At 42.7% G+C, this 72,089-nt stretch overlaps 1 pseudogene; it reads left to right on the top strand.

The window, feature by feature from the left end:
- The first annotated feature begins 20,793 nt into the window (after positions 1–20,793).
- Positions 20,794–70,391, top strand: LOC102925964 (bifunctional purine biosynthesis protein ATIC pseudogene; annotated as a pseudogene).
- Positions 70,392–72,089: the final 1,698 nt, after the last annotated feature.

The raw sequence follows: 72,089 nt of genomic DNA, 5'->3' as shown, positions 1-72,089 counted from the left end.
CCATTATCAGCACACAGCTTCTGTTTTGTCATCCAGTATGGCTACCATAACACCTCCCATTATACCAACATTCTGGCCCCAAAGGCATAGTCCAGAAATTGTACATTTCACATCACACAGTTTAGTCTCACAACCCCCATAGGCATGATAGAACTTGTCGTGTGCCCAGCTGAAAACAGTGACTCTGTCTAAAGAGAGGAAGTTGTTACAAGCAGACAGTCTGCCACACTCATCCCTAGGGAAATCCAAAGTTAGTCGGGCTCCCCTGGTGCAGGTTCGGGCTGTGCTTTGTCACTGACAAGGAACGCAGGTATCAGAAATGCAGTCTAATGAGTGACTCTACAGAGGGCTGGAGTTTTACATGAGAGGAAATAGGTTATTCCATTCATAAACTGTTTGCTCTATGTATAATATCAATCATGAGGAACAAAGCTTAGGGATTAGGAAATGTTGTAACCTGTACATAAGTCAAAGGCAGCTCTGCCTACAAGGGCACCAAGAAACAGCATTTAACATTCAGGACTGTGTCCTTTTCACTTTTTAATCCCAGCAACAAGCACAGCCCAGGGCATAGAACAAAACGTTGCTCAGCACTTTGCATGGCCACTGTGTTTCCAGACATGGGGTCCAACCTTCACTAAAACCTGATGAAATAGTTGTCACTGTCAGCAAGGCTTTATAGATGATGAAACTACAGGTAGCGATGGAGCAAGGCTGATGTTTGGTCTTCTTCGATGACTCTCCACTTTACTGAGACAGGGTCTCTCAGTGAATCCAGAGATTGCCAATTCTGACTCGTTTACCCAGTCTGCTTGCCTCAGGGACTCCGGGTGCCCACGTGCCTGCTGGCATTTGTGGGCAGACTGCAAACCCGAGCTCATACTTGCACAGCAAACACGTTATCCCCTGAGCATCTTCCTACCCCAATCGTGTGTTTCTTCGTGGGAATTCCTTAAGTTCATATTATTGTCCTTTGTCCATTTTCCTTTCAATCTGTCATCCCTCCACCCACTGCTGTCCCTGACCTTTCTGCAAACACACCCTGCTTCCATGTTCTGTATTTTTATATATGTATTATTGTGGTGGTATTGTGTTCCCCAAAATATTGTGTACCCTAATAAATTTATCTGGGGTCAGAGAACAGACAGCCACTAGATACAAAGGCTAGAAAATGGTGGCACTCACACCTTTAATCCTAGCATTCCAGAGATAGAAATCCCTCTGGATCTCTGTGAGTTCAAGGCCACATTGGAAATAGCCAAGCATGGTGACACACGCCTTTAATCCCAGAAAGCCAGCCTTTAATCCCAGGGAGTGGTGGTAGAAAGCAGAAAGATATATAAGGCGTGAGGACCAGAAACTAGAAGATTTGGCTGGTTAAGCATTTGTCCTGGTTAAGCTTCAGGCTTTTGAGCAGCAGTTCAGCTGAGAGCCATTGGGATGAGGACACAGAAGCTTCCAGTCTGAGGAAACAAGACCAGCTGAGAAGTTGACCAGGTGAGGTTAGCTGTGGCTTGTTCTGTCTCTCTGATCTACCAGCATTGACCCCAATAACTGGCCTCAGGTTTGATTTTTTTTTTTAAAGATTTATTTATTTATTATGTATACAGATACAGAAGAGGGCACCAGATCTCATTACAGATGGCTGTGAGCCACCATGTGGGTACTGGGAATTGAACTCAGGACCTCTGGAAGAGCAGTTGGTACTCTTAACCTCTGAGCCATCTCTCCAGCCCTCAGGTTTGATTTTAATAATAAGAACTTTTAAGAATCCTGCTACATATTATACTAACATTTAAACCCAGGTTCTCATGTGGGAGACAGCTATAGTATTTGTCTTTTTCTCCCCTATCATCTTTCCTTCCTCCCCTTCACCTCCATTTAGACTTCTTCTCTTCCCCCATGTAGTCCCCGTGTGCAGACATAGTTTTAATCTAGATACTACCCAAAAGAAAGCGCATGAATGAGATGGTTGTTTGAAACCTGGAGCTTATGCAGGGACACTTGGCTCAGTCTGGGAGGAAGGGACTGGACCTCCCTGGACTGAGTCTACCAGGTTGATCGCAGTCCTGGGGGGGGGGGAGGACTTGTCCTGGAGGAGGTGGGAATGGAGGGTAGGCTGGGGGTAAGGGGAGGGGGTGGGAGGGGGGAGAATAGGGGAACCCATGGCTGATATGTAGAACTGAATGGTATTGTAAAATAAAATATATACAAAAAAAAAAAGAAGCAAACTCATCCAGGAGGAATAGACAGCAGGAAATAATCAAATTGAAGGCTGAAATCAATAAAAGAGAACAATTCAAAGAATCAATGAAAAAAAAAAGAAAGCGCATGATATTTGTCTGACCTTTGGTCATTGTTGTTTAATATGGTCTACAGTTCTTGCATATAGCATAGTTTTACTTTTCCGTCATGGCTGTACATCCCTATATGTGCCACATTGTATCCCCATCTGCTGCTGGGCATCTTGACTAGTCCAGATCGTGGCTATTGTGACTATGCAAGTGTCTCTGTGATGTGCTGGCTTAGATCCCTGCAGGCATGGGTAGGAGTAGTACAGCTGGCTCACACGGCTTTCCTATTTCCATAATGGTTTTGCTAATTAATATTGCCATCAGAAACATAGAGTCAAAAGTTGCCTTCACCACCACACTCCCAGAGCCCTGCCAGCATTCTCTGACTCTTGTATTCTTGATGTTAGTCATTCTCACTCGCAAACTAGCTTTGATTTTCATTCACTGGTCTCTAAGAAAATTGAACTTTTTCATAGATTTACTGGTTATGTATAATAGTCTGTTCAATTCATTTATTGTTCAGATGATTTGCAGGTTTGGGAATGTTTTTAGATCTTTATGCACTCTGTATATTAACGCACTGTTAGATGCATAAGACCCACTTTCCTTCTGCACACTGCCTCTTCCCTCTGACGTTCTCTTACTCTGCAGAAGTTTGTTTCCAGTTTCATGCAATCCCACTTGTCAATTTTTCCCTGAGCTATCAGAGCCTTTTCAAAAAGCCCTTGACTATGCCTGTGTCTTAAAGCATTTCCCCCTTAGCAGTTTTAGTCTGAGGTCTTAAATTAAGGTCTTTGCTCTACTTTGAATTGATTTTTGTAGAGAGTAAGAGATACAGATCTAGTTTAATTCTTCTATGTGTGGATATCAAGTTTACCCAGGACCATTTGTTGAAGAGGCTATATTTCTGTTTTAAAATGTTTAGATGGTTTTATTGTATGAGTTTACTTCTGGGTCCATTCCATTGCTCTGTGTGTCTGTCTGTATGCCTGCGCCCCAGTGTTACTATGGCTTTGCTGCGTAATTTGTAATCGGTGTTCTATTCTGATCCTAATATCATTATTCTTTCAGATTTGGGTTGCTTTGGCTGCCTGGGATCTTTTGCACTCTTATAAACTATAAGATTGTTTTTCTAGTTCTGAGGATGTCGCTGGAATAGTGATGGAGACTGCTTTGAAAGTTAGATAACGTTCAGTCATCTATCCAGTTCACAACACTAATTCAGACAATCCATGAGCATGGGAAGGCCTCACACCTTCTCATGTCTTCTGCAATGTCTATTTTTCAGTGTCTTAAAGTAGTAGAAGTCCTTTACCTCCTGGATTAGGTTCATTCATGGGCATTTTTTGAAGCTACTATAAATAGAATGTTTTCCTAGTTTCTTTATCACCAAGTGTTAGAGGTATCTTAAGCAGTTATTAATTTTTATGTTTATTGTGTATTCTACTGCTTTGCTTGAAATTTATCAGATCTATGAGTTCTCTGGTCAAATCTTTAGAATCTTTTAAGTAGAGAGTCAAATCATAGGCAAATGGGGATAATTATGCTTCTTCCTTTCCTATTTTTTCTCTTTTAGTTCTTCTTGCTTTATTGTTCCAGCTAAGATGCTAATCCACTATATTGAATAAAAATTAAGAGAGTGGACACCCTGATTTTTTACTGATGTCTCTCGATTTGCTATATATAGCTTTTATTGTGTTGAGGTATGGCCCTTTTATTCATAGTCTCTTCGGGACTTCATCATAGAGGGATGTTGAACCTTGTCAAAGGCCTTCCTGTACCCATTGAAATGACCATGTAATTTCTTTTCCTGGATCTATTTATGTGCTATATGACATATATTGATTTGTGTCTGTTGAACCATCCTTGTACTCCCGGGATGAAAATGATCATTCTGTGTGATATTTTCTTAAATTACATTTACAAGTAATTTTTGCAACTATTAAAGGTGTGTCTTCACACCTCAAAGATCCAGATTAGATGTGGATCTTCCTAAATTTAAGCAAAATTCCCTCATGGGTGTGCCCTCCATTTTTGGATTTTAGTTAATTCCAGGTGTAGTCGAGTTGACTATCTCGACAAGAATAGCTGTCATAGTATTCTGAAACTATAGGCAAACCCCATCTAAATGCTTCCTATTATAATAGTTGCTGTGGTCATGGCACCTCTTCACAGCAAAAGGACACTGTCTGAGACAATGGTGTTCAGTTTCTGAAAGAAAGGCTGCATTTCCTGTGGTAGCAGAAAAGCCTGCCAATCTCCACAACTATAGGAAACCCTTTCTCAGTATTCATTTTTATGTTTCTATAAATTGACAGTGAACCTGACACACACCAGTAGTTCACTATGTCTTCTCACATAAACTCGTCAGGCTACAGACAGGCACGCCTGGCCCTGTTCTCTTGGCCACTTTCTTTCAGAGTCTTTGAGCAGGGCAGTTTCTGGGTCTCTGTGTTTGGAATATTCTTTTTTTTTTTTTTTTTTTTTTTTTTTTTGGTTTTTCGAGACAGGGTTTCTCTGTGTAGCTTTGCGCCTTTCCTGGAGCTCACTTGGTAGCCCAGGCTGGCCTCGAACTCACAGAGATCCGCCTGGCTCTGCTTCCCGAGTGCTGGGATTAAAGGCGTGCGCCACCACCGCCCGGCTGGAATATTCTTTAGGGGATTCCTGGAGTTCTAAGTCCCGGCAGTGCAGCGTCATCCGTGACTGTCAGTGGTCTCAGAAGAGGACATCAGCAGGCAGAGCTCCAGGGCATTGCAAACTCATCCAGCACAAACTCACAGATCCAACCAGGCAGGTGCTCTCCTGCTCTTCACAACTTCCTCCACAGGATGGAGGGCACCAAGAAAACAAGGCCTTCTCTAGATGCAGCAGCAGGACTCCCAGAGACTGTGGCAGTGTGCATGGGGCCTGCCCATGTCTAAGCCAGATGGGGTCCCAGTGCTGAGAATGGAAATGGACACAAGCCCCCATCCCCAACCCAGAAACTGTCTCCACTCGATAACTGCCGATAAAGGAAAAATTAATTTTCTCCAATCGAGTTTCACTGGGTACATAAACCACACTTAAGGGGAGGCCTCATGACGAGAAGCAGATAGCCAACACAAAAGAAACTCTTATTTCTGGAGATTTGGGGGTGGTTTGTTTGTTTGTTTTAGTTTTTTTCCTTTATGGGTTTTTGCTTATATATTAAGATTTCTAATTTTATGTTTTTACGGACTTCCTGTATATGTGAATGTGTGTGTCTACATCTGTGTTTCACGTGCTTTTTTTTTTTTCCTTGTTCGTTTCTTTGTTTTGTCTTATTCGGTTTTTTTTTGTTTTTATTGTATCTATTTCATTTTATTCTTTATCTTTCCATTTTAGATGTCTTGATTTTCTAACAAGAGAGAGCAAGAAAGGATGTGGATTTGGGTAGATGGGGAGGTGGAGAGAATCTGGGAGTACTTGGGAGAGGGAAATCAGAATCAGAATATATTGTATGAAAAAAAATCTATTTTAAATTTTTTTAAAAAGATGATATGAGATGTAGAGGTGTGTGCTGTAACACCCCAAAGATACTGCTTTGTGTCTATTGCTTTCATGTGCTTCTAATCATCCAAGAATATTTAGAAGAATGTTTCCTCCATTTTACAAAAACAAAAACTAAAGATTAAAGAGGCTAAGTGACTTGTTCAAGAAGCCAAGGCTGCCCAATGGCAGGGCTGTGAGCTGCTTCTAAAAAGAAACGACAGTGACAAACAAAAGAATGAAGTTACATCAAGGCTCCAACCAACTCACCAGAAATATGTAATGGAAGGTGCAGTCTCAGAGAGAAACTTTTCAACATCTTCCATGCTTTCAAAGATGAGTTAGGCCACTGCCGATGTTCTCTTCTTAAACAAACACTAATCCTGCTATTCACTCTGCCAACTGCTATTCACTGAGGGCCAGGTGACACAAAATCCTAGGGACCACAGGTGAAAGCATCTGTGACTTGCCAGCCCGTGGGACTGCACAAGACACAGGAAACTGAGTCCTTTACCGCAGTGTGTGGTGAGTCTGAATAGGAGAGGGCATTAGTGAGTCAGGAAACTCCCAGGGAAGGTGCTGGCCCCAGCTTGAAAAGGTCAACAGAGCTTCAAAGGGAAGGTGATATTGAAGCTGAGTGCTTCAAGGCTTATGTGGAGATTGCCAAGCAGATGAGATGGAGAAAGAAGAGATCCCAGCACTGGGAACAGCTTGGTCAAAGGCAGGGGGCTTGTAATTGCACAACGTAACAGGGGACTTCATTTGTAGCTGGGAAGGGAACCAATTCACAGAAAGTCATGCCTGTCATGAATAAGAGTTTGAATCTGATCCTGAAGATGACAGGTAATTATTAAGTAATTTTATTTTTAAATGGGAGTGATGAGGTCATATTTCCATGTTAGAAAGTTCACTCCAGAAGATTATTTAGAAGAATGAGAATAGTTTAAAGGAATGGTAGTCAAGTGAGTGAGAAAGAATTATAGACTGAATTAATGGAATTGAGTGAAATGTTTGAAGTATCTTCAGAAACTGGCAATTTTTAGACTGAATTATGTGGGATATAAGAGAGAAAACAATAAAAACTTACAGATTTCATGTGAAGAGGAAGAATCTCAATGAGATAGGGATTGCATAGGACGTATTGAGCTGAGTCGGGACACAGTTGGACAGTCGACGGGACATGAGCATGGAGATGCCAGTAGGTGGTGGGGAGTGAGTTGGGGTCCGAGGAGAAAGAGCTGGTATGAGCCTGGACTGTCAGATGGTTGGAAGTTGGTAGCTTTCACCAAGTCTGAACGAGTTAACCCAGGAAGCACACACAAACAGAAAACCAGAGCAAAAGCTGGGGACAGACGGAACAAATAACGACAGGGCAAGGGCTTGGCAGGGCAGATATAAAGGGAATGGCTGCAAGGTGGTTCCGTGTGGAAAACACTTGCCTCGGGGTCAAGAAAACCAAAGTTAGGATCCCCAGAACCTGTGTAGAGCCAGAAGCAATAGCACAAGTCCGTAATCTCAGCATTCCTGTGGCAACGTGGGGGGAAGAGATAGGAGAATCTGGAAGCTCTCAGGCCAGCTAGCCTGGTGTATACAGAAGCAAACAAGAGAGTCTGTCTCAAAACAATGTAAAAGGTGATGACTGACACCTAAGGTAGTCCTTTGATCTCCGTAAGCATGCAAGCATGTGCATACATACATATATACATATCATGTGCATGCACAAATACATATATACACATACATACACAAAGATTAAACAAGAAGTGACTAGATATAGGAAAAGTGAAGAAAATAGAAGAGGAAGGAGGAGGAAGAAGAGGAGGAGGAGGGGAGAAAGAGAAGAGGAGGAGGAGGAGGAGGAGGAGGAGGAGGAGGAGGAGGAGGAGGAGAAGAAGAAGAAGAAGAAGAAGAAGAAGAAGAAGAAGAAGAAGAAGAAGAAGAAGAAGAAGAAGAAGAAGAAGAAGAAGAAGAAGAAGAAGAAGAAGAAGGGAGAATACAGAAAGAAAAAGTAGAACAGAGTGGACATTTGTTGAATTTTGATGCTATCCTCATTTCAGCCCTATAGTGAGAATTTTAAATGTCTCCTCAGTGAATACTCCTGGAGAATTCCCATGAGTGAAGTAGTAGATTTCAGACTTAACCGTGGCCAGTAAAGGTGAAATAGCTTATGCAGGATCACAAGGCTTCTAAGTGGTGAAATAGGATTCAAAGGCAGACCTCTCAGGCTCCATGAACCATAATACCTTCCCATACATAAACTACATTAGAAGCGTCAAGTCAAAATAGAAACTGAAAAGAACTAAATAAGCTTAAGAAGCCATAGCCCAGCCAAAAGCAGTCACAAAATGAATATCAGGTGAGCAAGCAGAGTGAAAATAGGGTGCTTTATTTTTTGAGAAAATTACCTTTACCATCAACAAACATCTCTTGGTGCTTGAGGCCATATCCATGAGGTACAACATACTGCTTAAAATATCAAGTTGCTGCTCATAGAAGATCAACTAAGGATGATGAGAGACACACAGTGTATTGTCAGTTCATAGGAAATGCTGAGGAAAGAAAATGTACCCTGTGGGTAAAGTACCTACCTAGCGTACAGGGCGCACTGAGCAAAGACGGTGGCAGACATCTGAAATCCCAGCTCTCTCGGGGTGCAGGAGGGGGAGAATCAGGAGTTCAAGGTCATCTTCCTGCTGCACAGCCAGTCAGGTTTCCATTGTTATCTGTCAGAGCCCCTGAAAAACTCAATTTAAAAGAAGGAAATATTCATGCTCATGGTCCCAGGGGGTCCACGTGTACTGGGACTCATTTGGGGCTTTGGCAAAACAGAGCATCATAGTGAGAAGCAGAGGGAGGAACAAAGCTTCTCACCTTATGGTACATGGGAGGAAATGGCCAGGACCTGCACATAACAAGTAAGCGCATACCTCAGTGAGAAAAAAAAAAAATTCAAGACAGGGTTTCTCTGTGTAGTTTTGGTCCCTGTCCTGGATCTCACTCTGTAGAACAGGCTGGCCTTGAACTCACAGACATCCAGAGCTGTGCAGCAGCTCTGTCTCCTGAGTGCTGGGATTAAAGGCGTGCGCCACCACTACCTGGCAAGGCTCACCTCTTAAAGGCTCCATTTTCCTACACACTGGTAAGTGTGGAGAGCAAGCCGTCAACACAGGGATTTGGGAAGCACTTACTATTTAAACCATAACAGCCAGATGAGGGCAGAGAGGGAGGTATGGAGAGGACGGAATTTAGGTAGAGTGCTCTCTGAGAAGACAACATTTGAGGAGACACTTGAAGCCCTTGAGTGGGAAAGATGTGAACACAGCCCCAGACAGAGGGAATGACAAGCCCCAAATGCAGGGTTCCATTAGCACACTCAAGGACAGTTACGAGGCCAGCATGACAGGAGAAGAGTCAGAGACCATAGCAATCAGGACCGTGGCAAGAAATCTGGTTTTCATTCAAAGTGATGGGAACCCTTGAGAGGCAAAAACTGCTCTCCTTCAGTCATCTCAAACAGTGAGGTGACTAGGTTTAGTCCCCAGAAAATAGTGCCCCTTCATAGCCTGGAGAGAGCCTAGCAAGGTAGCAGAACAGATTAGCCAAACAGTGGTGGGCCAGGTCAAACACATAGAGGATTCTTGGTGGCCTCACCTGCCACTGTTTCAGTCATCACATCCCTAGCCTTGGGAGGGTTTGGCATTCATAAGAACCACCACGTGTAGAATAACCCTTAGCATTCCTGCTTGGAAGTCTGAATCTTGGCCCAACCTTCCTATCCAGACAGATGGAGTTAGACAACAGGAACCAAAAAAGGAATGGAACTCTGCAGTACCCACAACCTTGAATAGCCTCAGAGGCGAGCTATGTCCCAATGTGGCCTCAGAGACTTAAAGGCTGAGCCTGTGGTCAGAGGCAAAGGTTCAGTGGGTGTGAGCACCAACCCTGCCCATCCTGAGGCCCTTCTAATGTAGGTAGTTAATAATAGACACTGACTCCACCATAAAGGGATTCCCAAGGGCATTCTGCATGGAGCTCTGCAGCTGACCACAACTATCCTCCTCCTCATCCCAGGAAGATTCCAGGTGATGGAAACAGCAGGCTACAAGGTAGCCTCGGCCAAGCGGATATGTAAGATCTCCAAAAAGTTGGGAAGCCAATCCTCCAACAAAGGGTCATTTATCATGATTTTGCTGTCACCCTCAATCATCTTTCTTCTGACTATTGGCAGTATGGAAATGTCAACTGGGGTCATCAGTAGCTTCTATGGCTTCCCTTCCATGGCTTCAGGGATAAGGAAAATTCAGTTGGAAAGGAAGATTCTCCCTGGAGATGTTCACAGTGACTATCTTTGTACACACTAAGAAGATTGGGAACCTTAGGACTAATGTGATGTGGTCAGCCAACAGCTTTGGAATATTTTTGCTCCTTGAATTATGTCTTAGATTGGGTTTCTGATTTTATTTCCTACTCAAATCCAAGGGCTTCATTCAAGTCAAAAGTAACCATTTCACTTTAATTCTTTGCAAAATATTCTACAGCTTTCTACTTTTGTCTTATCCAGCATGAAATTCTAAAGACTATCCTCAAAGTATGGGTCCATATAGACAACAGAATCTGTGACCCAGCAAATTAGAAAATGACTTCAATTTTAAATAGAAATTTCAAATTTTAACCTACTATATATGATCAATATTTTTAAATTCCATTATCTCTATTTTGTTAGGTTTGAATGGCTTCCATTTAGACAATCCTTTGTAGAGCATGCTCCCATGGCACTCTATATTTCTCTAGCCTAGCACTGATGACCTGGTCTTGCATTGGCTTGATCTTATCTCTGTTTAGACACCATAAAGCAGACAGCACAGGTCAGTGAGTGAATGGATGGATAGAAGATGGAGGGACAAATTAGCACTTACATTGAAGAAGTCATGACATGAGTAAGCATGGTTTAACCCATCCTCTTAACTAGAAAGGTCCTGTGTGGAGAAAGACGTTTTTCAATAGGATATAGGTAGTTCAGTTGTGTCTACTAACTATTCTAAGAACAAATCAAAGGAAAAGAAAGTCCCAAGACATTCTGTGCTTTAAAACTATTTGGGAAAGGATTTTGACCCAAACATCAGAAGTCAGTGAACAGATGAAAAACTCACACTTCCCCAGAAAACATAAGTGATACTTTCTATCTTTGCAGAAATCATTGTGATATCATTTGTTACACAAATTATGCATACTTATCCTTCATGCATTTATTTTTATAAATATAAAGGCAATAACATGTGCAAGGTTAAAGCATATAGAAATACATAAATTTAATATAAATGTCTCAAGGTTTCTAGAGAGAAACATGGTTATCTTTTAATTGTGTCCAATTTTTATTTGATGTACAACTTTAGTAAAACAGACTTAAGAAGAAATTAAACTCATTCTAGTGGCTCATTGTCCTTCATTCTCTAAACAAATGTCAGCTCCATGAGGACAAGATTCAGGCTTTGCCTCACTCGCGGTCATGACTTCAGCATCTTCACATAGCAGGTACTCTACAGCACATGCCTTGTGGATGCACGTGGACTAGCTGGACACCACACTGAATGACAGTATCCTCAGCAGCATCACTGATGGGAACTGGAGTAAAGACTGCTTTTTACAGAACTTAGAAGACAGGTGTCTGTGCAAAGCCACTCATCCGTGTTCGAGACTCAACCCCCCCCTCCCATCCTTACAGCTCAGATTTCCTGAGTCTACGCCAACCATACTCCTCCCTGGATTAGTCCCCATTCCTTGGACCCTTACACTTACAGGTAATTGCCTCCATCAGAGTTCCTACCACACTAAAAGTCTGTGCTTCTGTCCATTGATGGATGGTCAACTTGTTGAGACAGGGAATATCAAATTTTTACACGGTTACAGGCCAAGCTATAGGTCATCTCAATATTTAATCGATGAACAAATGGTAGACAAGTAGCCAGTCACACACTGAAATAGCATGGTGCAATGGAAGGAACCTAATTAAATGTGGCTCGTGGTGGGAATTTGAGGAATGGAGCAAATAAGGTTCTGTGGGCCCCTGTTATGTCCCTGGAAAGCAGCTGCTTCCTTGACTGTCTGGATGAGCCCAAAACCTGCTCCTTCTCCTTTCCAAGCCTCTCCCTGCTCCAATTAGACTTTAATTGGGTCATGCTTGACCCAAATCTTTGGGTTGAAGAAATTTTCTCCATGTAGAGATTCCCTTTCATTGTTTAATCCTCCCTGGGGGCTACTTCTTTACTTGATGATCAGTTTTTAACTGATATGTCATTATTTTGAACATTTATGCATTAGAATGTGATGTGTCTATACAGAGAGAGAGAGAGACAGACAGACAGACAGACAGACAGACAGACAGACAGACAGACATAATGTGCAGTGATCAAACCTGAGGAGTCAGCATATTGATGACCTCAACCATGCATAATTATTTTACCATAAATAAATATTCAAAATCCTGTCATCCCAGCTATTTATAAAAAAAAAAATTATTAACGAGTCATTCGGTTTTGCAGTCTTGAAGAAAGTTACTAAACTTGTAGACTTTGGAGGCGGAGATTACCCTTGTAGAATCACAAAAGCTTTCATTATCTCAATTCTTCAAATCATCTAAGCAGAAACTTTAAATTCCATCCTCCAGAAAACACAGTGTTCTCCGTTCACTTAAAACTTAAAGGAACCCCCACATCTCAGTCAGTTGCAAATTTTGTTTTCTTTTGCCCCCAAGAGAAAGGGTGCTTGAGTTTTTTCGAGAGGAGTCTTGCTGGAAACTGAGATGAATCATCAAGTTTCCGCAGCAGCAGCTACAGGGAAACCTGAGCCGGGCAGCTGAGGGCTTCTATGCAGAGGACATGTAACACCCATTTTACCCAGACAGCTCACTTATTTTCCATAGCATTTTAAAATTGAGCTTGGAACCACTATTTATAGTTTAATGTGTAACATAATATTTACTCCAGGCTCCAATTGGAATGTTTCTTATAAATGTCAGTGGATTATTTACTATGGTAAACTAATTAGTTACATAAATGCTTCCCTTTGCAGAGTGGATGGAGAGGAGACTGTTAATGCTTCCTGGATTAGCCTAGAGTTATTATCATTTGAAGTTCTTTTATATTTAAGATAGTTATCTCAAGACTGCAGAACTTTGCATAGACGGCCCATCTGTTACTTAAGTGATGTGAAGTGCTTCCATGTTAACTCACGTGGTAAAACTAAACAAAAGAATGTGAATGACATATTCCTGAGTTAAAAGAAAATCCCTGTCCTCCCAATTTGAACATGGAACAAAAATAGGCATTCCATTTTCTTGTTCTTGATTGATGATTTTAATGCATAATATATTTATGACACCTAAATCAAATATTCAAAAATGGCTGCAGATGAAAGAAACTTGGACAGGCAATGATTCTAAGGAAATTCTACAGTGATGGACTTCATGAACTGTCATTTGTGGACTTCTCTAAAGCTCAGATTGATGTGATAGTAAATAGCAAATGACATCTATGTTTAGAGAACTGTTGTCTCAGCGATTGGGGAATATGCTTTCCCCAGTTCTAAGCACAAAGAAATTGTTACTATGACATTTTCAACTGAGCTTACAATATAGTGAAAGAACTCTTATTCAAGAGAAAAGAACAGATGATATTTTTATTACTTCTTGCTACTGTCTTTCATTTTTCTGGATCCAGATTGAAAGTGGAAGATACATTCCTGAGCAGGGAAATGAAACCCCAAAATTTAAATAATGCATGAGTTACACTCCATCACAGGTAAGAAAAGGCTGTTAATTAACATTGGTGTTTATTTACAAATCACAGAAAAACCAGAGTTTTCTCTGTGCCAGGCTTGGCTCTTCAGGCTCCTGTGAGCAGAGATGGGACCTTCACAGCAACCCTAGGAAGGAAGTATTGTTCCTCTCCTTTTCAAGATGAAGGAATCCAGGTGCAGGACAAGAGCACTCTTCCATGATGATAAAGCTGGAATGTAAGAAGAGACATGTTCTCAATGTACTTCAGACCCTTGGGGATGCCTGGGATCCCTAAGGGAGCCTAGGAAGTCAAAAACTGTTTTTGTAATAATGCTGAACTGTTATTTGCCATTTCTACTCTTTTTATCATAATATGTGAGGTAGTTTTTTGTTTTCAGATGCTGCATGGCAGTGCAGCAGGTCAAATGAAGAGTCTCTTGCTGTCTATAAAATGAGCCCCACTGTGTTAACTACAACGGGAAGTGTGACTGCGGCAGCAAGACAAGCTCTATGTGTCGTCAAAACCCCAGGTGGAAAAAACATAGGATGCAAACATTTTCGATGCCTGAATATGACATTTGGCTTTGGAACTCAGATGGGAAACTTTTGATTTAAGTATGAAAGCACTTTGATGATTATATGCAAATCTGTGGTCTGTAAACAAACTGCTGTTCAGTTTGTAAGCCCCTCAAACTAGCACAAGATGCATTTGCTAACCTCACATTCCTACCTGGCAGATGTGTCCGTGGGATTTCCATCACTGTAACAAAACCTACAAGGTCATCACATGCATACATTGGTGCAAAATAAAGGGGGGGGAATTCATTTGGCCTTTGTGTTTCTTTTGAGGCTCAAGTCCTCAGTTTGTTTTCACCCCTCTTGCTTTGGGGAGACGGCATCTAAGAGGAGCAAGTAGTGGCACAAGTTGCCATTTTAGGGTCGCAAGGAGGCAAGAAGAGTAAGTGAGCAAGAGACCAGCATCCCACAATCCTTTGGGAAGGTCTATCCCCGGTGACCCGACCCCTCAAACAGGAGCACTCTGCACGGTCTCCACCCTCCTGATAGTGCAAAGGTGAGAAGCAAGCCTTTACAAGTAGGCCTGCGGGAGGCATTCCAGATCCAAACTCTAACACATCGTCTGATCAAAGGTGCCTTCCCTGGCATCCTACCTCAGTACCTCCCAGTCCCACCTGTGCCTAACTACCCTCTGCTTCCTTCTTTTCAATGATTACCACATTTGCTGTGGTTTGAATGTTTATCCTTCAGAATTCCATGTCACATGTACATGGCATTTGGAGATGAGGCCTTTACTAAGTGATTAATTGAGTCACAGGAGCTCTTCCCACATTGGTGGGGTAATCCATCCATGGATTAGCATCAGAAATTTTAAAAAGTGGTTTTAAAAACTGATCTGCAGTATCAGTTTGACTGTCTCTCACAAGCCACTCAGCATGGGAGGCTCTACACCACCTTGGGACTCTGTAGACTTCTGACCCATATAAAGGCCCTCCTCATCAGACCCTGCCTTATAACCACGAACTTCTCAGATTCAATAATTGTAAGAAATAAAATTCTTTCTTTGTAACCTCAGGTATTCAGTTATCACAAAAGAAAATGGACTAAGACAACATGGAACATGCTGTGCCCACTCCCCCATCCATGAATTGTGAGCTCTACGTGGGAATATTTATCTCTGTTCACCAGTGTATCCTTAGTACTCAGAATAGTCACAGAAACACAGAATTTACTTGATAAATAATCATTTGAACAAACAAATGTTTTAAGTAAAATACTATAATGGAAGAGCAAGAATAAAAGTAAAATAGGTACTATAAGCATAAATTATCCAGAAAAAAATAGCAACTCTGAGCAAATACATGGATCCATGGCTATGGCAAGAACAGTATACTCTACCCTTGTTATTTCTCCTGCATGAATGAGCACTGTGACCAGCTTCCCCTGCAGCTGAGGCTAAGGGACCAAGTTCCGGCCAATGTTTCCTAAACTTGAATACAATTAGCCTGGAAATCTTGCTAAAATATAGATCTAGATTCCACAAGTCTCAGAACAGTGAATACCTATTTCTAACCATTTGTCAAAGGACAGTACTTTTTTTTCTTTTCTTTTCTTTTTTCTTTATTAAGAAATTTTCTACTCACTCTACATTCCACCCACAGATCCCACCTCCTCCGTCCTCCCACCCTCCAGCCCTCCCTCCCAAGCCACCCCACATCCCCACATCCCCCAAATCAAGGTCTCCCATGGGGAGTCAGCAGAGTCTGGCACACTGAGCTTAGGCAGGTCCAAGCCCCTTCCCACTGCACCAAGGCTGCACAAGGTGTCACACCACAGGCACCGGGCTCCCAAAACCTGCCCATAGACCAGGGACGGATCCCGATCCTCCTGCCTGGGTGCCCCCCCAAACATTCCGAGCCAAACAACCATCTTCCGTATCCAGAGGGCCCAGTCCAGTCCCATGGGGGCTCCACGGCTAGTAGTCTACAGTTCATGGGCTTCCACTAGTGTGGCCAGTCATCTCTGCCTGTCCTCACATCGTGATCTCGATGTCCCCTACCTGTACAATCCCTCCTCTTCCTCGTCGATTGGATTCCCGGAGCTCAGCCTGGCACCTGGCCATGGATCTCTGTATCTGCCTCCATCAGTCACTGGACAAAGGTTCTATGATGACCAGAGTAAACCAGTCCAGGCACCCTCTAGACCATTGCCAGCACTTCAAGGTGGGGTCATCCTTATGGATTCCTGAGAGCCTCCCCAGCACCCTGCTTCTTCCTAGTCCCATGATGAAGGACAATACTTCGAATATGTGGACCACACTTTGAAGCTTACATGTAGCCCTTTAAAGATGCCCCATATAGAAACAATAATGTCCCAAGAACAATGAGAAAACTCAGGATGACACTGTCTAACACTATTCTCCAACAGAGGAGTCAGGACTTCTTAGAGAAATGTTTTATTCTAGTATTGGAACATAAAACGTGAGTCTGGAGAATCATATTGTACAAAAAGTCAAGAGGTGCTTACTTATGCCAAAGAAATACAGCAACCAACTGGAGGAATCCTGGTGACCAAATCTGAATACTTCAAGCCACAGAATAAAGAAGTACTGACCTAAAACTCCAAATATAAGATATCTAACCCCAAGCTAATATAATTAGACCAATAATTAGAAAAGATAAGCATGTCATTCAAAAAGAATGTCAAATATTTATGTATGGACCCTCCACAAAGGACAACCAAGCTGCATTTAGTGACTATTAGTCAGGGTTCCCCAGAGAAGCAGAACTAATTAGAGTGTAGAAGACAGATAAATCCAAAGATGATATATAAATATGACAGAGAGAGAGAGAGAGAGAGAGAGAGAGAGAGAGAGAGAGAGAGAGAGAGATATTAGTGTTTTTCTATATAGCCCTGGCTGTCCTGGATAGACAACTACTCACTCTATGGACCAGGCTGGCCTCAAACTCTCTCTCTCTCTCTCTCTCTCTCTCTCTCTCTCTCTCTCTCTCTCTCTCTCTCTCTCTCTCTCTGTCTCTGTCTCTCTCTCTCCCCAGAATCTCCTTACATAGCCCTGGCTATCCTGGAACTCACTCTGTAGACCAGCTACAGTTTGAAGCCTCAAACTCTTCCTGCCTCTGACTCCAGAGTGATGGGATTAAAGATGTATGTTACCATGACCTGCTGGAAGGGATTCTCGATATAAGATTGTTAAATTGTTTAGTTTGGTTGTGGGCATGTGGGGAGGGGGATTATCTTGATTACCTTAATTGACATCACCCACTGTGCAAGGCACCAATCCCTGGGTTATGTAAAAGTGGAGAAAAGAAACAGCACCAGTATGCGTGTATTGATTCATTGTTATCTGCTCTTGACTGGATATAATGTGATGAGCTGATGTAATTTCCTAGGACTTTGACTTCCCACAATAATGAACTGTAACCGAGAATTTGTAAGTCAAATAAATTTTTCTCTCTTAAATTGCCATTGTCAGAATGTTTTATCAGAGCAAAGGACATTTAGCTAAGACAGAAGTCCGTAACCAGGAGTAGGATCATTGCTGTGCAACATGTTGCTTTTAGACAGTTAGAAACTATTTTGTGGGAGAGTTTGGAACTTTGAGCTGGAAAAGCCTTTGAGCACTATGGATAGAACTTAATGGACCATTCTGCTGAGAACCTGGAAGAGAAGAATGCTAAGAGAAATATGAATAGTGGAGGCTCGGCTCACAAGGTTTCAGGTGAGAGAGAGCAGGGACTACCAGGAACCAGTTTAGGGATCATTTGTATGATGCTTTGCTAAGAATCTAGTTTCCTAAGAACCCGTGTATAGAATCTAAAGATAATGGATTGACTTTTTTGGCAGAGGAAATTCCAAGGCAGGAAAGTATTCGGGCTTGACTTAATAAAAAGCCACTAAAGCAGCAGCTTTATTTGATAAAAAGATCAGCACCATTGTAGAGAAACCTCCTGTTCATCACTGGGTCGATGGGAAAGTATCCTAGGGACAAAGTTTCACCCCTCAAAGAAGACTCCATCCTCTGAAGATTTAAATTCATTTAAAAGCAAATGATACAGCAGTATTACAAAAGAGTTGGACTACATCTTGAGCATCAACCATATGGTACTGGTTTTGAAGTCATAGAAGATGCAAAAATAAGAAGTCATGGAAAACAGCTACAGCCAGGCAATTTGTGACAAGATAAGAGTGCCTAAAGAGAGGACCTGAGAGGCCATTATGAGAAGTTAGGAAAATAAAGCCTCACTCGCAGTGCAGACCCCAAGATATTGGAGATGCTAGGAGCATGGGATAGCTGTCAATGAAAACCATAGATGTGGAGTGGATCCGGTCCAAGCCTAAGAGAGAAGCTATGTGGGGCAAGTGGCAAGGCTGGAGGAACAGGGATAACCTACCCTTTTGGAGCAAAGTGAGCCCTAGATAGGGTAGAATTTGGTGTTCACCCTTTTGGATTTTGTTTTTGCTTTAGTGTGATTGATTGCTTTACATCCTAATCTTGTCCTTTTGGAAGAAAAATGTAGTCCATGCTGTTGTATTTTGGAAGAATGTACTTTTTTATTTTATAGGTACTCACATTTTGAGATAAATATCAAATTTTGAAAACAATGAATAGAAGGTTATGGCTTAAAGTCATGTTTTGGGGTGTCAAGTTGACAGATAATAGAGTTGTAGTGGTTACTTTTAAGTGTCAATTTGATTTAGTCTTGAACCACTTGGAAAGGCATTCTCAGTGAAAGACTATCTATCTAGATTAGGTTGACCTGTGGATGTGTTTATGAAGGATTATCTTAATTATTGAAGTGGGAAGATCCAGCCACTGCAGGTAACATCATTCCCTGGGCAAGGTATCCTAGGTTAGATCAGACAGGCAAACAGGAGCTGGGCCCTAGCATGTATGCACTAATTCATTGCCCTTTGCTCTTGACTGTGGATGACATGTGACCAGCCACTTGATTTTCCTGCTGTCTTGACATCCTGACAATGATAGGCTGTAACCTGGGATGATGAGCCAAATAAAGCCGTCTCCTTTACATCTCTTTAGTCAGGGCATGTTACCACAGCAACCAGAAACTAAACAATGATACGAAGATAGATGAGAGATTTGTTAGGAGAATTGGCTCACATGATCACAACAGCCGAGAAGAGACTGTCTGCAAGCTTGGGTGCCTAGAATGGTGGTAGTGTGGCTCAGCCCAGAGAGGCCAGTGGTTTAACCCTCAGACCTAAGAACCCAGGTGACCAGTAGTGTAAGGTCTGAAGTTCAAAGTCTGGAGAGTATGGGGTTCTGATGTCCAAAGAGAGGAGAGGTGGGGGGACTTCATAATACAGAAATGGGGTCTTTCCTACTTCTGTTCTCTACAGGTCCTCGTCAATTAGATGATACCTGCATGCTGTGAAGAGGGCCCTTCCGCACCTGATCCGCTCAGACACACACTCTCACCAACACACCCCCAGACAATGCTTCATCGGGTTGCTAGATATTTCTTTTTTCAAGGGAACATTTAACATTAACTTTCACAGTGACTCTTTCCAAATAGCCTAGTATGGGGGAGGGTGTTTAACAAATGCTTTTTCAAGTGAATGGTCAAGCTCAGCATGACAAATAGTGTTCATAGAGCACAGACTTGATACACTGTGATAAAAATGGCACCTTGCCTCCATAGTCTTCATCTTCCCAAATATAAAAATAGTAACTAAGAAAAAAACACCAAATTCTAATGGAAGAACATTCTACAAACCACCTCATGAGACTTCTCTAAAGTATTCAGATCATTTTCTTTTTTAAAAAAATTACATAATTTTTTATTGATTCTTTGGGAATTTCACATCAAGCACCCCAATCCCGCCCATCTCCCATTCCCTCTGTATCTTCCCATCACCCTTGTAGCATCCCCCCGCCACAAGGAAAACTTAAAAAGAAATAATAAAAATAAAATAAAAATTTTAAAAATAAAAATACATATAAGAACACTAATTTAAAAAACAAAAGCAAAAACAAAACAAACAAATAAGAACAACAACAAAAAATAAACTTCAATCCTCCGTCTCTCCTACCTCTCCACTGACTCTTCATTCCCCTTAGTGGCATTGGGACCTGCGGTGTATCATGAAGCGTACATATGCTTTTGACCAAACAACTTAATTTGCAAATGTTTATTGTGTAGTATGTTGTCGGTCAGGTTTAAGACCTCTGGCTTCGGGTACACCCTCAATACTGGACCCTCACCAAATCTCTCGGGTGTCCTGCTGCTGCCTCGAGTCATGGAGATCCTGTGGCTATGGGTCTTCTGCAGGACCAGTCCCTTTGTGCACACCAGCAGGTCATAGATGGGGTAGATGATGGGGAGTGCTGACTCAGAGCCCTGGATGAGTGCCTGGGTGGTAGCTGGGTTGAATTTGGGCTGCTGGGACCATGCCCCTCAGGTGAGTGGCAGAGCCAGCTCTCCCACAGCTGTGGTGAGGGTGGAGCCAGCTTTCCCAAGTGGAGGGGGCAGCTCTCCTGTGTAGGATGAGTCCAACAGAGAGCAGGCTCAGCTTTCCAGTGAGGGTGGAGGAGCCAGCTTTCCCCTGGCCAGGGAGGGGTAGAGCCAGCTCAGCACAGCCCTGTACTTCACATGATTCACATTGGCCACTGTGGTGACACACACAATGAACATCAATACAGACCCCAGCTGCATCTGAACCATGAACCCAGACATGGCCATCAGCAGCATCTTGGGCCAGGTTATCACCATGGCCCTGGATGGCAGTGCAGGCCTCTCATATTGGGAGCCCAGCAGTAGCACGGTCTCAGACTCCAACATGACCCTTGGTGGTGGTGGCCCATGCACAGCCTTTGATGGTAACAGGAGCCATCGATATCAACTCTCATCCTGGCTGTGGTAGGGCCATGGACTGAGACATGGCCTTTGGCCATAACCTAGGCTCAGATGCTGTCCAGGTCATTTTCAACACAAGGAAACTCTGAGAAATTCTCATAGTCAAAGGAGCCAAGGAGACATGTTGGCTACATGAATATATATCCTGAAATCAAAAAAGGATGCTGAACTGGACATGGGAACACACACATCACACATAATCCCAGCCATCTTGAGGTAAGAGGGTCAGCCTGAACTACACAGTGAGTTCAAGAGTAGCCTGAGCTACACGAGACTCTGTCACAGAGAGCAGGATGGGGATGGGGATGTACATGAGGGTTCTGGCTTAAAACACCAAGAAAGTCTAAATATAGACTTCAGTAATGTATCAAACTGCTTGATTGATTGTAAAAAGCCAAGCATACTATTGTGATGGTTGGGCTAGACTGTCAGCTTGATAGGACTCAGGATCACCAGTGAATTTGTGTTTACAGACATTTCTAAAAACGTTCACCTGGGGAGGGAGACTCACACTGAGTGTGGGCAGCACCATCCCCTAGGCTAGCATTCTCCACTGCATAAAAAGGAGAGAGTGGCCTAAGGAACAGCGTTGGTCTCTCTCTGCTTCAAACCTGCAGATGCAATGTGATCAGTTCCCTCACTTCCCTGCCACCGTGCCAGCATCACGGTGAACTACCAAAACCTTCAAGTCTGGGAACCCTGGCTAGGAGTGGCAAGAGAATGAAGGAAGGGCAGAGCCACAGACACACAGACAGCAAAGTTTGGGTCAGTTGGGAGTTTGCTACGTCAGCGTGTTTATTAGGTACAGTGGAGCCAGGGTGTTGTTCTCTGGTCTCAGGAGGAGGTCTCTGAAGGCAGCAGTCTCAGGCTGTAAACATCTGGGAGGAGGAAGCTGTAGTTACTAGTCTTTGTACTGATCTGACTCTGAAAAGCTTGGCCATTTCCCTTGAACCTGGGCCATGTGGGTAATGGCTTTGCCATCAAAACACAAATTAACTAAGGACTTCACTCACGCAGAACTTCCTCTGCCTGCTACCTGGGAACACCCCCCACACTGAGAACCAAAACAAACCCTCCTCCCTGAAGGTGCTTCTTGTCCTGTATTTGGTCACAGCAGCAGGAAAAGTGTTCACTAATACAAGATGTAATAACGAAGGACACTGGGTGCAGGGTCTGTGGGAACTCTACACTCATCTCAGTTCTTCTGTAATTAAGATGGTTCTGAAAAGTAAAACCTTAAAAAAAAAAAGTCCACCTGACCCCACAGCTCTCCGCTTCACTGCAAAGACAGACTTGCAGGAACCTGACAGTGAGGGCCTGCCTTAGCACTGGGACTGCAACAGTGTTTTGACTTGACTGATGGGAACACCAAAGACAGCTCCCTTGAACCAAGAGCTTGAAACGGATGGGAGCCACCTGACCTGGCGAGAGTAAATTAAATAATCAGCGTGTGGGAGCAAGGTTATCTTCAAATAGCAGACTTGTAATTGCAGCACACACCACATTACCCTGACTGACAGACTCATCTGTACAAGAGGTTAGCAAATGACATCTCATAGATCAAATTCATCCTACAGACTTCTTTTGCATGAAAAATTGGTTTATACCCTTCAATGAAGAAGAGGAGGGAGGAGGTGAAGGGAGAAGTAAGAAGTGGAGGAGCAAGGAGGGAGAAGGGAAAGGGGGAGGATAGGGAAGAGGTTGGGAGGAGGAATTGGGAGTGAGGGGAGGAACACACCATAGGTGGGGAAAGAGGGAGGGGGGAGGAACACACCATAGGTGAGGAAGGAGTGAGGGGAGGAACACACCATAGGTGAGGAAGGAGGGAGGGAGGAACACACCATAGGTGGGGAAGGAGGGAGGGAGGAACACACCATAGGTGGGGAAGGAGGGAGGGAGGGAGGGAGGAACACACCATAGGTGGGGAAAGAAGGAGTGAGGGGAGGGACACACCATAGGTGGGGAAAGAAGGAGTGAGGGGAGGAACACACCATAGGTGGGGAAGGAGGGAGTGAGGAGAGGAACACACCATATGTGGGGAAGGAGTGAGGAGAGGAACACACCATAGGTGGGGAAAGAGGGAGGGGAGGAACACACCATAGGTGAGGAAGGAGGGAGGGGAGGAACACACCATAGGTGGGGAAGGAGGGAGGGGAGGAGGAACACACCATAGGTGGGGAAAGAAGGAGTGAGGGGAGGAACACACCATAGCTGGGGAAAGAGGAAGGGGAGGAACACACCATAGTTGGGGAAGGAGGGAGGGGAGGGAGGAACACACCATAGGTGGGGAAGGAGGGAGGGAGGGAGGAACACACCATAGGTGGGGAAGGAGGGAGGGAGGGAAGAACACACCAAAGGTGGGAAAGGAGGGAGGGAGGGAGGAACACACCAAAGGTGGGATAGGAGGGGAGGAACACACCATAGGTGGGGATGGAAGGAGGGAAGAACACACCATAGGTGAGGAAGGAGGGAGTGAGGGGAGGAACACACCATAGGTGGGGCAGGAGGGAGGGAGGAACACACCATAGGTGGGGAAGGAGGGAGTGAGGAGAGGAACACACCATAGGTGGGGAAGGAGTGAGGAGAGGAACACACCATAGGTGGGGAAGGAGGGAGGGGAGGAACACACCATAGGTGAGGAAGGAGGGAGGGGAGGAACACACCATAGGTGGGGAAAGAAGGAGTGAGGGGAGGAACACACCATAGGTGGGGAAGGAGGGAGGGGAGGAGGAACACACCATAGGTGGGGAAAGAATGAGTGAGTGGAGGAACACACCATAGCTGGGGAAAGAGGAAGGGGAGGAACACACCATAGGTGAGGAAGGAGGGAGGGGAGGAACACACCATAGGTGGGGAAGGAGGGAGGGAGGGAGGAACACACCATAGGTGGGGAAAGAAGGAGTGAGGGGAGGAACACACCATAGCTGGGGAAAGAGGAAGGGGAGGAACACACCATAGGTGGGGAAGGAGGGAGGGAGGGAGGGAGGGAGGGAGGAACATACCATAGGTGGGGAAGGAGGGAGGGAGAAACACACCATAGATGAGGACGGAGGGAGGGAGGGAGGAACACACCAAAGGTGGGGAAGGAGGGAGTGAGGGAGGAACACACCAAAGGTGGGAAAGGAGGGAGGGAGGGAGGAACACACCAAAGGTGGGATAGGAGGGGAGGAACACACCATAGGTGGCCAGCAAAGCCTAAAATATTAATCATCTGGCCTTTTATAGAAAAATCTTGCAACTCCTGATCTATCTAGTAAACTACCTAGTCAAACCAAGATTATGTCTACACAAATGATCTCTTAAAATGAGATTCTGGTATCACACTTTGGCGAAGAAATACACTAGTGACATGGCCCTTTTCATTTCTGAAAACTACTAAGAAAGAAATGTCTTCACAACTTGCCCACATCTATCAAAGATATGCTTTGAAAAGCCAAACACTGCTCCTTCAACATGTGTAATTATTAAGTCATGTATGTTTAATTCTATTTGCGTTCTAATTAAAAGATAGTTTGCTTCTTTAGAGCTGTAAAAATAAACCTCTAAAAATAATACACTAATTTCAAAAGATGATACTTCAACTTAAAGGCCAGGAGAGAAGCCATCTAATAGGAAAGCATGGTCAGCTTTTGCCCACATTTTGCAATATGTGTGTGTGTGTGTGTGTGTGTGTGTGTGTGTGTGTGTGTGTGTATCACTCAGAGCAATAGATTTTAAGAAAAACATAACAATTTGAACATGCTCTATTTTTTTCTCTGTGGGATAAATTTTTGCAAAGTAATCTCCAAACAAGCATAGAATTAAGTGAATCAAAGTAGAAATTCATAATCAATGACACAAATTAAAGAAGTTACATTATAAATGTTAGGTAACCGGAAAAAAAAAATATATATATATATATATATTTTGACCCATCAGGTTATCAAAGACAAAGTTACTTCCTAAGGGTCTATGATGTATCTTATACTAAGTAGAAATGTACATTCAAAGTAAAAAGCAAAGCCCAACAAGCTTACACATGGAAATATCTCTCTGTGTGTGTGTGTGTGTGTGTGTGTGTGTGTGTGTGTGTGTGTGTATGTGTGTGTGTGTGCGCGCATATGTGTGTGGTGGGGGTGTTCATGAACCTACACACAGTCCAAGACAAATAACCTGTGTTGCAAAGCTCTGTTTATGATTTGAGGAAAATTCAAAGTACATGTACTTGGGGAATGGAGGGGGAGGGGTGGGGAAGGTAACATTAAAATATTGGACAGATTTTCATCTGGTCTACCCAAAGTCAGCCTTTACTATGTTGGCAGAATCTCAGGTGCTGAGGCAAAAAAAAAAAAAAAAGAAAAGAAAAAGAAAAAAATTCAACTAATCAATAGTGTAATTTTCTCAGTGACACAGCCCTGGATATGCAGAGCCGTGAACACTGCTCACCAGTCCAGATTTTCACACCTCTGCTTCTATCAGCCAGACATCATCCTCTTGGCCAAAGTGTGCAGTAGGTCAGCCCTCCCAAAGGAGATACACGCAAGGACAGGCCTGAATTTTGTGGAGCCTGAGCTTAGAAAATTTGAAAAGAGAGGAGAATGAGGGGGAGGAGGAAGAAGAAGAGATCACACTAATTTAATAAGAATATTATAAAAGTTAAAACAAATTATAATTGCTTTTCAGAAAGTTGGTAATACTATAAACATCAGAAAAATCCAAACAATTATTTTAGTAATGCCTGACGCATCTCTATAATATTTTCACCATGCTTTGCTACATACCATCATTTGAAAATTATAATTAGTAATACATACTAATTATACAAGTTAATGGGATTCATCACAGGCTACACACTTGTCCATGACAGTTTTCCATACCAAAAATAGAAAGATACTTCTTTTTAAACATGGTTGGTCAAAGATCTTTGCAAATTACTGATAGTTGTTGTGATCTATTATGTATCTTGGATGTGGTTTCCATGTGTCCCTCAAAGGTTGGTGCAGGCTAAAGGATTGTTCCCTGTATGATGGAGGTGAGAGGCAATGTAGGGAGTACTGGAAGGTGACCCATCATTGGGAACACTATCCTCAGAAGGCATTGATGCAGTTCTTTCAGGACTCTGGTAGTTACTGTGAGAGCAGGTGGCTAAAACACTAACATAAACTTTGCATTTGAGGTTGAACTACCTCAACCATTCAGGTTCAGGAAATAAGAGGATTTGTTTGAGTTTGTGTGGTTTAGTAAGGCCATAGAAAGTCACCCTTGCCCCATCTTAGTTACTTTTCAATTGCTGTGACAATATACCATGACTAAGGCAATCAAAGAAGGCTAGAGTCCATGACCATCATGGGGGAAACATGGCAGCGGGCAGGTAGACATGGAGCTGGAGCAGGAGCTGAGAGCTTACATCTTGATCCGCAAGCAAGAAGCAAAGAGAGCTAACTGGATCCAGCATGGGCTTTTGAAACTTCAAATCCCACCCCAGTGTCACACCTCCTCCAACAAGGCCATACCTAATCCTTCCCAAACAGTTCCAGCAACTGGGGACCAAATATTCAAACATATGAGCCTATGGGGGTCGTTTTCATTCATACCACGACTCCACCAAATCCGTCTTGCAGACTCACCATTGGGTTACCATCTGCCACAAGGAATTTGCCAGATACTAAATAAAATTGTCTGTTCTTGAATACTCAGCCTCCAAATTTGTGAACTAAATAACCTTCTTTTCCCCCCATTAGTCCATCACAGGTATTTTATTATAGTAAACAATCAATATGAGCACTGAAACACAATTCAGAGGAGGGTTTTGTTCTGTTCGTTTGTTTGTTCGCTTGTTTGTTTGAGTTTATTATTGCAGAAACATTCAGTAAAACTTCCGTCAAATTTTACTTCCTCATAAGGAGTGGTTGGTGCATATATAAAATCCCTAAGTGAAAGCCCAACTGAACATAGTGTGAGAACTTGACTCAAAAGGTAAAAAATAACCTTTTTCTTTCCTGTTTGAACAATGAGATGTCAGAGTGTATGGAGGAGTAGAGACTAGTTCAGTGATCCCTAAATCAACGCCACTCGTTGACCATTGCTCAGGAATCTTCTCATACCTCACTATGCATCCTCTTGTCCTAACACTTGTTCTTTCTGCTCTTGCTTGGAGTACCCCAAGAGCACAGTCACTCGGTGTGGCTTGCTTTAGGCTCAGCTGGGTAGCTACTGAGAGAATTGGTTCAAGCATCTGCTTTATACTAAACTGTGGCAATAATAAAGTCACAGGCTAAATGTTCAATAAATCCTCTCCACTCATTCATCTCTGGGAGAAAATTCTGCTTGAGCATGGGTTTTATCATATATGATTACCTCAAATTGTGCCTTTGAAACATAGGGATTCTGGTAAACAATAGTTTGCTCTTCTCAAAAACATGCACTTGTAAACAAAACAAAAATCAACAGTAACTACATTGTTGTATTATTGAGAATGTTTTTGACAGAGAGAACTTTGATTTTTTACTATGTATCTATGAAAACAGAACCTTTTACATCTAATTACACACATCGGATGTGGGAAGATGTTTTCATAGAGGAGCTTTTGGCTCCACTTCAAACCTCATTTCCCTCCACAAACCATATGTTGCCTTTGTCAGGCATGACAGCAGTCCACGTGAGCAGAACCTGTGGCCTGATGTACAACCGTGATCTGACGTGAGTATTACAACACGGGTAAGGCAGCAGTCACTACGCACCCGCCGCAAAAGCTAAATGCATTCCCAACTTCTTCTCCACCTTGCCAGATACCCAGATGTCCACAGTTCTTTCCAAAGCAACGTGGAAAATTCTATCAGGAAATCAAAGTACACAGAGTTGCGGTTTAAATATCTTTTTATGAATTTTATGAAAATATATGACTGCATGAGAACAGGGCCTTGGGAAGGGACTTAAGCTTCACGGCAAATCCACTTCTAGACAGAGTTCACCCCTAACATCAAGCATTGTGCAGGAAAGCCTGGACCCAAGTGCCAACTGCCCAAGGTTAGACTCTTCAGCCTAGAACTTAATAACTTGGACAACTATTAAATATGAAATAAATTCTTGGGGAGAAGCATTGTTTTTTTTTATTCCTTGAGGCAAGGTCTTATGTAGCCCAGGCTAACCTCCAGCTTCCTATGAAGCCCAGGCTAGTCTTGAATTCCTGATCCTCCTCCTCCCACCTCCCTAGTGGTGGGATTACCCACAGACAAAACCATGTCCGAAGCAATAAACTGAATTCTGTAATGAAATGGGGGCTTCTTTACATTTATGTATTTATTATATTTAATTGGAACAGAATTTTATATATATATATATATTTATGAGATACAATATAATTCTACATGTACTTATGTGTATGGGTAGCAATCAAATGGGGATAATTAACACTTCTATATCCTGATATATTATTATTTATGTTTAAAGCCTTCAGATGACACTTCTGTTTTTTAAGTAAATAATAGACTGTTATAAACTACAGTTACCCTGTGATACTGCAGAATATAGAGGTTTGTTATTCTATTAGAGTGTATTTTGATACCTAGTATATAGCCTACCTCCATCCTTCCGCTCCATTTCCCACCCTCCAATTCTATTCTCTCTGCTTTGTGATCAACCTTTTTTCTCTTCTTTTTATTTTAATTTATATTAATTAATCAGTGAATTGTTTTTTCAGCCCAATCACAGTTCCACTCCCCCCTCCTTCCCTCCCAGTCCCTCTCCCCAGTTCCCCCCATTCCCCTATCCACTCCATCTGCCTTTCCTTCAGAAAAATGCAGGCCTTCCATATAAGTCATCCTTCTTTAGCATCCACATATGAGTGGATGTGGTTTTTTTACTTAACACACTGTCCTCGGGTTCTACACATTCGTCCACTTTGTTGGACAAATTTCTTAATCTCTCTAGCTTTATTTTGCTCATCCATAAAGTAAACCTCCTAAGAGCACCTGCTTAATAGACTGCTGGAGACACAGGCACACTAAAAAGATGTCAAATGTCAGCTGTGTTTCTTTTTCTCTGCAATCGGGCCACACAGGACAACAGCTGCCTTACAGTACGTGCTTAAGCATGTACACTTTGCTTGCAGGGCTTAAAGGTCTCTCTGGAGCCTCTTCAAACTCCTCATCTTGACCTGATATTGAAATCAAAGATGCAGTTTCACTGGCAGAATGTCCCTTAGCCCTCCTGGCTGTGAAAGCTTTTCAATGATCCCTTCCTCAATGTAGTTCTCAATGGGAGGGTCTTTTGTACCTTCCTGGAGCAGAGAAGAATACACAATTAGCTTTAAACATGATAAGCCTTCCTAGCTCTTTAAATTCTTCCTTTTTCAAAATATTTTAGCACATCAGTTTTACTTGATGCAAGCTACTGTTAAAGCCAGCTTTTTGTTTTTTTCCCTTAATCAAATCAAAAATTAGTCTGATTCTCAACTGCTGAAAGTAGACTGGTTCCAGGAGAGCTGTTAAGCCCATCTTTGTCAGCAAATTGTCTGAATAAAAATTAGATTCCTCACTCCTTGGTTATACCCTCATCTACTTTCCAGAATGCAATGGTCTAAGTGAACTGACGTCTACAATCCTTGGCCATGGCAGATTCTTCTTCCTGGCTCCACACTGGGCACAGGTTTCAAAACCAAAACAGGTGGCAATGAAGGACTTCATATGGCAGAACTGAGACCAAGAGAAGCTGGCTGCACACAGCAATAGGGCTGCACAGCCTTCAAACAAGAATAAGTTCATTCCCATATGTAGATGTAACCAACTCTCTTATTAAATAAGAAACACAGAACCAATGTAAAAGAGAAAGCCAAGAGGTCAGAGCTCAGAGCTAAAACCTTACCCTTGCTCCTGCGGTGGTCCTACCTCTCCAAAAGAGACCTACTTCCTATGTGTTTGTCTTTAATATAGTCTTTCTGTTCTGCCTTCTCATTGGTTGTAAACCCAAACACGTGACTGCCTCATCACTGCCTGTAAGAACAGCCCTCCAGGTCTTAAAGGTGTATGTCTCCAATGCTGGCTGTATCCCTGAACACACAGAGATCTACCTAGCTCTTCTACCAAGTGCTGGGATTAAAGGCGTGTGGCGCCACCACCGCCACGCTCTTGCTATGGCTCTATTAGCTCTGACCCCCGGGGCAACTTTATTTATTAACATACAATTAAAATCACATTTCAGTACAAATAGAATACCACCATACCCATAAGTAGGAAATGGGGCTGCCTTTCCCAGTCCACTGGTTCCTTCCTATATTTCATTTTAAATATTCTTGAAACCTGGGCTTTCCTGATGAATTCATTATGTGCAAGCAGAAGTTTTACATAACAGAGAATAAGGAGATAAAAAATGCTTTATAGTAAGGGCGAATGTTTTCCCATGACCCATGTTTCAGTTGCGTCAGGAGATGCACAGGCTGGACCAGGTTATAAAATGTTATTCTTGCATGGTCACAGACAAAAACACTTGAAAGCCATCTCAAAAGAGATGCTACAAAGCTTCCACTACTATTGTAATTCAGCAGCTGTCATAAACTTTGAATTTGGCTTGGGCTACCTCCATCATTCAGCATGTGATGGTGGTTGGTTGGTTTTAGTAAGGCCATTGAGTCAAGAGGCTATGATTGCTGCCTGAGCTGAGAATGTAGAAATTTGTTTCCATCATCTTCTCTTTTAGGTTTTCTGTTGTTGTTGTTGTTTTTAATCTCACCCACTAACCTTGAATTTCTTATGCTTTCACACTGCATTTCCTTTGAAGAAATGTGGGGAAACTCACCCCAAAATATGACATGCTGGTTTTCTGATTTTTTTTTAAAGATTCTTGTAGAGTGGCAGATAGGAGAAACAGCTTAGTCTAACTCTCCATGCTCTACCCACAGACCAGACCCTCCAAAGAACACTTCTCATTGGTCTTTTCTTTGACTTATGATCAACTGAGCAGGAAGGATGGTTAAAAATTTACCATACCTGGACAGATGGTAAATGATGATAAATCATAAATGATGGTCCATGTCCTTGGCCCTTATGCTTCCCAAAGAGAATCATATTAACTATTGTCTAAGCACTGGGTGCATTCATTCATCATAGTTAATTAGTGCTCCTAAATTGTTACATCCTCACCCCATGAAAAGGGTCTGTGTCCAGACTTCACTCATGCCATATGCAAGTGACCACACTTCTGAGTATGTATTTTCTCCTATTTAATCTGTTTACTGCCCATGCACTCCAGCAGAGGCTCAGACAGCAAAGGAAAGGTCTCTCTCCTCCTTATACTTCAGTGGGCACTTCTTAGGTGGCATGGGCAGTTCCCCACTTATGTCAAGGGTTGTCAGAATCCCACAGGAAATACTAACAGAACCTTCACTGCTCTACTCCCAGCTTTAGTTTTATCCATCTCCCTGGGGATCCATAGCTGGACTTTCCTTTTGAGCTGCCAGTTCCCAAATAACAACACAGAGACTTATTAATTATGAAAGCTCTGCCTTAGCTTAGGCTTGTTCACAACTAGCTCTTATAACTTAAAGAAACCCATTTCTATTGATCTACATTTTGCCACATGGCTTGTTACCTCTCCTCAGTACCATGCCTCTGACTTGCTCTGTGTCTCACTGGCTTCTTCCCATGCCTAAATTCATGACCCTGAGTTTCTCTCTCTGCCTGGAAGTCCTGCCTAACTTCTCCTGCCTAGCTATGGCCATTCAGCTTTTTTATTAAACCAGTCACAATGACACATCTTCACACAGTATATGAGTATCCCACAACAGGGGTCTGTTGCCTCTCACTTAATAACTCCTATATCAAAGTTCTTCATTTCAAACAAAATGCATACATGAGTGTGCGTGCGCGCGCACACACGCGCGCGCACACACACACACACACACACGCACATGCATACACATACATACACACAAATATATCTTCTAGACTCAGTACTGATGACACAGTCTATAATATTTCTCAATATCCCTTGTTTAGATACTTTTTAAATTTTTTTTATTCATTTTACATGCCAACCACAGATCCCCCTCTCATCCCTCCTCCCACTCCTCTGACCCCTGCCTGACCCACCCCTCATGCCTTTCTTCAAAATGGTAAGTTCTCCCATGGGGCGGGGGACAGCTAAGCCTGGTACATTCAGTTGAGGTGGGACCAAGTCCCTCCCCCTTGCATCAAGGGTGAGCAAGGTGTCTAGGTAATGGGATCCAGAAAGCCAGCTCATGCACCAGGGATAGATCCTGATCACACTTTCAGGGGCCCCTCAAACAGGCCCAGCTACACAACTGTCTCCCATATGCAAAGGGCCTACTTTGGTCCCATGCAGATTCCACAGCTGTTGGTCTAAAGTTCATGAGTTCCTATGAGCTTGGTTCAGTTGTCTCTGCGGATTTCCCTATCATAATCTTGAACTCCCATGCTCATATAATCCCTCTTCCCTCTCTTCAACTAGGGGAAGGATGGAGTGGGAGAACAATGAAAGAGATATCTTGATAGAGGGAGACATTATGGGGTAAAGGAGAAACCTGGTGCTAGGGAAATTCCCAGGAATCCACAAGGACGACTCCAGATTAGACTACTAGCAATAGTGGTAAGGGTGCCTGAACTGCCCTACCCTAGTAATCAGATTGGCGACTACCCTAACTGTCATCATAGAGCCTTCATCCAGTAACTGATGGAAGCAGACACAGAGATCCACAACCAAGCACCAGGCTCAGCTCCAGGATGTAACATGAATCTTAAAAGGTCTTATAATATAAAACCCAGAGCCAGATATTGGGGTGAAAGCTGAAAGATCAGAAAAGCAGATCTAGCTTACCTCTATGAAATCCTCAGCCTCAAGAGAGCGAGTTCCTGTTTCCTCACACCTTATATATCTTTATGTGTCCTGCAATATTACTTCCTGGGATTAAAGGCATGTGTCACCACTGCCTGGTTCTGTTTCTCTCTTGTAGCCAAGTGTGGCCTTGAACTCACAGAGATCCAGATGGATTTCTGCATCCTGAGTGATAGGATTAAGGGTGTGTGCCTCCACTGCCTGACCGTCTATGTCTAATTTAGTGGCTGGCTCTGTCCTCTGATCCCCAAGTAAGGTTTATTGGGGTACACAATGTATCACCACACCAGGAGTCCAGTTTAGCTACTTTCTTACAATCTAGATTCAGAACTACGGACAAGAGCATTAAATTAGCTGAGAAAGCTCATGTGTGTTATTCCCAGAACATCAAAGAATCCCTGTAGTTTATGTGGAATGAGGGAAAGTCCTGTCCAGCACTTACTTGCAATCTCTGACAAATTCTCAAGAATAAAATGGTTTTCTATATGGGGTAGTCCCTTTGTTTGGTACGTCTTTGAAACAGGGTTTTGCTGTACAGCCCAGGTTCATGAATTTTCTAACTCCTGTCTCAGCCTCCCGCACACCTGAACGATAGGATTACAGGTGTGGAGCTTTACCAAATGTTCATATGCCATTCTACTGCAATTATTTGAGTATTACTCCTCATGCTTCATAAGCAATGAACTAATCCAGCAAGTTGCTTATCTTTCTTTTTTATGTACCGTACCATACAGCAAAGTATGTGGCTTAGAGTAAGTAAAGTATGGGTTATTGTTTATTTTGTTTCTAGAAAGAAGTGGATAGACATTAAGAACCACAGACAACAGAGTCAAGCTGAGGAACTAAACAACAGTGAGTTAAAGATGGATCAGCAGCAGGTCCCCGAAAACCTACAGGGAATAAAAACAGGTACTTGGGCTCCAGGAAGAAGTGCCCTAAAACTGTGCTGACCAAGCAAACCTTGACCAAGCCAGAATCCCAATCTAAAGCAGTGCTTTCTGCCTGTCCATTCTGCTGAGGAAGCGTTTCTGAAGGCTCTAGTCTCCCAGCCATCGTGTCTAAGCCAGAGTCTCCTAAGGAGCCAGGACAGCAGATGAAGCTCTTCATGGGAGGCCAAGCTTCAAAAAAACCAAGGAGAGGCTGAGGAGCCACTTAGAACATGTGGAACGCTCACCGACTATGGGGTGAGGAGGGATCCAAACACCAAGCAATCCAGGGGCTTTGGATTTGTCGAGTATGCCATTGCCGAGGAAGTAGGTGTGGCTATGAATGCCAGACCACAGGAGGTGGATGGGGGAGGAGTTGTGGAACCAAAGAGAGTTGTGTCAAGAGAAGATACTCAGAGACCAGGTGCCCACTTAACTGTGAAACAGATCTTTGTTGGTTATATTAAAAAAGACACTGAAAAGCATCACCTGTGAGGTTATTTCAAACAGTATGGGAAAATTGAAGTGATTGAAATCATGACTGACAGAGGGGCTTTGCGTTTTTGGGTTTTTTTAACCTTTAATAACCTTGACTTTAGATAAAATTGTCATTTATAAATACCATACAGTGGATGGCTACAACTATGAAGTAAAAAAAAAAAGCCCTATGGAAGCCAGAGATGGCTAGTGTTTCATCCAGCCAAAAGGGATGAAGTGGTTCTGTAAACTTTGGTGGCAGTTGTAGAGGTAGTTTTGGTGGCAATGACAACTTTAGTCAAGGAAGAAACATCATTGGTCACGATGGCTTTGGTGGCAGCCACAGTAGTGGCAGCTATATTGGCAGTGGTGATAACTGTCATGGATGTGGTAATGATGGAAGCAATTTTTGTGGGTGGTTGGAAGCTACAATGATTTTGACAATAATGACTAAAGTCTTCAAAGTTTGGACCAATGAAGGGAAGAATCTTTGGAGGCAGAAGCTCTGGCCCTAATGGAGGTGGAGGCCGGTATTTTGTTGAACCACAACACCAAGGTGGTTATGGTGGTTCCCACAGCAGCTGCAGCTAGGGTGGTGGTAGGAGGTTCTACTTATTGCCAGGGAACGGAGCTAGCAGGGCAGGAGAGCCAGAGGAGGGACAAGGAAGCCACAGATTGTAACAAATTTGTGAACTCAGCCAAGCACAGTGGTGGCAGGGCCTGGCCACTACACAGAAGACAATTTGCTTTAATTTATTCTATTGTTTTAGACAATACTTGTGTGTATAGGCACAACACCATATTTGTGGCTTACTGTGTAACAGGTTATTTTAGTTTCTGTTCTGTGGAAAGTAGAAGGAATTCCAACAAAGGGTTTATTCTAGAACTTTTTTCACCCGTGCTGTTGACTAATAAATATAATAGTATGATCCTGGTGCTGAATGAAAGTGTCCTTTTTTAATGTGCTGTGTAAAGTTAGTCTGTTCTGAAGCCATCTTGATCAACTTCCCCAACAGTGTGAAATTAGAATTCCTTCGGGGTGGTGCCAGGTTCCATGTGGAATTTATTTATGATTGCTTGGGTAGAGAAGCCATTGTCTTCAGAAACCTTGTTGCAGTTAAACTGCCAGTTACTGTTGTGACTAATGAGTATTACCATTGAAAGGGTCATCCAAGCAAAGTCACAATTTGGTTATAAATGATTGATGGCATACCCTATGCAATATCACAAGTAAACAATGATACAGATAAAAATAATAATAGGTGGGAATGAAGCATGTATATCATCCATTATTATATGTAATCAATAAGTGATTGAATTCCCTTGAAAAAATCTAAATCAACAAAGCTAACCCTTTAAAAAATATTAACCTTCATATCCTCATTGAAAATGCTCTCTGAAACACTGAATTTTCTGAACTTAGACAAAGGGATCCAGGGTAGTGCAGCTTTCAGGGTGAGGATACCCAAGAGATGGATGAAGCTTAGTTGCTCACTGAAGACTTCAGGAAGGACCACAGAGCAGGGACGGAAGACACTGTGGCCTGGAGCAGACAAAGGCAAGAAATTAGAGGATTCCCTTTTCTCACCAAGGGCCAGAAAAGGGGAAGTGGGAGACAAAGTTAGTGTGTGTGTTGAGTCTTAAAGTGTGAACATGAACTAGAGGGACAGATGTCAAGGGAGCTATGTCCAGGAGTCAGGCAGACACTCAGGAATGTCACACTGAGGAAAACAGACTTGGCCTTTCAGCATGGTGAAATGCAAGGCTGGACCTTCTACTGCGGTGATCCCAGGCACTAAAGGAAGTGAGTCTATCTACGAATCCCTTCAGGTAATTGAACACTCGTGGTCTCTTTGAAATGTGTCCAAATTAAGGTAACAACTGAAAACTTTCTCGTGCCCTGCCTCTTCACAGTTCCTCATCATTTCAGAGAGTGGCTGGGATGCTGAGGGGTGCCCTATGGGTGCCACTCTGCTGGTCCCCCTGCCCTTAGCAGTTCAGAACACAGGCTGCCCGGCTGCCCCTTCCTGCTGTGTGGATCAAAGCTCATGAAGGATCCTTTGAAACTTGTCCTTGTGGGAGGTTTTCTCCTCTATCTCACTGTCTCCTCCTCTTCCGATAAATTATAAGCAAACACATACAGATGTGACATATGCGTCCATCATCCTCACCTGCAAGCGTGACTTCTGCTCCAAGCCACTATTACCCTAAATGTGACCCTTGAACCCAAGTGTTTAGATTCCCAGCAAAGTTCCCTTCCCCAATATTTCCATGTCTTGAGCTCTCAGGAATGACCAGAGCCCTCTCTCTACTTCCCTGCTCGGGCAGCACTGTGCCATCTGCCCGGTGGTGTGAGTTGTGAGCCAGACCTGAGACAGCCCCTCTGTGGGCACTGTGCTCCTGTTCTAGGTACCTGCTGACCTATGGTCAATGCTGCTGGGATGTACCTTAAGCCTTTACAGCAGGACCGCACAACATGGACTCTGGAGCTGCTTCCTTAAGGGGAAATGGTGGGTACCCATGCCAAAAACACCATTTCTATCACGTCTAGAGCCTTCCACCTGCCTCTTGCTACTGATGAGGCCTTCTCATCTACTATCCTCTCCTCAGCCTCCTTTCTACCTTTTCCACTTCAGAAGGAGTCAGCTGTGCAGCCGGCCGGGCTGAAGATATTACTGGCATGCAGGAGCCACCAGAGAGCCACAGCCTTGCTCCACACAGGTCACTGTGCATTTCCCAGGGCCACAGGGTCCCACTCTCCCCCTTTCCTGTGGCTCTGTGGCATGACTCTCAGGACAATGCTGCCTTGTACTCCTGTTATTTCAGAGACAGACTGTGGGAAAACAGCTCTTTCTTTTGTTCTACGGTCTCCCCACCCCCACACAGGAATTGGGACACAGTCCTTTGGATGAAGGGATGTCACTGATAAGCTCAAAATCTCTCTTTCCCTCCAGTACCTGGAACACTAGTGTCAGCCCAGTGGCCTGGGGCCTACTTGAACTTCTCCTGCTTTAGACAAATTTTCTTTAGCATGGTTCTTAATTCCTCAAACACACATCATCAGACTTTCTCAGGGACTTCTCAATCCAGAGCCAAGGTCATCCTCTCTGCCTCCCACCCTTCTGCATCCCTGAGCAAGAAGAGGTCCAGGGAAATGTCCTGTAAAGCTATACTGGTATCTGTTCATCCTCTAGGTGAGCCTCAGCTGAGCTGAAAAGTCGGGAGAAGCTAATGCTGCCGTTGGAGAAAAACAGAACATCGTGAACTGGGAGGGAGCTTCACACGTGGCCCTTGTATCTAGAAGCATAATCAGGCTTAGAGCACCAAATCAGCTTTTTATCTGGAGCTGTTTGTTTGGAAGACTTTCTGCAACACTGGGATAGAATGAAATGATGGCAAGTTTCTCAAGTCTGGAGAAAGTAGGGGAGCAAAGTAATCTCCATTCGGTCCCAGACCTCTGTAATCCTTAAAAGAACATCAGCAGTCCAGATCAGCACGGATGAAGGCAACAGCCCCCTCAGGAAGATACTTAAAATGTAGACCACTGTTCTAACCATCACAGAAAGAATGAAGATATTCTCATTGTTTTCTTTTTGCCCAATATAATATTTTTATTAATTACTTGGGAATTTTATACAATGCACCCCGATCACACTTGATTCGCATTCCTCCCAAGTTCACCCTTCAACCCTTGCACCCTCCTTCCCCTCCCCCAAAATACACCAAGTCCACTTTGTGTTGCCCATACACTCACTGGAGTATGGAGTGAAGATACCCTAAAGAGACACTTCCTCTCCTCCTCTTTAGCTGCTGGACTCTTGAAACAGTGGACCACCAGAAGTTGTTTTGTTCTGCATGCTTCTTGCCCTCTATTTAAATTGACACTTCATATCAGAACCCTGAAGATGAGCATGGAGGGGTCTCTGGATCTCTATTTGTTCCTCTTCCCAAAGTGGCCACGTTAAACACATCTCCTTTCTCTGCTTTTCATGAACACTTTGTCTCTTCAGTTGGTCTGTTGAGGATGGGTGGCTCAGTCTAGCTTGTTAGGGTAACCTGGGCCCATGCTCACTACACGATTCTGGTAAAGAGCCAAAGAGGGCAGAGCTAGGCTCTGAGCATCAGGGAAGGCTGGGTAACCATAAACTTATCAGAGACCTCTCTGAAAATAAAGCTACAGCAGGGCATGGGCTCTGTGCTAGAACAGGGGCAGCCTTTCCCCTCAGACAGGCTTCCTGGGGCAGAGGGCAAATCATGCATTTCTGCTCCCCAGCATGTGGGAGCAGCCACAGTCTGGAAGAGACAGAAAGGCTCCGGAAGCACAACACTGGCTCCCCCCATTCAAAGGTACAGAATTCAGAAAAGAAATAAAAAGATTAGTCTGCCCTGAGTGTAAGTAACTGGAAATAACTAAGAAGTTATCAAATCTTCTCTATATCCAAGACTTTTTTTTAATTGTTCTGCTACAAGAAAAAAAAGTGACCAACAAAAAGACCCACTGTACCCCAACAAGTTCATACTGCCAACATTCTATCTCTTAAAGACACTCAAATCTACACTCTCCTTTACATCTCCTTTCCAGGACTTAAAGTTGATGGACAAGACAGACATGCAGAAAATATCAGAATTTCATGGAATTCCATTTTACATTTTCTTTACAAGTTCTGATTTGACTCGATCCCTTTCATGCCCTAGGAAAACACAGTACAGTATTTTTGCATTGGCTCTCATCCTCTTTCTAGGCCTATGTTCTAGTTTCCTTTCTGTTGCTGTGATAAAAACAACCAGCCAAAAAGCAACAATGGGGAGAACGGGTTTATTCTGCTTACAGCTCCAGGGTAAAGTCCATCCCTGGGAAGAAGTAAAAGCAGCCAGTCACATCACATCCACAGGCAGGAGTGGAGAGAAATAAAGGCCCAGAGACCTCCTTGCTTGTCTACCATCTGCTTGGTTTCTCCTTACTCATACTTTTCAGGACTCCCTACCTAGGGAATGGTGCTGCCCTCAGTGGGCTGAGTCTTCCAGAGAATGCCACACAGACATGCCTATCAGCCAACATGATCTAGGTAATTCCTCACTAAGAGTCTCTTCCCAGGTAAATCCTGATTTGTCATTTTGGCAGTTAGAACCAGTGGAAGCTGGGAAAATGTTAGCATGATAGCTGTGAATGTGGAGAAATCACAGGGCATGTAGCTGTAATACAAATTATTCTTGTCCTTGTCTTTCTCACTGCAATTGCTGCCCCTGCCTCTGCTTTCACAACACTGTCCATGATATTTAATGAACCTCTGCTTTCGTCCATTAAAACAGTACCTTATACCAAGTATGAACTACTTTACCACCATAAGACAAGCATCTCATTTATTATGCTACTAAATCCCGAGAAGTTCCATCTGTCTTTATTAGTGGAAATCTACCTCCATGTTGGGATACCCTCTTCTCAGTATCCAAGAACCTCAGAGATTCACTGAATCCAAAGGAAGTCCAGGTTCAAAGCGAGAAATGCAATTGTAACAAGAACCGCACCTCAGCCCTATCGTGAAGGGTTGCTATTAAACACCAGTCCCGGGTGGGTCTAATAATCATGTAAGTTACAGCACATCAAGAGTGGTGCCCACCCTTTCTTCCTTCAGGCTGATATGCTAAGGCACAGTTCCAGAGTCAGAATATTAGCCTCAGCCATATATTGTACCCTGGCCCTCTCCTAAAATTCTTTTGGGCTTTAGGGGAGTCCCAAGCAGCTAATGCAGACATTTCAAGAGCTCTGCATAGGGGCTTTAGTAAGCCAAACTCAAGATTCTGTTAGAGTCTCTAAAACCACCTTACAGGAAACACCCTAAACTTATGTCTTATGCCCCTACTCTTTGGGGGCCAGTGCCTGTAAATATTCTCTCCCCCTCTGCCCATCACTGGCTGTGAGCAGTGACAAGTGCCTGCTAGTGAGGAGATGAGGAAGGTGACTGCCACCATCCCATGCTTCCTGTGTAGTCACCACGGTTCCTCACCCTTGCTATTCCCGGGACCTGTACCACCTTTGATGGTTTCCCGAATGCTTCCCACACTTCTGAAAGTTCCCCTTTACAAAACTAGCTTTGCACTCCTGGGGGGCGTGAGAGGGGGACACTTTTAGTGGTCTATGTTTCCTACTGGAAACGTAACTGAGGCATCAAGTTCCCTAAAGTAGTCTCATTTATTTAAGTAAACTTCACTTCTGGTTGCTGAAATTTGGTACACACAATGCTTTCCCATGGCCCAACTCAGGAAGACTCTTAACCATGGAAATATCCCACAGCTGGAAGTTAAAAATGTCCACTTTACAGGTACAAATACAATACTAAGTAAAACTGACACAAATGCTAACCCAAAGGTTTCCTCTGTAGACCCCAGAGGCAAATTCTTCCTCTAGCAACACTCAGTGGCCCTGGACCAATGGTAAGTTGGTTCTTACGAATTTGGTCTTTTAGTATATTGGTCATTTGGTGAAACGATTTGACAGGTTGATGTCTGGTTAACTGGCCTGTTTCTTTGTTGTTGTCAAGGTGTATTTGTATTTATTTTCTGTGTATGAGTGGTTTTCTGCATGTATGTAAATGCAGACTGTGTGTCTGGTGCTCATAGCAAAGAGAGCAGGGCAGTGGGTCCCCCAGAACTGGAGTTATGGATGGTTATAGGCCACCATGTGGGTGCTGGAGGCTGAGACTGTGACCTATGGAAGAGCACCCAGGGCTCTTACTGAGCCACCTCTCCAGCCTGTAATTAGCCTGTTTCTACACGGGACTTCCCCCTCCAGACTCCAACCCCAACCTGGTTCCTTGGGTTGGTTTTGAAGCCTCATGTCTCCCATGTCTCCCAGAACATTGTAGGAACACTTGAGAGTAGGAATCGGTTGCTACTTGTCTTTACATTTTCCTACTTCTGTCCAAGGCCTGGCTGGACACAGTGTTTTCAGTAATAATGACTCAACAAATGCTTGGGGAAGTGAGTGAGCAAAACTCCCCAGTGAAAGGCTGTGGACACATGTGCACACGCACAACCATAGACTTACAGACAAGTCAATAGCAGAAAACATTGTCTCATTGTGGCACCCTGACTATTTCTAATAAAGCCTTTTAAAAAATACTAGCAATTACCTAAATGATACCCAACACGTATCTATTTTCAAATTTCAATCCTCAAACTCTACAGGCTATTTTAACTGCCCCCTCCACAAAAATCTCTCTTGAAATTTAAAACCCAGACCAGAAGGCTGACCAAGATCCAAACATGAATATGGTGGCTGTCTCTGGTTTCTAAAATAGAAGCAGAGAAATGCCTCTCCCGGCGGTATTTTTAGCATGTGAGGGAAGGAGCGCCCTGTGCTGCCTCTTGGCAGGCTCACAGTCTGTCACTCCTGAGCCCGTCCCTTGAATCCTTCCAGCTCCTCCACCAGTCAGCATCCCTACTCCTGCCTGTGGTCCACGGAGCCTATCAGCTTTCTTTTGCCCAGGTTGAGACATTGAAGACAGCAGAGTTCAGCCGGACATGGTGGCCCACACCTTTAATCCCAGCACTAGGGAGGCAGAGGCAGGTGGATTTCTATGAGTTTGAGGCCAGGTTTGACTATGTAGTGAATTCTAGGCCTACCTGGCCTACTAGAGAAACCCTGTCTCAAACAAAAACAACGGAGCTCAATAGCAAGCAAGGAAACAATCCAATGGAATTCAGTGTGCCAACATTATAGGAACAGTGTTTCAAAGAGGGCCAAGTCATGTTTGTGCATACTAAGCATTCTCTGGTTTAATCACCTCCAACTCCTTGAAGAAGCAGATAGAACACACCCTTTCCATGGATGAGGAAATAGGATGCCCAAGAGTATCCACTACCCCTGCTGGTTAACTAGGAAGGTCATACTTAATTCAGAGCCAACTGCTTATGCCTCTCCTCATTGATTCTAACAAGAAACCCAAAATCTGGGTTGAAAACTTGTCCCCATGGTTCACACTTCACAAAATGGAGAACCAAGCAGGCTCCCCCAGTTTGCACATCAGAAAGGGACAGAAAACAGGGTTTGGTCTATGATTGGTGATCAGCAAAGTCAGCAGAGGGCCGGGGTGGGGACGCCTGCTGGGCCCCACACTTAGGCACCATGGTCAGAGGGAATACTGTTCCTCTGCAGCACATGTTCAAGAGGCGATCTGTCCAGGCCAGGACACCCTGGTGACAATGTAGATCAATGACTCCTCAAGTGGGGTTGCTATGAGATCATGCTCAGCAAAGTGTGGAGGGGGATCAATTAATAATGCACTCGGCACCGGTTTATAGAAACTTCTTCCTTACAAAATATGTCTCAGGGAAGCTAGGTGACACCATGTCCCATTTCCCCTGGAGTGTCACAACCCAGACAACTGCCTGGTGTAACTAGTCATAGGGTTCTCGATTAGTCTCAGAAGTACTCCGGTCTGCATAGTAATCACACAGCCACCCTTCATATAGAAATCGGTATCTGTGATTTGTTTGGAGACAGGGCTCAATGCAGCCTAGGTTGACCTTAAACTCACTATGCAGTTGAAGATGACCTTGAACTCCCAATCTTCCTGACTCTGCTTTCCCAAGTGCAGGGATTTTAAACCTGCTCCTGCAAGCCTGATTTCTATTTGTGATTTTTCTAAGGCAACAGTCTTTCTATTACCTCCTTCTGCTCTCCAAAACAACCAAGGCACCAACCGTGCTCAAACAAGAGCATCCATGAGGGCTGAGGCAAGACTTAAGCAAGTCACGTGGAACTTACACTATCTCAACATCTCAAATCAGGAACCAAACAGATTATGTTTTTTCCTCGGTACACTGTCACTGAGTTTCTCTAGAACAATGCCATCACTGGAAGACAGCAAGAAACCAGTGACTGCTCAACTACTTTGAGGCTATCATAATGACACTAGTTTTGAAGCTCCAAACTCAATTTTCTTTTGAAATATCAATTTTTTATTTCATATCCTAACCCCAGTTTCCTCTCCCTCCTCTCTTCCCAGTCCCTTCCCCAAATCTCCCCTATTCCTCTATTCAGAAAAGGGCAGGCCTCCCATTGATATCAATAAAACATGGTATATCAAGTTGTAGTAAGACTAAGCACATTGCCTTGTAATCAGGCTGGGCAAGGCAACTCAGTGTGGGGAATAGGTTCCCAAAACCAGCCAAAGCATTAGGGACAGCCCCTGCTCCCACTGTTAGGAGGCCCACAAGTAGACCAAGCTACACAACTGTCACATACAAGCAGAGGGCCTAGGTTAGTCCCATGCAGGCTCCCTGGTTGCCGGTTCAGCCTCTTTGAGCCCCTGTGAGCACAGGTTAGTTGTTTCTGTGTGGTGGGTTTTCTTATGGTGTCCTTAACCCCTCTGGTTCCTACATTCCTTCCTCCCTCTTTTTAGCAGGTTTCCCCAAGCTCCGCCTAACGTTTGGCTGTGGGTCTGCATCTGTTTCCATCAATTGCTGGATGAAGCCTCTTTGATGACTACTGGCTAGGCACCAGTCTATGAGTATAGCAGAATATTGTTAGGCATCTTTACATTGACATTTTCTTTTCTCCAGTCATTTTTGGTTCTATGCTAGGACTCTGGTACATCCAATCTCTGGCATTCCAGGCAGTGTCAGGAGTGGGGTTCATTCTCATGGCATGGGTCTCAGGCTGGTCATTGGCTGGCCACTCCCACAATCTCTGTGCCACCCTTACCCCAGCATATCCCACAGGCAGGAAAGACTGTGGGTTGAAGATTATGCGGCTGGGCCGGTATCCCAGTCCCTCCACTGGAAGTCTTGACTGGTCACAGGAGTTAACACTTCAGGCTACATATCCCCTATTGCTAGAAGTCTTAGCTGGGGTTATCCTTGTGGATTCCTGGAAATTTCTCCTGCACCAGGTTTCTACCTGACCCTGAAATGCCCCCCATTTCCAGTAATCCCTTTCAGTACTCTCCCCGACCTGATCCCTCCTGTTTCCATCCCCATCCACCCCCAGTACACCCACAAAATCTCTTCTATTTCCCCTTCCCAGGGAGATCTGAGTGTCCCCCTTGGGCCTTACTTGTTACCTAGCCTCTCTGGGTCTGTGGATTGTAGCATGGCTGTCCTTTACTTTACCACTAATGCCCACTTATGAGTGAGTACATACCATGTTTGTCTTTCTGGGTCTGGGTTACCTAATCCAGAATGATTATTTCTAGTACCATCCATTTGCCTTTTGAATTTCATGATGTTATTGTTTTTAACAGGTGAGTAATATTCCATTGTGTACATGAACCACATTTTCTTTATCCATTTTTTTGGTTGAGGCACATCTAGGTTGTTTCCATGTTCTGGCTATTATGAATAAAGTTGCTATGAACATAATTGAGCAAGTGTCCTTGTGGTATGATTGACTATCCTTTGAGTATATGCCCAAGAGTGGTATAACTGGGTCTTGAGGCAGATTGACTCCCAATTATCTGTTCCTCAGCCATTTGAAATTCTTCTGTTGAGAATTCTCTGTTCAAATCTGTACTCCAGTTTTTAATTGGATTATTTTGTTTATTGATGTCTGGTTTCTTGAGTTATTTATATATTTTGGAAATCAGCCATCTGTCAGATATGGGGATGATGAAGAACTTTTTCTATTCTCTAGGCTGCCATTTTGTCCTATTGACAGTGTCCTTTGCCTTACAGAAGCTTTTCAGTTTCATGAGGTCTCATTTACCAATTGCCAATCTTAGTGTCTGAGCTATTGGTATCCTGTTCAGGAAGCTGCCTCCTGTACCAATTCATTCAAGACTATTCCCCACTTTCTCTTCTATCAAGTTCAGTGTAACTGGATTTATGTTGGGGTCTTTGACCCACTGGGACTTGAGTTTTGTGAAAGGTGATAGATATGGATTTATTTACATTCTTCTACATGCTAACATCCAGTTAGATCACCACCATTTGTTGAAGATGCTGTCTTTTTTCCATTGTATAATTTTAGTTTCTTTGTCAAAAATCAGGTGTTCATAGGTGTGTAGATTTATGTCTGGGTCTTCAATTCTATTCCATTGATCCACCTGTCTGTTTTTATGCCAATACCATGTAGTTTTTATTACTATAGCCCTGTAGTAGAGCTTGAAATCTGGGATGGTGATACCTCCAGATGTTCCTTTATTATACAGGATTGTTTTAGCTATCCTGGATTTTTTGTTTTTCCATATGATGTTGAGTATTGTTCTTTCAAGATCAATAAAGAATTGTGGTGGGATTTTAATAGAGATAGCATTGAATCTGTAGGTTGCTTTTGGTAAGATAGCCATTTTTACTATGCTAATCTTACCAATTGATGGGCATAGGAGATCTTTCCATCTCCTCCATTTTTTTCTTCAAATATTTGAAGTTTTTGTTATACAGGTCTTTCACTTGCTTGGCTAGAATTACACCAAGATATTTTATATCATTTGTGTCTAATATGAAGGTTGTTGTTTCCCTGATTTCATTCTCAGCCCATTTACCATTTCTATACAGGAGGGCTACTGATTTTTTTTTAGTTTATCTGTATCCAGTCACTTCACCAAAGGTATTTATGGGCTATAGGAGTCCCCTGGTAGAATTTTTGGGAACCCTTATGTATACTATCATATCATCTGCAAATAATGAAACTTTGACTTCTTCCTTTCCAATTTGTATAATCTGGGTCTCCTTTAGTTGTCTTATTGCTCTAGGTAGAACTTTGAGTACTATATTGAATAGATATAGAGAAAGTGGACAACCTTGTCTTGTTCCTGATTTTAGTGGACTTGCTTTGAGTTTCTCTTCATTTAATTTGTTGTGGGCTATGGGCTTAGAATACAATGCCTTTATTGTGTTTAGGTGTGTCCCTTGTATCCCTGATCTCTCTAAGACTTTTATCATGAAGGGATATTGTATTTTGTCAAAGACTTTCTCAGCATCTAATGAGGTAATCATGTGGGGTTTTTTTCTTCCAGTTTGTTTATACGATAGATTACACTGACAGATATACATATGTTGAACCATCCCTGTATCTCTGTGATGAAGCCCAATCAATTGTAGTAGATGATCTTTTTGATGTGTTCTTGGATTCGGTTTGCCAGTGTTTTACTGAGTTTTTGTTTGGTTTTGTTTTGTTTTTACATCAATGTTCATAAGGGAGATTGGTCTGTAATTCTCTTTCTTTGCTGAGGTTTTATGTGGTTTAGGTATCAGGGTGACTGTGACCTCGTTTGGCAATGCTTCTTCTGTTTCTATTTTGTGGAATAACTTGAAAAGTATTGGCATTATCTCTTCTTTGAAGGTCAGGTAGAACTCTGCATTAAAACTATCTGGCCCTGGACCTTTTTTGGTTGGAAGACTTTTAATGACTACTTCTATACCTTTTGGGTTATAGGTACATTTACATTGATTATATGATCTTGATCTAACTTTGGTAAGTGAGAAAATTGTCCATTTCTTTTAGATTTTCCAATTTTGGGGAGTACAGGTTTTTGAAGTATGACCTGATTGATTCTCTGAATTTCCTCAGTGTCTGTTGTTATGTCTCCCTTTTCATTTCTGATTTTGTTAATTTGGATATATCTCTCTGCCTTTTAGATAGTTTGGATAAGAGTTTGTCTATCCTGATGATTTTCTCAAAGAACCAACTCTTGGTTTCATTGATTCTTTGTATTGTTCTCTTTGTTGCTATTTTATTGATTTTAGCCCTGAGTTTGATTATTTCCTGCCATCTACTCCTCTTGAAGATGTCTGCTTCTTTTTGTTCTAGATCTTTCAAGTGTGCTGTTAAGTCAATGGTATGAGAATTCTCTAATTTCTTTATGTAGGCACTTAGTGCTATGAACTTTCCTCTTAGCACCTCTCTCATTGTGTCCCATAAGTCTGGGTATGTTGTACATTCATTTTCATTGGATTCTAAGAAGTCTTTAATTTCTTTCTTTATTTCTTCATTGATTCAGTGGTCATTCAGTAGAGTTGTTCAGTTTCCATGAGTTTGTAGACTTTCTGATGATTCTGTTGTTGAAATCCAACTTTAAACCATGGTGGTCTGAAAGGATACAGGGGGTTATCTCAATTTTCTTGTATCTGTTGAGGTTTGCTTTATAACAAAGTATGTTGTCGATTTTGGAGAAGGTCCCATGAGGTGCTGAGAAGAAGGTGTATTCTTTTGTGTTTGAGTGAAATGTTCTGTAGATAGGTTAGGTCCATAACATCTGTTAGTTCTGTTATTTCTCTGTTTAGTTTCTGTCAGGATGACCTGTCCATTGCTGAGAGGGGGTGTTGAAGTCTCCCACTATTAATGTGTGGGGTGTGATTGTGATTTAAGCTTTAGTGGTGTTTCTTTTACCAGTGTGTAGATGTTCAGAATTAAGATATCATCTTGGTGAATTTTTCCTTTGATGAGTATGAAATGTCCTTTTCCCTATCTTTTGATTAATTTTGGTTTGGGTTCTATTTTATTAGATATTCTGATAACTACACTCTTTGCTTGTTAGATTCATTTGATTGGAAAATCTTTTTCTAACCTTTTACTCTGAGTTAATGTCTGCCTTTGATGTTGGGGTGTGTTTCTTGTATACAGCCAAAGGATGGGTCCTATTTTCATATCCATTCAGTTAGGCTGTGTCTTTTTATTGGCAAATTGAGTCCTTTGATATTAAGAGATATTAATGACCAGTGATTGTTTCTGTTGTTATACTTTTGGTGGTGGTGGTAGTAGTAGTTGTGTGTGTGTGTGTGTGTGTGTGTGTGTGTGTGTGTGTGTGTGCATATGTAAGTGTGCTTCCCTTCTTTTGGCTTTGTTGGTGTGAGGTTATCTATTGCCTGTGTTTTTGTGGGTGTAGTTAACTTCCTTGTGTTGGAGTCTTCCTTTTAGGACCTCCTGTAGGGCTGGATTTGTGGATAGATATTGTTTAAATTTGACTTTGTCATGAAATATCTTGGTGATTGAATGTTTTGCTGGGTATATTAGTGTAGGGTGCCATCCATGGTCTCTGAGTCTTTAAAGCATCTGTTCAGGCTCTTCTGGCTTTTATAGTCTCCATTGAGAAGTTGGGTGTAATTCTGATAGGTCTGCCTTTTTATGTTACTTGGTCTTTTTCTCTTGCAACTATTAACATTCTTTCTTTGTTCTGTGTTTTTATTGTTATATGTCATGGCTACTTTCTTTTCTGATCCAATCTGTTTGGTGTTCTGTAAGCTTCTTGTACCTTTATAGGCATGCACTTCTTTAGGTTAGAAAAATTTTCTTCTATGATTTTGTTAAATATATTTTCTGAGTTTTTGAGCTGTCATTCTTCTCCTTCTTCTATTCCTATTATTCTTAGGTTTGGTCTTTTCATGGTGTCCCAGATTTCCTGGGTGTTTTGTGTTAGGAGTTTTTGGCTCTAATATATTCTTTGATCATTGAATCTATTTTCTTCTATCATTTCTTCATTGCGTGAGATTCTCTCTTCCACCTCTTGAATTCTGCTGATAATATTTGCATCCATAGGTCCTGTTCATTTATCCAGATTTTCCATTTCCAGAATTCTCTCCATTTGTGTTTTCTTTATTGTTTCTATTTCAATTTTAATGTCTTGAATAGTTTCCTTCACCTGTTTGTTTTTATTGGCTTTCTTGGCATTCTTTAAGGGATTTATTGCTTTCCTCCAATTTTTTGGTTGTCTTTTCCTCAATTTCTTTAAGGGTTTTTTTATCTCTTCTTAAAGGACCTCTATAATCATCATAAAGTTGATTTTTAAGGCCCTTTTCTTGTGGTTCCACTATGTTGGAATATTCAGGATATGCTGTAGTAAGGTGGCTGGCCTCTGAAGGTGACATATTGCCCTGGCTGCTATTAATTGTGTTCTTACACTTATGTTTAGACATCTGGATTTGGAGTGAATATAGGTCTAGGTGCCAATTTCTGGACTTGTCTTTGTTGGATAGGTGGTTTCTTCCTTAGTTTCTGTTCCATCTCTGGTCTTCTGGATCCCATGGCCTATAGTTGAATAGAGGGTCTGGTCCTGCCCAGCTCCTGTGGCCCAGTGGTCCCACAGCCACTGAGACCCAAATGGACACACAGAGATTTATATTATTTATAACTGCTTGGCCATTAGCTCAGCCTTATTATTGATCTTTCACTTAAATTAACCCATAATTCCTATTTATGTTTAGCCATGTGGCTTGGTACCTTTTCTCAGTTCTGCCTTCGTATTTGGTTTTCGCTGTGTCTGGATGGTGACTCCTGACTCAGCCTTCCCCTTCCCAGAATTCTCCTTGTCTGTTTATCCCACCTATAATTCCTGCCTGGTTACTGGCCAATTAGTGTTTTATTTATCAACCAATCAGAACAACACATATTCACAGCATACAGAACATCCCACAGCACAGGTCTCCACCCATGTTGGTGGCTGGACTTCTGTTGGCCTGGATGGGCTCTGGTCTAACTAGCAGCTGCTGCCCAAGTTTAGGGCTGAAGTTCTGGCCTCTGATGTGGCTTGAAGTCCACTGGGGTTCAGATGCTGGCCTGGCTTCTGGTAGTGTAGAAGGCTTCTGCCTGGTTCTCAGAGAGTCGGCCTGGTCTTTGGAGTTCAGGGTACTAGTCTGGCTTCTGGGGATCAGGATTCTAACCTGGCTTCTGATGGGGTGGAAGGGTTCCAGCAGAGGTGTGGGAACAGATGTGGTGCTAAGGAAAGGAAGGGCAGCTGGAGTCATGCTAGGTAAGGGAGTGAGCCAGCACAAGCAGAGGGAGGGGCGGTATCTACCTGGGCTTTAAGATGCTAACCTGGTCTCTGTGGGAAGAGGAGGCTTTTGCCAGAAGTGTGGCAGGAGAGAAAGAAGAGGAGGGGCATTTGGGGTGATTCTAGGAGGGGCAAGTGGGTGTTGGGTGGGGTGGTGGTTTACCTGGTTTTTAGGAAGCTGGCCTGGCCTCTGATAGGGTAGAAGGCTTCTGCCAGAGGTCCAAAAGTCAACTCTTAGGAAAATAATTCCACATGCTTCAGGTATAACTTTAAACAACATGTTAAGTTTTTAAATAAAAAAAAAAAATTTAAATTGTCTTTTCTCCTAGCACTCCAGCTAATGAACAGGCTGCTAGAAGGTGTCCTCCTACTTTCAGACATGTCAGCTGTTTTAAAATCAGCTCATGACTGTATAGTTTCCTAAGAGCTTTTCTCTCCCCTAATTGCCTTTAAAAGAAACAGCAGTGAAGGCCAGGAGAGGTTCTGAAGCCCTGGGCTTCACCCAAGCACACAGCAGCCCACACTTTCTTGCATCAGCAGATCAAGTTACAAGTGAGCATGAGAATCCCTTACAGATCTGCTCCTGTGTCCCCGACCATGCAGGGGACAGCTCCCTCCCATTTCTCACTTCCTGGCTCCAGGTCCTACTTCCTGTGTCATCAAGATTAAACTCGCTCTGAGGAAGGCAGCAGAAAGCCTTAGCTAGTGGCAGAGCTTCTCTTTCACAGGACGAGGTGAGTCGTTCATCTCGTCTGCAATGCTGAAGCAAAAGTTAAGCAAGACCTGTTGGCACATGTCTTAACCCCAATACTGAGAAGGATAAGGGGAGAATTGTGAGTTCAAGACCAGCCCAGGCTATATAATAAGACTCTGTCTCCGAATTAATAATAATAATAATGGCTTATAACTCAAAGCATTTGTGTGGGGGCTCAACTGATATAAAACAGGGAAACTACAAAGCTCAAAGCTGGAACATCATACGTGCTCAGAAATAGCCTTATTTCTAGAATTGAACATGGCCTAAAATTTCAGTTCAATATCAAAATGTAAGGAAAATACATTTTTTGATAGATGAAAGAATTTGTCAACAAGAAACTTCAATAACAGTCCAAATTTACCCCCATCGACTTTCATGGCTTTTGTTGTCTAGTTTCTTCTTCCCTTACACAGTAAAAAAAGTAATAGAGACATCTGAGGATCAAAGAGAAGATCCAATGAAATAATACAAGGAAACCTGTTGTATAAATCTAACAAATATCATTTTTTTCAATATTACTAGCCAAAAGGAGACTGAGAAAGTACTACACAAACCCAAAGTCTAGCTTCTGCCTAATGTGTTCAGGACCAAGCTAGAGTTACATGCTCCAGTCTGGGGACCAGGCTAGAGGGCCAGAGGGCTAGAGGGGCCTCCTGGAATGCCATGGGCTACACTGGCCTCTGCTTGCCATTCTGCATTGTGTTCTGGTAGCTTTGAACAGGGTCCTACAACATGGGAGAGATCTCCTCTCACAACGTGGGATCTTCTGCCACCTCTCCTAGAAGGAAAATGATGAAGAGAAGAGGGAGCTGGTATAAAAGACACCTTGATGCCCATAATCCAAACAAAAGAATTATAGATACTCACTTTCTAAAGAGACACCTTTGGAGGTATAAAGAAATGGGATTAGGGGGGACCACAACGAAGACAGTAAGAACACAAATGGTTGAGTGAGATAATGAGCATAATTCAAGATAGGAAAACAGGATTTAATGAAGAGGTGGGTCTCCAAAGAGAAGCCAAAATGAAATCAAACATGAAACAAGAAATTCAGGACTGCAAACAAGAAACTAGAGAAAAGACTCACCTGCAGACTGGATCAAGTGAAAGAGAGAATATCAGGTCTTGAAGAAAAGGTAGAGGGAATGGATCAGTCAAAGAAATTATCAAATCCAAACGTACAGAATATGCAGGAACTCTGGAACACTAGAAGAAAACTTTCCTAATCTGAGGAATAAGATGGCTATCAATTGGGGAATACAAAACACAAAAAAAAATACAAGACAAGAAATGAAATTTTCCACAGCATATAATAGTCAAGACACTAAATACAACAATGATATTGGAAGCTGAAAGACAGAAAGATCTAGTCACATATAAAAGACAGGCCCATCAGCATAACTGTAGTGGGTAGCCATTCCAGCTTGGATCTGGAAGTTCCAACCCCCATTGAGACTCTGGCAACTGTCATGCCTACGAGGCGGGGCGAGGGGAGGCGCCTGGGGACCCGAGAGCTGGATGGGCCAGCGCTCGCTCGGTGCGCTCTCTCAGTGCCGGGACGCTGAACGGTGGAAGTTGACTGTGCAGAGCACCGGAGAACACCACTGGACTGCGTTACACCTTCCCTAGACCCTGAGACCTACCCATTACTTAATTTGTGAGTTACGCCATTAAATAAATATCCTTTTAACTACGTGGAGTGGCCAAAATAATTTCTCCAATATCTGGCACCCAACGTGGGGCACGAACCCACGACCCTGGGATTAAGAGTCCCATGCTCTACCGACTAGATAGTTGTAATTTCCTCAGTTATGATAAAAGATAAGTTAGATATAAAACTTTAAACTCACAAATATAAGATAGATAGGACATCTTCTTTAATATTGTAACTGTAATTCTTGCTCAATAATTGTTTTTTTTTTTTTAAGATTTATTTATTTAGTATACAGTGTTCTGCATGCATGTGTCCTTGCAGGCCAGAAGAGGGCACCAGATCTCATTACGGGTGGTTGTGAGCCACCATGTGGTTGCTGGGAATTGAACTCAGGACCTCCGGAAGAGCAGTCAGTGCTCTTAACCACTGAGCCATCTCTCCAGCCCCCAATAATTGTTTTATTATATGTAATATTACCATGTTAAAGTTAAAACCTTCCTTTAAAAAAAAAAAGAAAAGGGGAAGTGCTGTGGATACCACTCTATATAAATAAAACACTGATGGCCAGTGACCAGGCAGAAAGTATAGGCGGGACAAAGAGAGAGGAGAATTGGGGAAACAGGAAGAAGGAGGAGAGACACTACAGCCACGGCCAGGACAAGCAGCATGTAAAGACACCGGTAAGCCACCAGCCACGTGGCAAGGTATAGATTTATAGAAATGGGTTAATTTAAGATAAAAGAACAGTTAGCAAGAAGCCTGCCACAGCCATACAGTTTATAAGTGATATAAGCGTCTGAGTGATTATTTTATAAGTGGATTGTGGGACTGCGGGGTTTGGGGAACCTGGAGAGAAGCCCTCCAGCAACACATAACAGTTGATTTTTCAAGGGAGACTATGCCCTGAACAAAGGAGCACCCAATATAATAAAGGAAAAACTACTAGATTTAGAGCCACAAATTGACCCCAACACAGGGAGAGTGGATGATTTCCATACCCTACTCTCACCACTAAACAAATCATCTGGAAAAACACTAAATGACACCACCAATCAATGGACCAGCAGATATCGACAGAGCATTCCACTACAGAGCAAAACACTAAAGAGATATTCTTCTCAATATCTCACAGAATTTCTTCAAAATTCACCACATATTAAGATACAAGTATCAACACATATAGGAAATTGAACTCACTTTTTGCATTCTATCAGACCAAAATGGATTAAAGCTAGGTATCAATAATAGAAACCACAGAAAGCACACAAACTCTTGGAAATTAAACAATATATTACTGCATGGTAACTGGGTGAAGGAAGAAATCTAGAAAGAAATTTTTCTTAAATTTTAGAATTGAATGAAAATGAAAATACAACATAACAAAATCTATGGGACACAATGGAGGCAGGCCTAAGAGGAAAATTAATAGCTCTGTGCTAGTTAGGGTTGCTAGCACTGTGATAAAACACCATAACCAAAAGCAAGTTGGAGACGAAAGGATTTATTTCAACTTACAGTTCATATCACAGTTTCACATTGGACCAGTCCATCACTGAGAAGTCAGGACAGAAACTCAGGCAGGGCAGGAAACTGGGGGTAGGAATTGAGGCAGAAGACATGGAGGAGAGCTGCTTCCTGGATTGCTTTTCCATGGCTGGCTCATCAAATTTCCCCTAAACCCCAGGACCAGCTGCCCAGAGGTGGCACTGCCCACTAAGGAATGAACCCACTACATCAATAACTAATCAAGAAAAAAATCTATAGGCTTGCCTACAGTTTTATGGAGGCATGTTCTCAAGTGTGGTTCCTTCTTCTCAGATAACTCTAGCTTTGGACAAATTGAAAAAAAAAAGAATAGGACAAGCACCATGTGCATATATCAAAAATTGGGGAAATGGTAAGTGAATAATTTAATGATACAGCTAAAGGCCTCTCTCTGTGAGGGGCAGAGCCTGCTCTTCCAGGGCCAGTGAGGGGCAGGACCAGCTCAGCACAGCCCTTGGACTTCAACACACATAGTTAGCGTGGTTCCCTGTGTTAACACAGGCAACTGACATCTACACAGACCCCAGATATATCCTTAGCAGAAGCTCGGGCCCAGATGACACAATGGCCCCATGTAGCAGCACAGGCCACAGAGATCTTTATCAGCCCAGTGTCATATGGTCCCAAACTCCATCATGGTCCCAGATGGCAGCCCAGACCCTGATCATCCACATAGCCTTCCATAGTAACAGGAGCCAACAGACATCAACACAGACTTTTGCTGTAGCAGGGCCACGGAGGCAGGCATGGTTCCCCTACTTGCAGCTTGGGCCCAGATATCACCAAAGTCCTGGGTGGCAGCATAAGCCACCCACATGTGTATGGCCCTGGTGACAACATGACCCTCAGACACCAACATGACCTCAGGTGTAATCTAAGACCCCTGGCATCTGCATAGCCTTTGGTGGTTAACAGGAGCCATGGATATGGACACAGACCCTAGATGAAGCAGGGCCACAAACCCAGACATGGCCCTTGGCGTGAGCCCTGGCCCAGATGACACCATAACCCCTGGTGGCAGTGCAGGCCACATAGATCATCAGCCTTCTTTCTTATAGAACCCAGGACCACCAGCCCAGAGATGATCCCACCCACAATGGACTGGGCCCTCCCACATCAATCATTAATTAAGAAAATGCCCTACCGGCTTGTCTACAGCCTGATTTTATAGAGGCATTTTCTCATTTGAAACTCTTTCCTCTCTAGTGACTCTAGCTTGTGTCAAGTTGGCATAAAACTAGCCAGCACATAGATCTACCATAAGATCCAAATATATCATTCCTTGGTATATACCCAGAAGGGGCCACATCCTGCTATGGAGATACCTGCTCATCGTCGGCACTATTTCTCTATTTACAATGGTCAGGATATGGAAACGCTTATATGTTTAAGAACTGATGAGTGGATAATGAAAACATGGTACATTAACACAATGGAATGTTATTCAGCTATCATGAAAAACAAAATTATAAAATTTCCAGGTAAGTGAATGGAGCTAGAAACTATCGTTCTGAATGAGGTAACCATACCCAAAACTTCAGATGGTGCATATTTTCTATCATTTGTGAATTGAAAGTTCAGAGACATGTGCTTTGTCTTGAATACCCATAAAGGTCAGCAAAGTGGTAAGTGTGGGAGACACAGAGGTCTTTGTGCTCACAGATAAGCACTAGAGGAAGGAGAAATGTTAAACACACAGGATTGCCCCTTCAAAGGGATGGATGCATAACCCGTTACCCATCCAAAAGGCTGCAAGGGATGTGGTTAATAGTCTAGTGGCTTGTGTGGCCAATATCACACTGGATCCTCCCCCAGACCCTTATCATGAGCTTGTCAATCTATATAAACTCTCTTTATGGAAGGTGTCACGTGAAGTCAATCTATAGAACCTATCTTTATGGAAGATGTCACTGGTTCTTTACAAAAAGTTTCTGTGTAGTGATATCTTAAGCTTTATTGTGCACATGAGATTGAGTTAATTATCACCAGGAAAGTTTTCACCAAATTGTGCCGTGTTTAAATATGCTTAAAATAAACTACTTAGTGTCAGACTCCCAAAGTTTTAACCAACACTGGCAACTGAGTAGTGTTGAACCAAACTACCTTCTTGCCTTATGCAGATCATTACTCTACTGGCCACAGTGGGTCTCATAGACCCCTGCAAGTAAGGGGCCATGGAGGGGCAGGGCTTTCAAGGGAAGATAGAATGCAGTGGTATAAAGGAAAACAGGGGAATAACACCAACAGGAATGCTTAAAATGGACTAGGTAGAGGAGAGAATACTAGGAGTGATGAATTATACTAAAGTTCTTTTGAAAAAGACATATAGAACCATTTCTGTGTGGCAGCATGAGTGGGGGAGAGATGCACTCCACCGTTACCCATCAATGCCTGAGGCAGGTGGGAGAACTGGCCTTGAGGTCGCAAGGACAGGTGATCCGCTCCTGCTTGCTACCAGCTGCAACACTCAGGAGAGCAGGCCCTGCATCTTGCATGGACAGAACAATAAAGCAACTCAATTGGCAGAAATGTGGGTGAGCCACCCCCAAAATTGTGAGCATGTAAGAGCTGTCCCCATTATTCATCTGTCATGTGTCAGCATGGGTGGGGAAGAGTACCCTCCCCTCCATCAATGCCTTGAGGCAGATGGGAGAGCTGGCCCTGCCCCTCATCAGCTGCAGCACACGGGAGGGGAGACTGGCCCCTATGCTACACCTGGGCAACACAGTAGAGCTAACCCTGAAGGTGTAGGTGTGGGAGATCCGACCCTGAGGACACGAAAGCAGGAGAACTGGCCTCACCCCTTGCTCATCACTGCAAAGGGTGAACTCGCCAGGACAATGTAGGAGAGCTCACCAGGGTGGTGAGGACAGGGGAAAGCGAACAGGCTGGCCAACCCTGCAACTACCCAGGCCCAGAACCAGGGTTATGTGATGGCCCACTCCAACATCCATCCTATCTGTGATCTGCTGGAGTACATGAAGGGACCAGTCCTACAGATCCAAAGCTGCAGGATCTCCACAACACAGGGCAACAACAGGATATCCAAGAGGAGTCCCAGTGAGGGCCCAGCATCAATAGTGTAGCAGAAACCAGAGGCCTCAAACCAGACCAACGGCTCTCCTCGATGAACACCTACAAATTAAGATGTATGGATAAAAGGGTTTACTGCATGACTCACCATGTCCCACTACAGCTTCCATGGTGACACTGACTTTTTTCCTTCTCATTTTTTTCCTTTTCTCTTAAATTTTATTTTATTTTGGTGAGAAGGATGCAAGGGCAGAGGGTAGATATGAAGGGGTGGAGAAATAAATAGGATGGAGATTCATGATGTAAAAGACACAAAGAATAAATAAAAGGAGAAAAAAAGAAACATTACCATAGAAGCTTCCAAAAATATATACTTACACACCCATAAAAGGAATTAAAATGTAGTTACCCTATAACAGCGCATCAATGCCCCTACTAGATAATACAGGCTAACCAAAAAAAAAAAAAAATACCAGGAATGGATTACCTCTTTTGGAGTTGTTAACCAATGAGATCTGATGGTAAAGCCCTATTGCTGAACATATCACAAACTTGAGTCATAGAACATTAAAAAATCAATACTGGTACTAACACATAAGTTTTATCCCTGCTGGCTAGTTTTCATAGTGCTGGAAGGTGCTATGCATGCTACCAGAGAAGAAAAGCAACCATCAGTCTTACCCAGCTATGAACCCTGTGAGGCTATAATAATGACTGGCAAGATCTACCCATTGATATAATAGTGATACAAATGTCATGGAAGTAACCAGCCATTTTACGATTGGATTTAAATACTGCTCCATAAGATGAAATCCATACCCAGCAATATTATCAGGCCAAGAACATGTAGCTTAACAGCCCTAAGGAACAATCTACTAATATCATTTTATAAGTAGGTATACTATTAATCAACTCCTAATGGCTTATTATACCCATAAATTAAGGTGTTTCTCAACCCTCATCAAAGACACTTCTATTTGTAGTATTAGTGATTAAAACAGAGACCTACAATTTCCTCAGGTGCAGAGGATAAGAAACTGTGGGGTGCTCATCCCTAAATGGGACATCTATAACACACACACACACACACACACACACACACACACACACACACACACCTGCCAAGGCTCAGGGATCATTTCAGAAAAGGAGATAGAAAGATTGTAAGAGCCAGACGTGGTGGATAACTACAAAGAAATAGCAGCATCTTCTAGACAAAGCAGGTCAGCTGCACCTATGAACTCACAGTGGTTATTACAGGTTATGACAACTTGCACAAAGCCTGCAAAAGCTCAAACCAGACTGATTGTAGCCTGGGGGACCAGCCTCCAGGAGCACAGGGCTCGAAGGGAAATCCACAGCATCAGCACATACTGAGACTTTTCAATCTCAGGGGGTTAGGGGAAAAGACACACACACACTCTCTCTCTCTCTCTCTCTCTCTCTCTCTCTCTCTCTCTCTCTCTCTCTCTCTCTCTCTCGATGGTTTCCTTCTTCATTCTCCTGTGATCTTCTGTCCTCCTTTCTCCATCTATAGCTTACATACCCCAATAAAATCTTTCAGGTAACACAGGGGTCAAAATGAGGTTACATTCCATTTTCCAAGTAAATGATTATGATGAATATGGGTAAAAAATGTTTTTCATCCCCCTTACATGATTAAAAACATAGTCATCTCCATAACCCATATACAATACACCAAAGTAACTTGTCATAGATTAATTGAACATGAGTGGGCAATGGACATTTTTTTTTCTTAGCCAACTTTTTTGTTGACAGGCTACAAATTGCCTTTACAAAGAAGCAATCACTTAATTATTTGCCTTGAACAGTAATCTTATAAGGAATTTTAAGGGAGTCACAAACCTAAAATTTCATACACAAAAAACAGTCAGTCAGCTGAACTTTGAATCTTCAGAGTACATACCCATTCATCAATAGTTTCTTATATCTGTAAACTGAGATCAGGAATGGGTATAAGGGATTAATCATCACCTTTGATCATTAACCAGCTCTAGCAAGGAAAGTACGTCAGCTAGCAACAAATGGGCTGTTTGCATTTTCAACATTACCCTAACAAACAGACAGCTCAGCTATGTGTCCTTGTGAACTTTAGGTTGTTTGGGGGAGTTACTTATCTTAAAACTATTAACAAAGCATCTGGTCTAACCTGAAGTTATTTTGAAGCTTTGTTTCAGCTAATGGTGCACACTGAAACCTGTGACTTCATCTTTCAGCATTAAGAGAATTAGAGCCATCCTGGCTCCTGGGGATTCAATTGTTTTCCTTAACCATTAACCTGAGCTATGATTTAAAGCAGCTCTTTAGGTGGAACCCATAAGTCTTTGCGATGAAACATTTCCTTGTATTTATTTTTATTCACCAAATCTCTGTATACACTAACATTATTATTATAATTATCAATAAGACAGTACAACTTAGGAAGGAATCATCTTCATAATAATCCACAGGAGAAAAGGCCCAGTAGAACAGGATGTTTCCATGAGACAAACACACTACATTACAGGTACTGGAGAAAGATGGCTGTAGCTAACATGTAAAAGCACCGGAGAAGCAAAAGACATTCTAGGGTCTACGGTCTCAGGGCCTTGCCTAAATGAGATTCACCCATCAGACAGTTGCCTCCTGGTGGGATGAGACCTTAAACTTCAATTGCCACCTGCTGCTCCTCTGACATGGCCACTTGAACAGACCAAATCTCAATATGAAGAAGGGAGATGAGCATGAAGTACTTCTCCCTAGCCCAAGAGCTAATGGCATTTGATAGCTGCTAGAAGAATGAAAGACACTTTTCTTTAGGAGTGTCTCTCCTCATCCCTAACCCCACTGAGTCCATCAGTGGCAGGCCATATGCTAAAGAACATTTGAGCAGCATAAGTTGCACCTGATGGTTTAGAAAAACAAAAGAGGACAAAGTTGGCTAGGTATGGAGAGTGGGTAGATCTGAAAGGAGCTTGAGAGCTGTGAATATGATCAAAACGCATTGTATAAAATTCTCAAAGGACTAATAAGAAAAACAACCCTAAGAGAGAAATTATTTGGGCTCAGAGAATTATCTGGGCTTCAGAGATTTATATTGGTGGTCACTTGGTTCTGTTGCTTTGGGCCTCACGGTAGCATAGGACATCTTGACAGAAGTGCATGGTGAAAGGTAACTCATGGGACCAGGAAGCAAAAAATGAAGCCAGAGTTAGATCCCCTTTAAGACCATTACTCCAGCAACCTAATTTCTGTCTACCATCTTCCAATAGTACCAGGGAATGGGAACTAAACCTTTGGAGGACACTTCATAGCCAGACCTTAGCAAGGATCTTCCTCAGGCTCTAAGAGGAACTATCAATCCAAGTTCATCTAGGACCCATAGTGGCTTGTCCTCCACTCTGTTTTACTATCTTATTTTAAAATCTACTTGTATCTATATAATTCCTAACAATTGGAAATGAGAATGAAATGTGATAATATAACATAGGTAATAAGTTCCAAGACCCCAATCGATGGCAGAAACCATACACAGTATAGCACCAAACCTTGTGTCATTTAATGACAGGGACATGTCCTGAGAAATTCATCATGAGGTAGTCTTCACTGTCATGTGAACATTATAGATACTTAGCGCAAATTAAGATGGCTACAATGGGGTCAGTGAGATGCCTTATGCAAACCTGGTGACCTGAGTTTGGTTCTCAGAACCTACGTAAAGGTAGATATAGGAAAATAACTCTACAAAATTGTTTTCTGACCTCCACCATGTGCTATGTGCACTATAGTATGCATGTGAGCACATGTGCATGCACACACACATAATAACAATAATAAGTTCAAGAAATTGCTCTGATAACACCAGAATATTTTATAGGACTACCATTGTATACATGGTCTGTAATTGGCTAAAATGTCATTAATGGAGCATGGCTGTATTATTCTTTTCCAATACAAACATACCCATGATGAAGTTTAATTTACAAATTAACCATAGTATATTACATAGTTAAACAATAACAATAATGAAATAGAACAATTTTAAGCCATGGGTGAGAGTACACACACATAGTCCAGCTACTCAAGAGACTGAGGAAGATCATTGGAGCCCTCAAGCTGGAGGTCAGCACAGGCAACATAGAGTCCATCTGGCAATAATTATTGCTTCAGTAACATGTTATAATAAAGATCATATGAATTTCAAAACATCTCATTGCACCTGACACATGCATCTTCTTAATCTTGGAAAATAAAGCAAGATTAGGAAGATTACTATAAACACTTTGTTCTGGTAAACCAATCATTTTCAACTACTGTACATTCTCATCTATTGCCATAACTTCTAATATGGCTTAACTTTTCCCTTTTCTTTTCCTTTTGAATAAAGGCCAAAATCCTCAGCATGTTTTTCCTGATACTCTGGACTTTCTCCCACTACTGAGCCTCCCTGCTTTCTTGGACCCTAATTCTACAGGCATGACTTGCTGTCTTCTGCTCCATCTTTTTCCTCCCAGCTACTACCAGACTGACAGCTCGCCTGCCCTGTTGTTTTTCTCTTAAGTTCCAATAAAATCGTTCTCAAGTTTTCTTTTGAGCATATTTCTAAATTCTTTTATTAATGAGAATAAGGTTTTTAGTAAGCCTAAATAGGGAACCCTTCATTTTCCCATTATTGTCATTACAATGATAGCAAGGTGGCATTTCCTTACTCACAGCCTAATGTCACATCCTCAAGTTCAATAGGACACTTTTTGAGACAACTTGTTTAGCCTGCATCTTCCTAATCCAATGCTGTACAGCTAACAGAAACTCCAATCATATACAACTAACAGAAACTCCAATCCTGTACAGCTAACAGAAACTCCAATCCTGTACAGCTAACAGAAACTCCAATCCTGTACAGCTAACAGAAACTCCAATCCTATACAGCTAACAGAAACTCCAATCCTGTACAGCTAACATAAACTCCAATCATATACAACTAACAGAAACTCCAATCCTGTACAGCTAACAGAAACTCCAATCCTGTACAGCTAACAGAAACTCCAATCCTATACAGCTAACAGAAACTCCAATCCTGTACAGCTAACAGAAACTCCAATCCTGTACAGCTAACAGAAACTCCAACCATATACAACTAACAGAAACTCCATTCCTGTACAGCTAACATAAACTCCAATCATATACAACTAACATAAACTCCAATCATGTACAGCTAACACAAGCCAAAGCTGGTTGACAGAATTTGTGCTAAGTGCTAATTGAGCTACCAACCATATGTGTGCCCGTGAATGTATTCTTATGTACCCATGACTGAGAAACACTGCAGGAATCAGTTGCTATGGTTTTTTGGAGCATCACCTGCTCCACACCCTCTCAGGCATGGCCCCTAAGAGGTCTTCAGATAACACCTCCCTGCAGCTTTTGTTAGAAGCCTCTGGGAGTACAGCCTCAAAGAACAGTCAAAACAGGTGTGACACCTAGAACAGAGAAGAGCTAAGCAAGGGGGTGTCAGAGCTAGAAGCATCACCCCAAATTCTCTAAGTATCACAGAAAATCGGCAAGGTGGGAGCACCCATTGGTTGGTTTCACAAGGAAGACCCTTGGAAGAAAGTAGACTGAACTTGCAGTCAGGATTTGTGTGTGTGTTTGTGTGTGTGTGTGTGTGTGTGTGTGTGTGTGTGTGTGTGTGTGTGTGTGTGTGTGTGTGTGTTTCCCCAGCTTCAAACACAATAGATCCCATCCCCTAATTGCTATGCATTGCTTCAAGTGCAAGAAACACAGTATGTTCTGTTTTTATGGTAATTGATGGTCTTGTTAAGAAAATGTAAAACTCCAGTTGCTGAAGCAATTGTTCAGTTAAGCTGTCCCCGAGTTTCCCATCTGGGTGGCTCAGCTGTGTCACCACAGCATCCCTCTTGCTCTCACAGTAAGGGCTTGTTTTTGCTGCCAGGACAATTGCCTCCCATGCTGTGACTGAAGATTCCATGTCACAGTCGAAAGGAAGAAAATGACATTGGATTCATTTACTTCTGCAGAGTAGGATTCTCTTCAGTGAATTACAAATCCACCACTTAATAGAGATCAGGATATAATTAAGTTTTTGATAAATGCATCTGCATATGTGATGAAAAGCTAAGCAGCTGCTTTTAAGTCAGGGTTGGAAGAAGCTGAAAGGCATTTGACAATGCAGAGAAGTGTGTGCATGGAAAGTGAGTTTTGTGCCTACACTCCAACCAACTGAATGCTTGATTGACCAGGTGTCTCTTGACGAGAGTTGTAGCTAGAGTTCTTTTCTCCAGGTCCCGCCAAGCCCCAGCAGTTCTGTAGCCCACTTATAAAATAAACATACAGATGTTTATATTATTTAAATTGCTCAGCCATTAGCTCAGACCTGCCATTGTCTAGCTCTTACTCTTTTACTCAGCCCATCTCTGTTAATCTATATGTCGCCACATGTTCCGTGGCTTTACCCGTTGCCTTTACATGATGCTCCCTGGATGGCAAGCTGGAGTCTCCTCCCTCTACCCTCCTGTTCTCTCGGTTTTCCTCTCTGTTTGCCCTGCCTATACTTCCTGCCTGGCTACTGGCCAATCAGTGTTTTATTTACCAGTGGAGCATCCACAGCAGAGTCTTTACTGGGAATCCGTGGTGCACAAGCAGACTTGGCTCTCCTGACTGCACGGTGATCGGCAGCTAAAGAACTTGGCTACCCTCTCCCTGGACTTGAAACCTGCAAGGCCTGAAGATCTCAGGCCCAGGACATGGATCCCTAGCCGAACCCTAGCAGGAGTACGGGGTGCAGAATGCCACTTCCATAAAAATATCTTTAATATACAGCTCTAAGTGTAACTTGGCCTAGGTATTAACTCCAATCTTTCATGGTAATGGTGTCAGGAAAACTTGAATGAAATATAGAGAAATATATCTCTGAGTGGTTTCCTATATCTTAAGTCTTATTTTTAAATTTTTAATCACTTAATTTAGTTAGTGCATGTGTGTGTGTATTTGTGTGTATGTGTGTGTGTGTGTGTGTGTGTACATGTGTGTATGCATACGTATGTTCATGCATACATAGGCACTACAGACCCAGGGATGAAGCTTGTGTTTTAAGGCCTGTGCATAAACACACCTAACCACTGAGCCATCAGTCCAGTCACAGGCTGTTTTGTTCTTCATCCATAGGTTCTATGAACACATCACAGTCCTCATTCTAATAGGCTCAGCTTTCTAAGCTCTAAGACAGGATCTCAAGTTGCCCAGGCTATACACAACCTTGAACTTATGATCCCCCTGCCTCCACTCCTAAGTGGAGATTTCAGTCATACACCAGCACACACTTTTTATGCAATGCTGGGGTTGAACCCAGAGCTTTGGGAATTCTAAGCAAGCACTCTGCCAACGGAGCTGTGTCCTCAGTCTCCTTTCTGATTCTGTCACTTCTCCCTCAGACACTGCATGGCAGTGCTATCTCAGTGCTTCAGGAACTGTCCCCCAAGCAAGTGAAGCCAGGCTCTAAATGCTTTCACCAGTGTAGAAGATCCTCCCCCACTCCACACTGTCTCATGTCAGTCTCACATTCTGCCCTCTCCTCAGACTCTCAAGACCAACTCCTAGACACAGTCTTCTGTCCTTGTCACCGTATATCAGTTTTTGATAAATTATGCTTTTCTCCTTGTAGTAGGGAGGGTACGTCCCCACTTGAGCCATGCCGAAACACAGTCCCAGCTATGGGTCTAGATGCAGTGAGTGGCAGAGACTTTGAGAAAGGTGTCGTTCTGTGACTTACCCATTGATGGTCTCCAGTTACGGTACATGGAACTGTGTCTCCCAAAATACATCAGTACTATCACAGGTATCACATGAGGGTGACAAGAGTTCACAATAAACTACATTTTGTGAATTAGAGGCTCTTGAAGGCTCCAAACACAACGTCATGATAAGGTAAAAATGCCAATTACTTTGATTTGATCAGCACACATTATTTACATTTATTGAAATAGTACCCTGTGCCCCATAAATATGTGTAATTCTTACATGTTAATAGAAAATATTTTTGATATTTAAGAAGATAGGCATGCTAACTATTCTGATTTGATCATTATATTTCATTATATTTGATCATTATATCCCATGCATATGTATTCAATGTTGTCCCTTGTGCCCATGAATTTATACCATTAAAGTAATACCAGTTAAAGATAAGAAAAATGTATATGACTTTATTTGGAAAGAGCCTCTTGGCAGATATGAGGTCATTCTGGAGTGGAATGGGCGCTAACCTAATATGACATGTGTTTTTATAAGAAAAGAAGATACACAGGACAGAGGACAGAATGCCACCACGTGATAAGAGAAGCAAAGAATAGAGTGACTCCTATACCAAGCCAAGGAGCACCAGCACCCACCGGAGGCTTGGGGAGGGACAGGAAGAAAGAACCCCTTCTCTGAGGCCTCTGGAACGAAACACATTGCTGACACCTGAGTCCCCGGCTTCTGCCTTCTCAGCTGTTTTAAGTCACACAGTTTGTGGAAACATGTTGGTGCAGCCCTGGAAGTGGACACACTAGTCAGTTCATCCCTGTCTCTCCGTCGGGGGCATCTTGGGTTTCACATTCAAACATGCACACTCCAGATCTCAGGGGCCCTCCCTTCCCCTTTGTCTAGAACTTGTTGGCTTTCTAGACTTGACGGGTTCACCTCCTCTGTCACTGTCACTCAATGAGAGCTTCCCCCTGACTCAGCTCAGCAGAGGCTGCCTGACTGCTGAAGAAAGCAAGGCCCAAGGCCTCATCAAAGGCCTTTTGTTCTCACACTGTGCCTGGGGCTGAGGGTTGGCTGGTCAGAATAAGTCATCTTCATTTAAGATTTCTGTGGCCGTTAACAGCAGTCAACCACTTCTACAGCCTGTTAATTGCCATTTCCCACATCTTTCCACACTAAGACTGCCACGCAGGCTAGTGTCTCCCCTTCCTCTGTCACCCCTGGTGACAGTTCTGGCAAATGAGTTATCAACGCCCACTAACCACAGCAATAGGACACGTATTGCCCTCTGCCAGACTTCAGGATCCCATCCAAAGGACTTGTTGCCCTCAACCATTCCTGACACCAAGTGTTAGGCTGGAATCTCCAGGGAGATGTGCCTGAGACACAGACTGAATGAACACAAGGCATTTATGGGAAGCAATCACAGGAAGTGATGGAAGGAAGCAGTGAAGAGAAGCCTAAGTCAGTGTGTCTGTGAGCTGATTTCTTCCATGGGTAGTTCTGTTTTGTCCAGAAGCTGATTTCTTCCATGGGTACATCTGTTTTGTCTAGTTGCTGATTTCTTCCATGGGTACCTCTGTTTTAAAACTCTGAGAGGGAGGATCTGGAAGGACTTGGGGGATGGGAAAAATATGATTAAAATATATTTAAATTTCGAATTGTTTTAAATAATAAAATAATCAAGACTAATATAAAAACAAAACAAAAAGAAGAAAGTCTGTGAGGGGCTAGAGAGATGACTCAGCTGTTAAAAACTAGGTTTACAACCAAAAATACAAGAAAGTCCAGGAGAGTTCACAGACTCACCCCAGGATATTTCTATCAAGGGCTATAGAAGCTGTGAAATTAGCTACCAGCTCCCCCTCTGTGACTACAAGAGAGCTGCTCCTAGGTATATGAGCTTCCTACTACTTCTGGTAGCTTGTGCATGGGTCAAGAATCCCCCTGTGGATACAGAAACAGTACCACAGACCTCTTCAAGTGACTGCAATACAAAGCATTTGCCCATTTCACATCAGACACACTAAATAGAGGCAGGCCTGAGCCATCAAATAAGAGACTAGCAGTTAAAATGCAGTGCAAAGGTGTGACCTAGATAAAGCACAGAGGGCTGTGGCCACCATTCCTTCCGTATGTACAATAGGACGCCAATTCTTTCAACAGTGAATGGGCTCTTAGGACAGAGGGTTGAGCTATATAATATCTTTTACTACAAAGTTGCAAATTCCATGTTGTCTAAAGTAAAACTCAAGTGGGATTTTGTGAACTTCCTTAGATTCAGTACACACATTAAAAATAATTAGTGAAAAGTTCAAGAAACAATCTTTAAAGATTTACGAGAAACTTGTAGTTTTACAGTATCATAAAGCTGGCATCATCCCTTTCTTTTTTTGTTGTTGAAAAATCACCCCCAAAGAAAAGGCAATAGGTCATGGAAATCAAACTACATCATTGATGGAATAAGAACTCATGTATCAGTTCCCAAATGCAAACTATGAGAATGAACTGACAAACGGGCACGGGGGGGTTGCTGAAAAGAAGTGCTTATGACTACAGATGTCAGAAGCCCTGCAATGTAGACAACACCTACAGAAGAGAAACACCAGTAACTCCTGATTAAGAGCAACAGAACTGGGATGGTTGACTATCAACTTGGCATACGTAATACTGAACTGACTAGAAAGGGAGTCTCGAGAGGGAATTTTCTTGGTTAGGTTGGTCTTTGGACCATTCCTGTGAAGGTTTTCTCTCAGTTGAGTTAATGGAGTGCCCTGAGTGTGGGTTGCACCATTTCATGAGCTGGGTTTTGAACTGGGTAAAAAGAAGACAGCAAACTGACCTCTGGCATGCAAACAGCCATTACTCTCTACTCCTGATGTTGGATGTGATATACACGACTCCCTCCAGCTCCTGCTGCTGTTACCTCACTGCTGCGAAGGACTGGAACCTGGAACTACAAGCTAAAATAAACTCTTTCTCTTCAAACTTGCTTTTTTGGGTGTTTTATCACAGGAATTGGACAAGAAACTAAGACAAAATCAAAGGAGGACAGAGTAGGTGAAATGAGCAATAAGTCCCTTATCTTATTGCACATGCAGGAGCAACCAGTCTGTGAAGCAAGGCTCATTACCCAGAACATCATAACCAGAGCACAGCAAGCAAAGGGAAAAAGATACTCCACGTGCTTGATCTGAAATCTATGGCATGTGTTGTGGGATGACTCATCTCTAACAGGCTTGAGGGCCAGCCAGCACAAACAAGTAAAAAAGATACTTTCTGAGAGCCAACCTGGGTCTGCCTAAGGGCCTTAGTAACAGCAGTTGAGACATGATCTGGAGATGAGCTGGACCAATGAGAGGCAGCCATGTCATACCAGCAGATGCATAGTCATCAGACCTCTCCCCAGGGTGGGATGGAGGTTATAAAAGGCTTGCCTCTTCCTGAATAAACTGAGCTGGTTGTTTTGACATTCTCCCAAAGTCTGTGTCATTGACTCTGCACCTACTTGGCCCCCTTCCCCAAAGGGAACAACAGCACAGGACCCTGCTACAATGTGTCACTTCTCAAAAAGCCCATTCAGGTTGACTAAAAGTGATTTTTTTATACTGGAAGATTTTTATAAGAAAGTTTATAAAATTATTTTTATAAAGTAACTAAGGGTATGCAGTAGCCTACACACAGAGAAAACTCCCATAGAGAACTAGTCTGAGAAAACCCCATCTCTTTGAAAAGATTAATAATTAAAAAGATCATTCCATAAAAGATAACCAACATTGTTCGTAATGGAAGAATGCTTGAAATAGTGTTAAGTAAATTGATTACTATTGTTGTCATAAAACACCACATCCAAGACAACTTATAGAAGGCAGGGTTCATTTTGACTTATGGTTTTAGAAGGATTAGAGTCCACCACCAGTCCAACCTGCTTGCATACACATGTGGCTTGTCTATCTCCTTACTCTGTGACCTGGCACAGCAGCCTTGTCTCTCAGCCAGCTGCCCTGTCCAGTGTCTTACAAAACCTGCCTCATGGAATTTGCCAGAAACCTTATGTCTCTTGGTCTGAGTCTTGTGGCTTCTAGAGGCATGGCAAAAGTGCTCGGCGATGTTAGCCTGGCAGTCAGAGGTGTGCCTGAGCTAACAGTGTTCCTTGAAATATTAGGGGGAGGGGGCGCATGTGAAAACCTTGCATCCTGACATCCATGCTTCAGTCTTGGCACGCAATATTCCAGAAGATAATGCTGACATGGCCAAACTTGATTTCAACCTTATGAGTTGTTGCCTATAACCTGCCCCCAATTGTGAAGACGGTGGCTTCTTCAGATATAACTGTTGAGGCAGCTATTGAACAAATGGATATTGGTGGGGTGACCTTACTAAGAGCTGCAGCCAAAAAATCAAGCTTGAGTGACAGTCATATAAAACCTGAGGACTATGTGAGGGTGGCTGCCGAGATGTAGAGCTCTGATAATAAAGACAATTCCCTGGAGACTAGGCACCAGCTGGCTTTGAAGGCATTTACTCATAGTGCACAATATGATGGAGCAACTTCAGATTACTTCAGGAAGCAGAAATTTCCCAGATGCCATTGAGGTATAAGGTGAACCACCATCAGACTCCTGCCCAGCTATATAAGCTGAAGTCCAAGCTTCCCATCACAGTTCTCAACAGAACCCCTGGATTCATAAACCTGTGTGTTGCTTTGAATGCCTGGCAGCTGGTGAAGGAACTCAGAGAATAATTAGCCTTCTAGCTGTGGCTTCTTTTAAGCATATCATCTCAGCAGGTGCTGCTATTGTGAGTCCACTCAGTGAAGACAAGACCAGAGTCTGAAAGGTCTATGATTTCTATTCAACCCTCATGCCTATACCTACTGCATACATAAGAGCAAAGGAGTCCAATAGGATGTCTTCAGTTGGAGATTTTGTTACATTATCTGATGTTTGTTATATCCCTACTGCAAAAATTATCTCTGGAGAAATGTTAGATGGTATTGTTGCCCTAGGATATGAAGAAGCAGCCTTGAAAACACTTTCTAAAAAGAAAATTGGATGGACCAGTTCTATAAACCAGATGAAAATGAAGTTCAAATACCCTTTGACCTTGGTTTGAGCCAGAAGAGAAATAATGGTGTGATTGAGAAGTTCTTATTTAGCAATATTGTCACCAAGAATAAAGATCTGTCAGAGTCTGCCCTCAGAGACCTCATTGTAGCCACTATCACTGCCAAGTCATTAGTCTAACTCCATGTGCTATGCCAAAGGTGGGCAGGTTATTGGCATGGGAGCAGGACAGCAGTCTTGGGTACACTGTATATTGTACAAGACAAACTCTTGGTGACTTTGGCACCATCCACGAGTGCTTACCATGAAGTTTAAAACCAGGGTGAGAGAGTGGAACTCTCCAATGCCATTGATCATGTGACCAGCACTGTTGGTGAGCATGAAGCCCTGGTGAAGTGGAAAGCTTTGTTCAAGGAAGTCCCTGAGTTACTCACTGAGGCAGAGAAGAAGGAGCCAACAAGATGAGTAGTGTTTCTATTGGCTCCAATGCCTTTTTCCTTTCGGGAATAATGTAGCCAGAGCTAAGAGGACTGGTGTGGTCTACATGATCACTCCATCTGGATCTGCTACTGAAAAGGTTGTGATTGAGGCATGGGATACACTGGGGATTGTCTTGACTCACATGGATCTTTGGCTGTTCCTCCACTGATCATAGTTTACACCATTTACTAGTTTGCTTATGTGTAGTGGATAATCATGAGTGGGATTTTGAAAGTACCTCTTAAAAAATGAGTATTTGCATCTTAATAATTGGGTCTATGGTTCTAGTTTTGGTTTGGTTTGGTTTGGTTTGGTTTGTTTTTTAAAGAAGTCCACCGCCATCATGGCAGAACTGTATGTCAACAGCTCAGAGCTTACATCTTGAACCACCATAAGCAGGAAACAGAGGAGCCACACTGGGAATGGTTCATGGTTTTTCAAACTTCAGATCTTTCCCCAGTAACATACTTACTCCATAAGGTCACACCTCCTAAGTCTCCCAAACAGTGCCACCAACTAGGGGCCAAGACTATGGGGGCATCTCATTCAAACCACATACTATGTATCCCTGAGTAGTTGAAAATGGGCACAAATAAATCCTAGGACATCTAAATAACAGATCTCCATGCATCTGACAAAAAGAACAAGGTAGTTCTATATATATTAACACAGAGCCATCTTTATACTCAGTCAGAATAGTCCAAATTATTCTCCAATAACAAAAAATCCCAATGCGCTAGTAGCTCAGGTCAGTAAAACTTTGTTTTGCTAGTATAAAAGTATTAATGGAACAGGATACACCCCACATCATATTGTCCTCATTCAGGGGCCTAGGCTCATCCAGAGTTCAGAACCCCAGCACAGCTAGAAAAGTGAAAGGAGACTTTAGGATGCTTTGATTCTTTAACCCAGAAATAACACAGGTTGTTTCTTACCACATTTCATTAGTTGAAGGAACTTACGTGGTCACAGAAGTGCCAAGGGGCAGAAGTCCTCCTGCCCTAGCCAAAGGGAGGTGCAAAGGTGTTAGTGGGAATTATGATGATTAGCACCATCACCAAGGATTCCATGAAGTCAAGGGAAAGAGCATAGTCAGTCTTCATAATCAAACTATATTACAGGGCTGGGGAGACAGCTGGCTCAGCAGTTGAGACCACTTGTTGCTCTTTCAGAGGACCTGGGCTTGGTTCCCAGCACTCACATGGAGCAGTTCATAACCATCTATAACTCCAACTCCAAGGGATCCAATGTCCTCTTCTGCCATCTCCAGGCACCTGTGCATACACACTCATGCACACAATAAATAAATCACTAAAATGTGTATATTACATATACCTTATATTCTTGATGTACACTGAACAGCTCTGGAACAATGCATTAGTGATGAGATGATTCTATATAACTGTAGAGAAGAATAAATGGTTGTTTTTCATTGTCTTATAAATTTTATATTACATGCACACATAAATACTTTAAATGTATAAAAATCAAAAATATATTTTTATCAAAAAGGATATATCATAAAATACAATACAAAGACTGTCTCAGTTTGCCTCTCCTTGAATAAAATATTATTTTATAATTATTATATAAGGATTTCCTAGAAGAAATGTATATTAACCTGAAATACTTTTTTAGCTATTTAATTTATAAAACTTTAGTATGGCCTCTGACATATCCAAGCAGGGGACAGTTTTAAACTCAGAGACAAAGAAAATAATTTTTGAGGAATGGCTATGAAAAAGACAACCAGGTCACCACATAACAAATCTATTCATTCTCAGCCCAGAGAGAGAGGCTTAGTTTTGAATAACTGCATACAGACAGACAGATGATTTAAGCACTATCAAATTTGTGTACTATCAAA

This window comes from Peromyscus maniculatus, chromosome 2, assembly GCF_049852395.1.
Source record: "Peromyscus maniculatus bairdii isolate BWxNUB_F1_BW_parent chromosome 2, HU_Pman_BW_mat_3.1, whole genome shotgun sequence".
NCBI lineage: Eukaryota > Metazoa > Chordata > Mammalia > Rodentia > Cricetidae > Peromyscus > Peromyscus maniculatus.
This window is presented reverse-complemented; position numbering and strand designations above follow the sequence as displayed.